Consider the following 72089-nt stretch of genomic DNA (forward strand, 5'->3'; position numbering starts at 1 on the left):
AGTTCAGAAGAGCAGAGGATGAAGTGGAAGAAGTGGTATGCAACATTTAAAAATGTGTGTGGGGCTCCTGGGTGGCTCAGTGGGTTAAGCGTCTGCCTTAGCTCGGGTCATGACCTAAGGTTCCTGGGATCGAGCCCCATGTCAGGCTCCTTGTTTAATGGGGAATCTGCTTCTTCCTCTGCTCATTCCCCCCCCACCATGCTCTCTCTCTCCCCCTCTCTCTTGCTTACTCGCTCTTCTCTCTCTCTCAAATAAATAAATAAAATCTTTTTAAAAACCCAAAATAAAAATGTGTGCCGTGGGGTACCTGGGCAGCTTAGTCTGTTAAGTGTCCGACTTCTGTTTCAGCTCAGGTCATGATCCCCTGGTAGAGAGACTGAGTCCTGCTCAGGCTCTTTATTTATTCAGCTTGGAGTCTGCTTGAGATTCTCTCTCCCCCTCTTCCTTTGCTCCCCCCTGCCACTTGTGAGCATTCTCTCTCTCAAAAAAAATAAAAAGAAAAGAAAAGAAGGAAAAAAAACACAGGAATGTCTTCAAGTCTATCCATTTTTAAAATCTTACCCAAAAGAAAACAAGTTCCCAAGTTTATTGAATCATAATCAATTCTTTCCATTCAATCTCTGTTCTTTCCCTATATCAGATAAGATCCAGCTACATTTAATGGAAAATCTAAAATTTCATTGCTTAAACACACACAGATTTATCACTCGCATGAACAAGTCTAGAGATAGGAAATCCAGAGCAGGATTGGAGGCAGCTCCACAAAGTTACCAGGGATCCATCCTCCATCCTTATGCTCCTCCATTCTCAAGAAATGCCTGATGGCTTCCAATCTGAAACTCACAATAGGATTGCTTGAGCATAAGGCATCACATCCTGTGTTCTAGGCATCATGAAATACAACTGGAGGAAGCAGGGGTACCTGGAAAGCTCAGTCAGTAGTCCATGTGACTCTTGATCTTGGGGTTGTGAGTTCAAGCCCAACATTTGGTGTACAGCTTACTCAAAAAAAAAAAAAAATCTTCTAGCCAAATCACATCCTTTAATGACCTACTCAGAAATCTTATACACAGCATTTCACTTACTTCTCACTGGCCAGAATTTAGGGCATGTCACACTTGGATCAGGGGTGGGGTGGGAAATAGTGGTCTCTCAGTGAGGCACATAGCCAGCCTGACTGAAATCAGAGCTTCATCTCTAATGAACTAACTTAGAAGATAGTAGGTAGACAACCAGCAGTCTCTGCCATCACCCTCACAAAATACCAAAGGACATGTGCTTGTAAGCATCAACAGTGTTCTTGGGTGCCTTCAGCTCAGCTCATGATCCCAGGGTCCTGGGATCAAGGCCCGCATCGGGCTCTCTGCTCAGCAGGGAGCCTCCTTCCCCCTCTCTCTGCCTGCCTCTCTGTCTATTTGTGATTTTTCTCTGTCAAATAAATAATAAATAAATAAAATCTTTAAAAAAAAAGCATCAACACTGTTCTTAACGTTTAATTTCAAATATATTTAATCTAAAAACATCAATATCAAATCAGTATTTAATATTAATAGTTAATATTTGACATATTTAACAAATATATTCTATTTTTCTATGGTACCATATGTACTGAATATTAATAATGCACTATGCCAAAATCAAAACAACTCGGAAAATTTGTCTTAATTTTCTTCTACCCAGTCTGAAACAGGAAGAAATAATCATGACAGACTTTGCTGACTTATATAACACCACTGGTTCTGACAGGTTCTCAGCCACACCTATATAATAGTCCAAGTCAGCTACACCCAGAAAAATAAAACGTTAGAAATGTATGTGGGGATAAATTGGTTCAGTCAGAAAAGAATACAGCAAGAGACCTATATGCCAAAACGAAATCAGGAAACTATGAGTGTGTTTTGCTTAGACTTTCAGGATTATTCAGGTTGATTTTTAAACATGATTTGGTAAATACATTGGATAGGCTTAATCAAAAATAATTACTCTCAAAATGTGATTTTTTTAAATTACGGGTTAGCAGAATAAATTTACTAAGCAAAACGACAATGAACATGTCATCTATCTAAATTTGGTTACCGTATGTGTCATTGTATACTCTCCAGTGCAAGGCACTCTTAGGTATAAAATTCATAGAGCTGGTGATCCAGGTGCAGAAGAACAGAGTGGAAGGGTCTGCTTTGTGGGGGCAAGAGGCAAGCTGGCTTGAGTTTAGGCTACAAGGTGAACTGGCACCATTTCCCCACCAGATCTTGGCCACAGACTTGCTGCTGAGGCTACTTGTGTCACCTACTATAACTGGCTCATTGTGTTGTTCGCGTATTAGTTTTTGCAGGTTCCTCAAGGGATCAACTACCCATGCTAATCTCGAAGTTTCCTGTACGGGAAGATCTCCTGGGGATCTTGACGAAATGCAGATTCTGATCCAATAGGTCCGGGGGTGGGGCCTGAATCCAATTTCCTCACAAGCTTCCAGGTAGTATGAATGACACAGAGTACTAGCAAAGAGCTAGTACTGGTATTTAGTAATAAATCAGCAATGCCTGGGCCTCACCCTCCCAGTTTCCTATCTAATGGATCTGGGGCAGGAACCCCAAAATTAGCATTTCTAATTAGCTCCTTTGTGATGTTGATACTGCTGGTCCAGGAATCACATTTCAAGAACAACTGATAATAGACTTTCAGCATAGATCTCAGACAGGTGAAAAATATGGAGGGCATAGATAGTAGTAACATATCTATCTTGTAGAATACCCATGATGGATGAAGTGTCTTTTGTGAATTTGGATTTCAAATTTTAAATAGATAAACTGTATGAATGTTATCCATCTTTAATTCCTCAATTTTTTGTGTACATTAGGAAAGGCAAGGGAATTCTTTTCCACTTTGGATTATAAAGTTCCTTTTAGCTTTTCTTGAACTATATACCTGGCAGAAAACAATGCTACATGCATTTTTAGCATGAATTCTAGGTAAAACCTCAGCTATCTCAAAGGAAGACTTGAAGCCTCTATTTGTCATTAATAATTCCATATTGCAGCATTTAAAGGTCCCTAAACATGGACAGATAAGAACACTCCAAAATTCCAGGTATTAATTATCGCACACTGACAAGTAAATTTTAAAAACGTTGTCTTGAGGTCCTGGAATCAAGGCCTATTGTGGGGCTCTGCACTCCTAGCGAAGTCGCTTGAGGACTCTCTCTCTTTCCCTCTGCCCCTCCCCTGCTCAAGTGTGTTCTTGTTCTCTCGCACTCTCTCTCAAATAAATAACTTAATCTTAAAAAAAAAAAAAAAAAACACACCAAAAACCAGCCAAATACAGAGGAAGTCCACACTCGTTTCTAATTTTGTTCTTTTCTCCACAGTTTGGAAATATAAAACTTCTAACTATAGATTGGCTTTATCAAGTGGCATTTTATTCTTATCAAAAAACTTACTTTAAATAGTGTTGGGGAAAAAAAACAACAGGCCCAAAATGTCATTTGCCCCCAGGACAGCAGTCCTCGACTTAATTTCAGTTTCAGACTCTCCCAGAAGTGTGATCTTTCAAAAGTCAATCTGAAATTTCCTGGTTAGCATTAGTGAGATAATCTGTATGATACCACCTGACCCAAAACAATCCTTTCTTTTCTTTTGCTGATAACTTTCTCCTCTCACCCTCTTCCTTCTGCCTATAAAAACCTTCCATTTTGCACAACTCAGAGAGCCTGTAAACTTACTAGAGTGGTTGCTGGTATATTTCTGAGTCCCTGAGTAAAGTCAATTACATCTTCAAATCTACTCAGTTAAATTTTTGTTCTTCGACACTGAAGACTTTAAAATAATTCAATCAATCTTTACAAAATGTGTGTTATGAATGTACTTAACATACTGGTTTCTGATGCTTCTTACATAGTCTATTCCTATATTGGAAAGTGGTTATTTTATTGTTAGTGATAAGGATAAGTGATAAAGATTTGAGATGAAGTGTGATTTTTATTATTTTCTTTTATGCAACATTATCCTTTCAAAGAGTTGTTTTAAAAATTTGCTCACTTAATTTTCCTGAACCCTACAAAATATGCAAGGGTCTATCCATCCTTAGGAATGCCTTCTCCAGCTCTCTTTTTCACCTATGTAAGCAGAAGGACAGATGCAGTGCTCCTTCAGATTTATTAGGAAAGCAGATAAGAGACCAGAGACATGCAGAGATATACATAGTTTGTTTTGTTTCATTACCCTAATCTAATTGAGAATTTTCAACCGGTACAGGGTTTTTAAAGCTAAGACACCTCAAAATGGAGTTAGCTTTTCTTTTCTATGATAATAAAAATATTCAACTTTAAAACATCTATTGTGAATAATTTCCAAGTAACAGCCTATTCCATTTTCTATTTTTTTTAAAAGATTTTATTTATTTATTTGACAGAGAGATAGAGAGTACAAGCAGGCAGAGTAGCAGACAGAAGGAAAGGGAGAAGCAGTCTCCCCGCTGATTAGGGAGTCTGGCGCAGCTTTCAATCCCAGGACCCTGGGATCACGACCTGAGGGAAGGCAGCCGCTCAACTGACTGAGTCACCAAGGTTCTCCCCAATTTCTAAAGGTAAACATAAGTATGTATATCAAATTTTATAAAATGTTTTTCATAACTCAGGAGAATTGAAAGCTCAGTAAACTTAGGTATTTAACGAAGCTAATTTATAATAATTATATCAAATTTCATCTATCTTGGTATTCCTATAGAATTTTTTAACTTGGAATACTTTTGAGATCTGAATCAAGATAAAAATGTAATTGTATATTTTCCCTAACTATAGATTTAATTACAGAAGAACAATTCATAATGATTTCCTATTGATAACTTATATGAAATAATCCATAAAGATAATATAATGTTTTATTAACCAACTCAATTGGTAAACAGGCCCGTGGAGTTTTATAAATTTTATCAGTCATACAAATAACATTTAGTTTTGAGTGTAAACAGAGATTAGGGTTTCCTAAAGAAAGACAAATCATACTTCCTTTGTGAGATAAACTTTAATAATATTTGAAAATATTTAAGCTAGCCAAAACTGCTTAATACAAATTCATTTTCCGTACTTTCTAACAATTCTGGTAATACTTTAGGGTGTCTTATTTTGATAACTTTTGGCTTTTAATTATACTTTATGTTATAAACATAAAGTTTCTCTTTCCTATTTAAGTAAATATAATAAATGAAAACATAAACAAACACATATAAATTAATGTTTGGCTAATAGTTTTTAATTGCTCAGAAAATGTTCTGCACCTACATTCAACAATATAACATGGCGTGATTCATTTCCAAATTTTTAATGTGATACTTAAAAATTTCTGAACTGGTACCATTGTCAGAGTAATGTATACCTCAGACAACATAAATTGCATTACCCTCCAAAATAATTTTACCCACAGTTGCTATAAAAATCGTACATTATGGACATCCTATAAAATAAAATATTTATTTATTAGAACTACTTTTATATTCTGCTCTAATACCCAATTTCACATCAAGAAATAGCTTTAATCAGAAGCTGTAATTGAGAATAAGAATAATTACAGAATTTTTAAAAAATCAAATAATCTTTTCAATAGTTAACTAGTTAGTAGATTAAAGAAAATGAAACAGTTTTTTGGTCTGAATGAGAAATTTCCATGGAATATATGCTGCTATTGTCTGCAAATTTAGAGAGTTTGGCACAAAAGACTATTAAAATATTATTTAAATATATAACTGCTTTCTAAATTAATACAATATAATAGCCTATTAAAATGTTACACATTCAAAATAATTTATTAACTCATGTGTTCATTCATTTATCCATCATTGAACAAATGTTTGGTTGAGTGTTGCTTTCATAAATTTCCATGTTTTAACATTTACATGCTAGAAATTCAGTATTTCTGATTTTCCATTTTCTTAAAGTAATTACCAAGGTAGGCAGAGTGTTAAATTCCAATATGGATCCTCATTCCATTTTTACCATATTTAAAAGGCTAAGCACCGTGTGTCAGGCTTGCAAATCTAATGCCTGCCAGGCTGGTTTTACAAATGCTTGAAGATGGCCAGCCTCTGCCAAACTAGACAGTGCATGCTCTTGTCAAGGTATTTATATTTTAAAAAGGTAATAATACATCCCGGTGGGCAAACAAAACCTATTTGTGAGTCTAAGTCACACCATGGGCATCAAGGTTGCAATTCTTTCTTGGAAATTCTCCCATCTGATCCTTATAAAATCTCTGGCTCACATTATTATGGGCTTGTTCTGGTCCATGCCTTTCCAACAAACCTAGAAGCTGTAGGAACCTGAATATGGATTCGTATGGTCAGAGATCCAAGGACCAAGCGCTGAAGACTCCTGAAAGCGAGAGTGCTGAGAACATCTCCGCAGTGTGAAAAGTGTAGTGAGAAATGAGTACTTATTTCCCAAACTGAAGACTGTACCAAAGAATACGAAAGTCCTTCAATACACAGCCACTCAGGTAGAGAAATCAATTCTCTGGCACCAAAGACAGTGTTTCTAAGAACAATCTCCCCAGAATTTTGAAGGAAAATATTTAATTTTCATCTCAAATTAAAATGCATTTTTTATTAGCCTCGACAATACCCAGCTCTCCCACCGCACACTTTCGTAGCATAGAGAGTAACATAAGTTTTCAAATAGAAGATGCAAGAACCACATTGGTAGAGTCCTGAAAAGGGCGATATATACATGCATAGAAAAGAAAATTAACACATGAAACTTTTCTTTCTAGAGAATATGGAAGTCACGCGAGACGAGGAGAATTTCAGGGAGCCTTGTATTTATAGCATCCTTATCTATACCTGACTCAAAGTTTACTTCCAATAAACAAAATATTAGCAGATGCTGCTATCAATTTACATTCAACAAACTCCTACATATGCATTTGTAGATGTTTCTACACATTTATTTCTTGACACATGTCTTTGCTAGCGTCCTAAATTTGGGTTCCAGGTGATCTAGAAACTCAAGCCCTTCTTCGTCCTGCCGATCACTGCAGCAGCCTACAGAGCCTGCCATAGACCCTTTCCCTTCGTAGTTATACGAACGCACATAGTCTTCAGAATGTTTATGCTCCTCGTCTTGTCCACACAGGTACACCTTCTGTATCAAAAAAGAGCACATTTTATTATTTTTTTAAAGACACCTAAACATATTAGCATAAAAATAATGTCTTTGATTTACCTTTTACTGTTTAATTTTTAATCAGAGTGTGTCCTCTAATGGATTCCTACATATAAAAAATGCACATGATTGGTCTGTATTATATTCATTCTGAAAATATAGCAGATATATAAATGCTCCTAGCGAACACATTTATGAAAATTAAAGATACATGCATATCACAAAACTAACTTATGATTTCCCATTTGAACATAAGAACTGTATAGTTCCAACATCTCTTTGTAGGTCTTCACATATTTGGGGAACCCATATAGGCTATGATTCTTCCATTTATATACAATTATGGAATATATTCAACTGGATAAATATTAACCAGTATCTGAACCTAAAACAAGGAACTAAAACCCAAAATAAAAGCTTGACAGCCTGTCTGGTTGATGTTGATAGCCAGGCCTTTATGACCACACAGAGGATTCAGTATACTAAAAAATGTTTATAATTTATGATCCATGTATCATTCTATACAAATCTTTGACTCCAAATGATTTTCCTGGTAATTTTTAGGGAAGAAGCTACTGGTCCTCTTGTACTTCCTAAATACGTATATATAAGCCCCTCCTAGATAGTTGAGCAGTTTTGTAAACCTTATTTTAAAAGTTAGACTTGAAAGGATCATTTTTCTGTTTGGGCTTGGGCCTTAAATCCATATATATGATAATTAAAGAACTTAAAAGGTGATGAGTTCCAGGTGCCTGAGGAGGAAAACTTTTGGGAAATCTTGATTTAAAATCGTTTTTAGGGGCCTCTGGGTGTATCAGTGGGTTAAACGGTTGCCTTCCACCCAGGTCATGATCCCAGGGTCCTGGGATCGAGCCCCATGCTGGGCTCCTTGCTCAGCTGGGAGCCTGCTTCACCCTCTCCTCCCCACTTGTGCTCTCTCTTACTATCTCTTTCTCAAATAAATAAATAAAATCTTTAAAAAAAAAAAAAAGTAAAATCGTTTTTAACTTTCATGGAATATGAACTCAAAGACATTGGCACTCACCTCACCAAGCCGAGGTTGGGTGAAGCTGTGCCAGTCGGTATAAGTGTATCTTCCAGCCTCCATTACTCCCTGTCCTGCTCCCTTGACAGATTCCAAGGTCTGATGTCCACCGCCTTTGCTGGAATCCAAAGTGTAGCCACCTTTTACCATCTCAAAGCTTTGCTGTGTTTTGACTCCTTGGCCACCAAGAGTTCCAACAGACATGCTTGTGTCACAAATATTGGATGTCTGTGTGGGGAGTCTAATATTTGCTTCCTAAAAGTAAAGTTAGAGTTATAAAATGAGTGAGTCAAATTGAAACTAACAATTTCTTTTCATTTTTCTTTCCCATCAAAATTGATTATATTGAAGTCCGAACCCTCAGTGCCTTAGAATGTGATCTTGTTTAAAAAGAGGTCATCACATATGTATTTAGTTAAATTTAGATGAGGCCACACTCAGGTTGGGTAAGGTGAAATTTGAACACAGACATGCACAAAGGGAAAAGAATACTATTGAAGATTTGGTTTTAAGTCAAGGAACCACGAGTTTATGATTCTTTGGAGTCTATCGATAGGTCCCCCAATGATAGTGATCAAAGGAGCGAGACTGATACAAAGCAAAGGTCAAGCAAAGCTTTATTTCGCACCAAGCATCAAGAACCAAACCGACCATTCGGGGCTGCCTCTTACAGGGAGGGCGACCCCTGCCTGCCTTACAGACTAACTCTTATAGAGCAAAGGCCATGTGGTTGAGCCTGGTCACACACAGGTGGCCAATGAGATTGCAACACACAGAGAAAGCTGCACAGTCATGCTAGGTCACTCACGGGTGGTCAATTGAATTACAATTCACCCCATAGTAGCTATTTGAACTAGCCTATCACCTTGGTCAGAATTGGCGTCCAAAAGGTGGGGCCCACACTCCTTGGTAGCTGGGGAGACAGTATTTACACCCCACTGATTGGATGTCTCCACCTGGCTTGACTCATTCCTGCATTCGGGCTCTGTTATCTCCACCTGACCTGACCCACTCTTGTATTTGGGCTCTGTTATCAGGGACTGGTTGACCATATTCTACTGGTTTCCGGGACTTGCTTTAAGTAAGTTCCCCGGGTGGCGGTGGGGGGGTGGTTAGTTTAAGTTTTACTGCATAAACAACAAAATCACTGTTTAACTGGATGGAATCGCTCTGGCTAAATAGGCCCTTACACTATGAAAGTAATACAATAGAATTATAAAGTTAAACGAGTTAATCCAGGAATGCCTGGTGGCTCAGTTGGTTAAGCACCTGCCTTTGGCACAGGTCATGATCTCAGGGCTCTGAGATTGAGGCTCATGTGCTCCTGGTTCAGCAAAGAGTCTGATTCTCCCTCTCCTGCCCCTCCTCACTGCTCATGCTCTCTCTCTTTCACTCTCTCTCTCAAAAAAATAAATAAAATCGTTTTAAAAAATGAGTTAATGCATGCAAAGCACATGGAGTTCTGCTTGACATAGTAAGTGCTCAATAAACATTAGTTGTCATTATTATTACTATCATTATGTAATACTCAGCTGTTATCATTGGATCACCATACAATTCATACCAAAGTGAAATCTAATTTACCATCACTTCTTCTCCAGGTCCTTCAGTGTTTGACACAATTAAATTTTGTTGGGCTACATCTGGAAAACACTTCTTTACTGTTCTCTTAGCAGTAACACAGAAACAAGCAAACAGAACACCTAAAAAATAAAAAAGTATTTAAGTAAAATAGTATTTATTTTCTTGCTGGTGCATATCTTTTTTTTTAAATTTCTTTTCAGTGTAACAGAATTCATTCTTTTTGCACCACACCCAGTGCTCCATGCAATAAAAGCCCTCCTTAATACCCACCATCTGGCTCCCCCAACCTCCCACCCCCCGCCCCTTCAAAACCCTCAGGTTGTTTTTCAGAGTCCGTAGTCTCTCATGGTCACTTAAATCATGATATTTTAAAAGTTTCTTCACAGAACTTTACAGAATTTGTTCCATAAATTAAGATCCCTTTGGGTTATGAAATTTAAAACAGAGTATATAGACCATCTCTGTCTGACTAAGACTATTATTAGGCTAAATGAGAAAGAAATCAGTTAAAAGTAAGAAGGATGAACTGAGCATAGTTTGTTAACAGGTCTCTTCCCAACTCCAGAACTAACTTAAATGTTTCTCTTCTTTCCTCCACACTGAAATAGTAACTCCCTTTGATTGAAATTTAAGCTAGTATTACCGATAATTCAAATCCATACAGAACACACTCAAAGGGCATTAGGCATAAATACAAACATGAAAGGCAGTTACTTAAAATCTGTGGCCACTTTTGAAATTGTAATCACTGTGCTAAGGGGCATGTCCAATCTAACCTGCAACTCAAGTCAATGAATTAGGACACAGTAAAGACTACGTGGAAAGCCTATAAATGCAAATAGGTTTTGTAGTCCAATAAATGACTAAAAAAGGAAGGAAGGCTAGAGGGAGGGCGAGTGGGAAGGAGAGATGAGAGAAGGGTGGGCAATGATTTCCATCACTTTTGCATCTTGAAAAAAAGTTTTCAGAATGCAAAATCTCAACATTCTTTGCATGCATTACTTTTCCTCAGTGGCTCACCGTGACCATTTTCCACTAACGAGAGTCTTTTTTTTTTTCTTTTTATAATTCCAATTTTCTTTCTTTTTCAAGTTTATTTATTTTAAGTAATTCTACACCTAACGTGGGGCTCTAACTCACAATCCTGAGATCAAGTGTTATGTGTACCTTTGACTGAGCCGGCAGGCACCCCTCACTGGAGTCTTCTTCAGATGTATGTTAAATACCTTTATTAATAACAGCGAGCATAAACATCTAAGCGACTTTTGGAAGTACTCTTCACTAATTCTTCCTGTGCATAAACTTGGCTGGTTAAAAGACTATGTTTTGTATGGGAGGGAATCTTAACCAACCTCTTTATTTTACTTGTGGAAAAATGAGCTTGAAAGAAAGGAAACGATCTATCCTGGGTCTCATACCTTCTTCTTGGAAGAACTAAGGGTACAGCTCTGAAAATTAGTTTAAATTTAACCTGCTCTTACTGATATGTTTCTTCTGTATCAAAACCCCCAGTCATATAGTACACACAAGATTTTTAAAAGGACACATTTACCAAAGGCTATAAAAGGTCATTAAATAAAGAACCACCATATATATTTTTAAATATTAGATAAGCCTTCAACTAACACATTCTAGATAATTATACTTACATAACAGCAATGCAGAACCCAACACCATGGCAAGAATAGCCCATCTTCCAAGTATTACATTTGGCTTAACATCTCTCACATTTTTTATATTCATTTTACAGTCTGATGGCGTTGTACAGTCACATACTCTCACTGTTAACATGTGTTTTGCATTTAAGCCATGCCTATCTTTTATTATGAGAGGCACAGTATAATAGTTATAATCAAGAATTTGCTGCTGACGGAGAATGGCAGTTTTACCTAGAGCAAAAAAGGAATATATGTTGAAACTTTTCAGTTGCAATATTAATCTTACTTGATATGCTTGGGGTAGGCTGGGGGAGAAAAGGTGCAGAATTTAGCTTAAGGAAAAACTCTAGTGGTTCTTTTTTTTTTTTTTTTTTTTTTTTTTTTGAGAGGGAGAGACAGAGGAGGGGCAGAGAGAGAGGGAGAGAGAATCCTAAGCTGACTCCATGTCCAGCACACATGACCTGAACTGAAATCAAAAGCCCCACCTACACTTAACCTACTGAGTTACCCAGGTGACTCACCCCACTTTTTATTTCTTCATTTCTTTTTTTTTTTTTAAGGTTTTATTTATTTATTTGACAGAATGAGACACAGCAAGAGAGGGAGCACAGCAGAGGGAGTGGGAGAGGGAGAGGGAGAAGCAGGCTTCCCATTGAGCAGGGAGCTGGATGCGGGACTGGATCCCAGGACCCTGGGACCATGACCTGAGCTGAAGGCAGATGATTAACCCACTGAGCCACCCAGGCACCACCCCCCCAACTCCTGCTTTTTATTTCTTAAAAATGATTCTGATTTCTTGAAAAACCAGAAAAATAAATTATTATTGCTCTATATTTATATTAGACTAATCTATACTTAACATTACTCAAATACTATATTAAAACGGATTGATGTGTTCTCTTAAAAGATATTTGGAACTAGACACTAAATATATTATCTATTGCTTTAAAAACATACTTTTGCTCTTTTCTCTGGGCTGCCAACACCCCATTCAGACTGAGGAAGACCCAGAAACTTTGGGGCCATGGGAGCCACAGCCATAGCCACATGGACTAGCACCGGATTCACCCAGGAAGCCAGGGGGACATGGGCAGCAGGCGTCACCACATTACCAACTTTGACAAATATGACTCAGGTCACTTTAAAAAAGTTAGTGTGAGGCATTACTCCTTAGACGGGAACTGGAGCCTCTGCCCAGCTGTCGACCTTGACAAACTATGGACCTTGGTCAGTGAGCGGACACCGGTAAATGCTGCCAAAAACAAGACTGGAGTTGTTCCTATCACTGATGTGCTGTGCCCCGCCTACTGCAAAGTTTTGGGGGAAGGGAAAGCTCCCAAAACAGCCTGTCATCATGAAGGCCAGATTCTTCAGGGGAAGATCAGAGAATAGACATAGACTCTTAACAGTTCAGATTTGGCATTTCATTTCCATATATTTTTAGCGACAAAAGACCACGTTAATTTCTTCTATTTCTATTGTCTGAGTGTGTGTGTAGTGAGGAGAAGGGCTGGTGTCCTGGTAGCTTGAAGCCATGTGGAAGGAGGTGCAATAAAAGCTAATGAGAAGTTTAAAAAAGAAAAATTAAAAGCAAGGTATTATCCTTTTGGGGGGATCAATAAAATAATTTCCTAAAATAAATGTTTATTTATCATAATGAACTTAAGGTGAATGTCAAAACCATCAGTCATCTTAAGTTCCTACCGATGAGAAGATTTAGCATAATTACATACCATCTTTTGTTTCTAAATTCCAAAGTTTGTTGGCAGAATTATCCAGAAAGAATTGAAAAGGTGGACCATTCTCAGGTCCATCAGCATCTACAGGTTCCAGCACAGCGTAATCCTTGTCATGCTGACAAATTGTCACTTCCTTATCAATTTGTGGTGGGTGATCATTAAAGTCTTCCAAAAGAACTACTAATGTTCCCGTGCAAGATCTGCCATCTATGAAAAATTAAAAAATAGGATATTTCTTTGCTTAAAAACTTATTTTTGGCATCTCTGTGACACACCGCTGACATCTGCTTTCTAGTGGCTGTCTGAACTTGAATTTCACACACTTTGGGATCCCAAATACCACTGCTACAAATACAAAATAGTGACATGTCACTCTTCCTTGAAGCTTGATGGCTCTATCAGATGTTATCTTGAGGTGCTTTTTAAAATGAAAAGGTATGACATGATGAGCAATGTCACTACAGAAGAGCCACCTGAAAATAAAATGGATTCCTTACAGCTTACTTTGTGAAGTCATTTGTTCATCTTGCATATACAAAGACTTCACTTTAGGTCATCAGTTACTTCCTTGACTTCCTCTTCTGACTCATTTCCTCACATACTCTTTTCCCAAACTTTGTAAAGCTTCTCAACAAACCCACTGGGTGCACCCTTCCCTGTCTGCTTTGGTACATTCTGTCGCCACTTCTGGGAATATTTTTCTCTTTCTCTTTGCCTGATCATACTTTGTTATCTTCCAAGAATCCGCTCAGATATCTCCTCCTCTTGAAACTTGCCGTGACTTTTCTAGACAGTGGCAGCGATATTCTCCTTTGATTTCTCAGAACACTTTGCTCATCATTGACTCACTGGCTGAACTGTAAACATGATCATCCTCAGAGCTAAGTTGTATTCGTCTTGAGAACCTAATGCTCTGCCTAGCATTTCTTGGCTAACTTATAACTTCATAGTAACACCTTGAACATAATGCAATTACTGTTTTATACTTTCCAAAAAACTTTGTTGAGTAAACCATAAAATAAGTTTGCACCTTTCCCCTAATTCAATAAATATGCTTTTGACCATAGGAGCTATTACTCATCTCCAGATGGCCACTGTTATTGGCTTAAAGCATTTCACCTTGTCTCAATATTTTTAATGAAAATATTACCGATGATTTGTGTTTAAGAGATAATGAAGTTCAAAAAACATGTCTAGATTTTCCCATTTGTGAGAAGATAATAAACTACAATAAATCGTAAGCTCTCAAAATTGAAATAAACAGAAAAATTGATCCAGTTTCTCGTTTTTTGCTTCTAAATTTGAAGCATTAGATAAATTCAGCATTTATCATAAAGACCACTATAAATCATATGCAAATATAATCCATTTTACTTTGAAATAACACTTAAGCCATATCTTATAGTATATTTCAGTGATTATTTGCTTATTTAACTTATTAAAAGTTATTTTTAAATAAATGACTTTATAAAAGGCCACTGTTGCATATATATTTTCCAAAATTATTCTATCTAAACAAATTTTATAATATCTAAAAATAAAAGAGAGCTACAGCTCTTCTTTCTTTTTTCTTTTTTTTAACAGCTCTTCTAATAAGAAATCTGCAATAGAACATAAACATTTTGATACTGCCAGAAATTTGTAGATAAATTTGAATACAAGTGACAGCTTCAAAATCAGCAAACTAAAGATGATGTGTTAATTAGCACAATTAATCTAGTTAGAGGAACATAATATAAATGAGAAGCAGTGAAATACCTTTTTATAGAAAAGATACATTACTTGTGATAATTAACTATCATTCCCAGGGAAAGGAGACTTAAGAGGTATTAAAAGAAGAACTGAACACAGACGAGTGGAAACAATCATGGAAGATGTCACTGTCATTCATCTGAAGCAGTTAAGTGACCTGAATTTCAAACAGGATGGGCAGTGCTATACTAGGCAGAGGGTACATGAAACAGTGCTTTCTAGAGTGATAGCACGGAAACCAATCTGCTTGGCAAAGAAGACTGACACAAGAAGCAGAAGTAAATAAATTGGATTCAAAGAAAGCTAAAAGAATGTCTAGGTTATCATCCTGAAATATTTATGAGCACCAAAACTAAACTTTCATCTGGAAATAAAAGTAATTATTAAGATATCTGGCCCTTTGGAAGTATATATTCATTTTGTTTACAAAAATAAACAAAAATGTTGATGTCACCATGTGGGTCTTTACTTCTTTGTGAGCACACACAGATTATCCATGAGCCTGGGACATAGACTCTTAGAGTTCAGATTTGGCCTTTCATCTCCTTATATTTTTAGCGACAAAAGACCACGTTAATTTCTTCTATTTCTATTGTCTGTATTTTCCTTCTCTTCAAATAATGTTTCATTTTCCTATCACTAAGCTTCTCATTTCTGTGAAATGAGGGGCAGCTCTTAACTGATTTCTACTTATAATATCCATACAATCTTTTATGGGGAAAGTTGTTATACTAAGAACCTCTTATGAGAATACAGTAATCCTTTCATTTATATCATGTGAGAATTTGACTTATCTTCTGAATTCTAATTTCTATAGTAACTTGCCTAGTACTTGGAACTTACTAGACTATTAACATTTGTGAAATAAATGAGTAAACAGAAGTCCTTCTTTGACATCATAATCGTGCTCTTGAACCACTCCGCTTTCACTTCTCCTTCTATAGGAGCAGCAAATCATCCAGGGTTTTAGAGTGGTGGCAACATTATTTCTCAGCTAATGTTTTCTGCATTCTTTAGTGGGTTTTTTTTTTTCCTACCTGTATTGAAAGAACTTTTAACGTAGTTCTGTAGTTTTAATGTAGTTTCTGTGAGAGGTATCAAGAGGAAGAGAGGTTCGTATGCAAGTGGTTAAGCGATGATATTTACAAGGACACTTACATTTAGTTTTTTTTTAGATATTGAAACATAAGTATTTTTGGCACATGGAAATAGTACTATTCAAGTGTTGGTGCATTTTTGTGAGGCATATGTTAACCTACTAGCACATGTATACAAACATACTAGTAAATATAGGGAGGTTGCTGTGTGTGGGTCTCAGCCTGCACATAACCAATCTTGTGGCTAGACTGGCCTTTGTGGTTCTTATATGACTGCAAGGTGTCCCAACTATCAGGAAACTCTGGGGGAAAAAATGCTTTACTGTACTTACAAGTCCTGGAAATTACATGGCACTTCTGGGGCCACACAGAGAGGATGTGGGGATCAGGGAGAAAAAAAGCAGGCCTGGGATACCCCTTTTATTGGGGTCAAGAGTGGGGGTTGAGGGTTTCTGGAGTCCAGTCTTCAGTGGTGAATTTAAAGCCTAAGAGTAGAAATTTAAAGAGCTTGGAAGTGAAAAAACAAGCTGCCCCAGGGGTCAGTTACTGAAATCAAGATCTCTAAAACAAAGGAGCCTGGGCTGGTAGGGCTACTGGGATGTGGTCTGAATCACTGTCTTGTCTGCTTGGTAATGTTTATTCCAGATAGGGATCTTTGAAGCAGATGCCTTAGCAATCAAAGCTTAAGTAAGGCGGGTACTTGCATTGAAAAACAAACAAACAAAACTGTTGGGGTATGATACATTGCAATGGTCCACATTCAAAAGTTGTCTACTGTGAGGAGTGTACATTCAGAAGGATTTGGAAATGACTACTTTATGACATTTGAAGGACATTTCTTCACTAGATAAGTTCTAGAATTAACTAACCTTGGAGAAGGATTGTAAACCAGAGCAAAAGATGTAGTCATTATTTGACCATTTCTTAGGAAATAGGATACTTCCATTAAGAAAGGCTCAAACAGATCTACCTTGAACCCAATTGTTTTAGAAGGACTAAACCCTCTCAGGAAGCTCAAGCCATAACTATCTAAGTATGTACTCCTGAAAACAATGGAGATCCTAGAGGATGCCACCATGTCTTTGGCCATTCGTCCTCTCCTAGTTTTCATTACTGATGCACTGGAGCTGACATTGGGTGGTCTCCAACAAATTGAGCAATCTATGCAAATCTGTTTTGCATTGAATTTTGATATGAAAGTAAACAAAGTTCACCCCAAGATTTCCTTAAAAATATATCCTCTATTTCTACAAAATTGCACTTACCTGTATCCATTGCAACCACAGAAACGTTGTATTGGTCGTTTTTTACAAATTTTGATTCTCTGTCTAGTACTTTTATAGTTCTCAAGTCACCAGTGTGTTCATTAATTTCAAACCAGTTATCTTCATCTCCTATCTTCTTATACCTAATTTTAAAAAATCAAACGTAAATGCTCAAGCCAAAGGCTGGACATAATCTCAAAACATATCATTTTGAAGAATACCTTACCTTAAGCCTTCACCACTGCGTGTATCAGGATCCAATGCTTTGTATCCCTGCAATTCTTGTCCAACTTGGAGGCCATCTTTACTCTGAATAACTTTCACTGGCGGTTGGCATTCAGGACCCTCATCGCTGTCTTTAATTTTAACAGTGACAGTTGTAGTGCACATAGTAGGAGTTTTTGAATTTGCTGCTTTAGTGAATTGTGCTTCATTAAGGACACCAACTTGCAAAACAACCTGGCGATTCACTTCATAGTTCAATGGCTGTTTAATAAACATACTTTAATCAGTCAATCTGTAATACTTTATACAGAAGACTTATAATTAGGATTCCAAATTTTAGCACAAAAAGGAATATCATTTTTGTGTGTAAAATGTTACCAAAAGCAGGTGCTAATATACTTTAATACTAATGGTTGACTTCCTATAATGAGAAATGCTATCAAATGCAAAATTATTGATGATTTAACCAATTTCTCTTCTCACCTTTCTTCGGGAAGATCTTGACTTTATTTTTTTCATTACAAGTTTAAATATTAATAGAAATACAAAATAAGTGACTAAACCCAAATTTATCTAGTGGGAGAATAGTGATAACTGAGACAACAGAAGTATATAAAGAGTATAAGAAGTATATAAGATAATTAGACCACTGGGACATGAGATTTGGCTATAATGGAGCAGTTACTCTGAGTGTATCTGTAAAAATTATAGTGATACTATCTAGCAGCATCTTTTGGAAGCACATTATTTTTAGGGCTTTTTAAAAAAAATTATCATATTTGAGTTTATGTAGCTCCTAATCAAAGTGTTCAGTCCTGAGCTGAATAAGAAGAAAGAATGTTGAAACAATGGTTAAACAATTAGAGACTAAAATCCATCAAAATAACATAAAAAGGAAAGCAAGAGAAAGAAGTCTAGACCCCCCCAAAATGATAAACAAACAAACAAACAAACAAAAAACTCCAGGAAAAAAAAAGAAAAAGAGAGTGAGAAAAAGAATAAGCAACATAATAATGAAGGGGCATTTTCTAAAAATCACAAGAGGAAAGTACAACTTGTGTCTGTAGCTTTTAAGAAAATCCACTCTCCCTAAGATATTCATCAGGGAAAATATGTTAGAGGTTAGGAAAGGCAACACATAGAAAGACTCAGAAAGGAACCAATTGTGTCTTTAGTCATCCCTCCCTGAATATGCCTGATTTCATCTGATTTCAGAAGCTAAGCAGGGTCAGCCCTGGTTAGAACCTGGAAGGGAGAAAGGAGCCAGATTTAGTTTATCATTCTGGGTGGTACTAATTGCGACTGTATTTTTAAAATCCCAATGTGCTGGCTACTTCAAATATAGGAGGATTAATGACAATAGTTGCTAAATAGTTAATAAATAGTCTGTTATACAGCATAGAGAAGTAAAAGTATAATCTGAGCATGAAAGCAATTGAAAAGACAAGAGATTTGATGTCCAGTAGTGATTCTTCCATTTCTTTCTTTCTTGTGTTCCATAAAATTAAAGATCAAGTGGCTGCCTAAGACTCCTTCTAAGAACAATATTTGATTACTAATACAATATTTCTTTGCCTGGATTTTCTCCATCTATAGAACAATGTGTTTTTTGCCTGCAATGCCCATCTTCTAAGAAAAAAATGAGGGTTAAATAATAATAATAAAAAAAATGTAAGTAAACAAATGTAAATCATTTCAGCATTACGTTGCAATTCTCTAGTCATATGTTTACAGAAATTACTATGGAGATATATATAGTATATAGGATATAGATATGTAGAAATCAATGCCCAAGTGTACATTAGTATTTTTTAAAGTATTGCTTGATTGTTTTGTTGTTGTTTACCTTGACAACACACAAGACTGCTTCATTTGTATTGGGGTCTGTGCTAATTTTGAAGTTTCCATTTTCATTTCCCTGTAGGATCTTGTAGACAGCCTTTGAGTGAGGAGTGTTTGGCAAGTCCTGGTCATGTACCGCCATTCGTAAAATCTCAACGTCAATTCTGTTTTCTTCTACTTCTGTAAAATACTAAAACAATTGCCTCTTGTTATGATAAATTGATAGCTTTAACAGCATGATTTTCTACTTTAAAATTTACATTTAAAGAAAAAGAAAATAAAGTGATATAGGAACTTGTGAACATAAATTGGAAAGGACTTAAAAAATTCATGCATAGATTATTTCTTTCCTTACTAAACTGCTTTTTCAAATCTTACCCATTCTTCAAATACTAATTCATCTCTTAACTTCTAAATTTCTCTGAAATCACTCAAGCCCTCAGATTTTATCTATTCTGAATTTTATCTATTCTGAATTGCCCTGTTTATATCAACATAGTAAGCCTTTAATATTTATAGATAATTATAACCTACACTGATTTCTTATTATTACTGGATGACTTGTTATTATGCCAATTATTGTTTTTAATTCAATTTAATTTCCCTAGCAAACATTTTAAGGAAAAAGTTTTTCCTTTTTTGAGGAATTAAATCACATTTTTTCCTCTTCCCTCCAAAAAAGAAATACAATTACAGAAGCATATTATATTAAAAGATTTTAAAAAAGTAGTAAACCATAATCTTCTAGAAATGTAAAATAAATTCATAGAAGGATGAAAAATCATTAGAGTACAATAGATCTTGATTCTAATCCCAGTTTTTCCTCTTACATGGTCTAAATGTATGAGATCGTCAGCAAGTTACTTAACTGACTTTTCATTTTCTCTAAACTATGGGATAAACATATCTTTACAAGGTGTAGGGATTCATATAAAATATTGTATGAATGTGCCTGTCACTGGAGGTTTTCTTTTCTTTAACTTGTACTCTGGTACAGATTAATGAAAAAAATTATTATTTATTAAAAGTTCAGGAAAGAAGAGCCATTTCCTGAAGTATCTTCCTATATATATTTCTTGTACTGTGTACTTCCTAAGGGAAAGTTCCCTCATACATGATGCTGGGAGAATCTGCATATAGATAATGGGAGGTCCACACTGTATGTAGTGCTGTCCCAGCAAAGCAGAGGATATAAAGCTAGTCTCTTTTTCATCTTAGGAAGTTGAAGTACAAAGGATATCAGAGAGAGAGGACCTCTTTTCCTGCACTCTATAAAATAAACTTAAACCCAAGGCATCCAACAATAGAACTTGGCATCCAAGACACTGGTGAATACATGAATAACATCAAGGGCTAAGCAGCCCTTTGATAGCCAAGAGAGTAGTTTTTTCCTAGCATTTAGAAAAAACTGGTTCTTCAATTATTTTTTCAGAAATCATATTCTTTTCATGTTACCTGTAAGTGGTCACTCTTAAAACCAAAATATGGAATCTCACAGAACTACCAAATTCCTTGTGTTTTTTTGAAAAAGTGAAAGAACCGAGGTAAATGAATCCAAAGAGATACTCACAGAAGTTTCTGTAAAATATGGTGGATTGTCATTTTCATCCTCAAGTGAAATAGTAATTGTTCCTGTATTAAATAAACCAAAAGGTTGGCCCCCCATGTCTCGCACTTCCATTATTAACTTGTATGTATCACAATGCTGGAAAAAAGAAAAAAAATGAAAGAAAAAGGTACACTGATGAACTCATCTATTTCCTATAGCTAGTGATTCTCATTGCCATTGAATAGGCTCTCATTATTTTATGTTCTTTTTTGATGATTTTAAAATATATAAGTATAAATAAGAATAAGAGATTGGCTAGTCAGTGCAATAGAAACCAGATATGTCTACCATAAAATTTCAAAATTTAAAGCTATTTTGCATCCACACATCACATCAGGTCAATGATCTTCATGAGAACTTGCCCAATACCTTGTGTTTTCCCCAAATCTCCTTAGACACAAAGGAGGTATCCAGAGAAGCCCAAACACAGGCTGTAGGGAAACAATCTGGGGAGGTGGCCAGACTCCTCTGGGAGTTCATTATGAGTATAAATATAATTTAGTGATTCTAAAATTAATCAGTTCATTACTTCTCTATCCAGTAAAGGTGTAGTTGTGGTGATGACACCTGTATCCGGATGTATGGAGAAATGCTTTGGATGATCTGGGATTTGCTGTAAGATTTTGTATTTCAGACGAGTATGGAGAGTGTCTGGTTCATCAAGGTCTATGGCAGTCACTTGTCCCACTGAAGTTCCTGTTCAGAAAAATCCCATATTGTCAACAACTTAAAAGAGTCATAAACCTGAATTACAAACAAGGTATGGTTGTAGTGTATTCTCCCCAAAATGACAAGTGTATTGATTTTACAAACAAGTGGAGTGTCTTAAATGCTCTTCCAAACCCAGGCTCCCCTTAATTATGTGGGTATTCTGAATAACAGGGTTAATATTCCCCATGTCTAAGAACACCCACCCCACCTTTGGTTCGTGTGGTCCTCCAATTCTTCCCTTCAACCCACCACCCCAGCTCACAAGTCATGTTTGGATGGGTTCTTCTTTGCATGTCTCACATCTTTTATGGGACAACTTGATAATGTTATGAGAGGAATAGCACAGCTTTGAATATGATAACAAAGAATTTATACCTTGATATTTCAATAAATCTGCTAAATTGTTAATATATGCAAATAATTATTAATATATGTAAGACAAACATTGTATAGCAACCTGAGTATCATTTGGACAAGATTTACAGCCCAGAAGAGTATAAGAAATGTTACTTTAGCAAATCAAGAATTATGAAAGAACACTGTTAAACATGCATGCAGAGGCAATGACAAGAGAATGCAGGAGGCATTTCTTGTAACTTTTTTATTTTCAAAATAAAATGGATACTTCGTGCCTAGGTCACAATCTTGGCTGTCTATAACATTAAATTGGTTTGCCATTTTTTTAATTTGTTTGGAAAATATGCCAAGTAAATGTATGTATATATTGTTATAAGTCAGATAAACATTTCCATCAGATGATTTATTTCTGGGTCTTTGAAAATGTCTTGAAACTTTGTAAAGATTCCAATTATTTATTACTTTATGAATACATCTGTGATGCCTATGTACATGGTCAAAATAGAAAATGTGGATAGCATTTGTCTGTAACACACATATATGCATCATGGATTAATCTAACAAAGTTGGTAACTTCCCATATTAGCTGCCTTGTACTTACACAGAGCAAAAATAAGCACAAAAAGGTTTGCCTTTGAAGAATTTATGATCTTCAAAGATTACAAGGTTTTATATAGAATATCTTTGACACTCCAGCATTGTTAAATGCTTTTGCATAATCGTGTTACAACATTACTGGGGATTTTAATCAAAGCAAAAATCTAGTTTTTTCCTGAGAGGTGAACTTACCAGTTCTACAATTTTCAGGCACACTGAAGATAGTCACTTTGTTTTCAAAATAGGGAGCGTTATCATTATCGTCTTCAACTTTGAACAGCAAGGGGAGCGGGTACTCCGGGGCATAACCGTCTGCTGTTGTGGCATAGGCGTAGAGCTGAAGGGGAAACAAGCACCGTCAGCTTGTTTGCAAATGACACATTGTGCACAAAATTAAGTCTAGAAGTTGGGAAAAGACATAAGGTTTAAAAAGCCATCCATGAAAGAATATGTAACTAAGAACTTGGGCGATGGAAGATACACTAGCACAGACAATGCTGCCATATGGCTTCAAACCTTGTGCAGCGTTCATGTGATTCTCCCGCCAAGGACTGTGCATTCCAGCTAAATGGAATTACTCTGTTCTCTGAATTAACCGCATACCCTTCCGCTTGTTAGATTGTATATAAATTTCCCCCAGTTATGCTAATAAAAAGTATTTTATTAGAGATTTAAAAAATAGGATTCCATTTATTTATGGATTTGCCTACATGTATAAATAGATATCAATGATCTTCAGAGATTCAATTATCAATTCTTTTCTCTGGTTACCTGCATGTTCTCATTTTTCTATCATACACATATTTCTTGTGTAAAAAAAAAGTGCCAATAAAATCGTATATAGGTTCCAAAGCCATCTCAAAATGGTATATGCTGGTTCCAAAGGCCAGGACTTAATGTCCTTTTCTTTCAAAGACCATCAGTTTATTTCTGTACTCTTCTTATGTGGTTTATGCATTATAAGTGTTTAATAAATAGTGTTTGAGTTAAACAGATTTTCTTTACTGACAGGACCAAATAAACATGCCCAAGGTGGATTCTGTATTAATTATTCACAGGTCAATTATTCACGGGTCAGTTATTCTCCAGTCAATCTTCCTGATTTTCCTATTGTAACCATCTTCCAAAATGAACCAGGGTTAAAATTCCAGGTATCTCCCTCCTCCTTGTCCTTCATTAGCCTTATCTGTCAGTTGCCAAGTTCTAGAGATGCTGGCATTTCTGTGTCTCTGCCACTCGTTATCTCTCTTTTATTCCTAATGCCATCATTCTCATGAGACTCCAAATGTATTCTACATGTTATCCTACCAACTTTCCTGCAATTTTCCTAACTGACCTTGTCCAATATCTGCAGCACTCAAGAGTCAGAGTCATTTCCACAAAGCACAATTGTAATCCTGATATTACCTAACTAGATTCTTCAGTGATCTCTGTTTCATCTACCAAAGTAACCACAGAATCCCGGCTCCTGTTAAAAGGCAACATTACATCTTCACAGTTTATCTGGAAGGAAGAAGCTTCCGCTCCAGTCTCTGGGATGGATGGTATTGAAATGATCATGTTCTTTCTGTTCCCTTATTTGCGTTTCCCCAAACAACCCCCAGGTGGACTTTGTCAGTTATAAAACTCATACTTTGATTTCCACCAGTCTGATCACTAGATCTTATTCCCAATAAATTCTGAATGCAGAGTGGAAATACAGCAGTGTTCCAGCTCACCATCCCCACCAGCAGCACCGTGGTTTTCTTCACCACCGTCCTGTCCGGATGTCACACTATTCGGCCTTCCTATCCATCTCTTCCTTTCCCCTCAGATTTTGTTTAAGCTGCTGCCATTTGAGATTTTTAGCTACAGAAAACTACAAAATTATCTTATGTCTCTATAAGATGACAATTGTCCTAAAGGATGAAGCCTATGACATACCAAAGCACCCAACACAGTGCCTGAGTAGGTAATTCTTCAATAAATAGATTTTTCCACTCAATTCCATCCATCTTTCCTTTTCAGAAAGACAAACTTCCCTTTAGATTGGCCCTTCGTGGGGCACCTGGGTGGCTCAGGGGGCTAAAGCCTCTGCTTTTAGCTCAGGTCGTGATTCCGGGGTCCTGGGCTCGAGCCCCGCATTGGGCTCTCTGCTCTGCAGGGAGTCTGCTTCCCTTCCTCTCTCTCTCTGCCTGCCTCTCTGCCTGCCTGTGATCTCTCTCTGTCAAATAAATAAATAAAATCTTAGAAAAAAAATTGGCCCTTTGCAAAAATGTATCATAAACATTCTTCACAGAATCACTTGTAATGAATTCTTCTACTTCTTCACATTGGCATTAAAATATCTCCCTCTCTAACTTAAGTCCATCCTGCTGTAATTTACACAACTTCTTACTAGTGCTTCTCTTTATCAGAAATGAAGATCATCTAGTTCCCACCATACAATCACTTGTAGTTTGACATAATAGTGTTTCCTGATCTTTAACCACAAGTTAATATCATTATCTCACCTTCCATAGATTCATTCTCCCTAGGAGAATCTATTTATGTCCCTGTAATAGAGAAACTAATTTAAATACTTTCTTATTTAGTCATTGAGGTGAACTCAATAATAGTACTGGTTTTACAGTAGTGTTCACATTCTTTTATACTAAAGCAATAATCATACACTTGAATATTGCAATAAGAAGTATATAGAACATTATACTTTAAAATTAGTCATATTTTTAGCTGAGTTAGAAGAGTATTATTTAAACTTCTTGTGCATTTTTAGGATATTGTTTCTCCCTTGAATTCTTCTGTAGCTTGAAGAATCTCATTTCTTTTAGCCCTTTTCCACTACAATTTGCTGAGTTGTCTTTTCTTTTCTTTTCCTTTTTTCCTTTTCTTTTCTTTTTCTCTTTCTTTCTTTCTTTCTTTGGGAAGATGGAAACAGTTGCCAACAGGAGTGGGAGCCCGAGTTTGACCTTGTAAAGAAAGATAGCTAGTGTAGACAGGGCAAAGGTAGGAGGAGAGCAGTGGCACCAAAGCTGAGTGGGTACAGAATGTGATTAGCAACATACATTTAAAGACAATGGGTGCGCCTGTGTGGCTGAAAAAGAAATGTATGTTGCAAGATAACAAGGCTCTGGGAAAGGGACTAACCTGAAAAATTTTCCCTGTGTATTTACAAAGATACAGATTCTCCTCAACACTCAAAGAGAAACATGTTTGTAACTGCTTTCTTTCATAGAATAGCCTGGAATTATTGAAGAAAATCCTCTACTTATACAAGAATTCTTTGAAAAGATTTGATAAAATGGACTTATACACATCCCTGAAAGATTGGATGTATTTAATGGTTTAAGACAAACTCTTGAAACTGCAATAATGATGTGATTCATCCAGAAAAATACTTACAAGCCAAGATCAAACAATCTAACATGGGGCAAGAGGGAGAGTAGGAGCACAATGAGAATGTGTATTGAATTAGACCCGTGGCAACCTGTGCCAATAATTAATGAAATCAAATTATTTCAGGTAACAATAATTGAGTAATGCATAACATTTATATAGGTTAGATAAATGCAAAAAATTGGGAAATCCCATCAAAATCCTGTTTTTGAGGACAAAATCCTAGAGCACTTGTATTATTTTTAATTTTTTTTTAAAGAGCTGTTTGGTTTTCATACTGATTTTACTAATATTTAATTTGTGTATTTAATGTTTGCAACAGCTCTGAGGTAGATAAGACAACTATTAGTAGCCTGTAAGGCAGAGAAGGAAACAGATTCTTGAAGATTGTGAGTCGTCCAAGCCTAAAAGAAAAAGTGGCAGATAGTGAAGATCTACTAATTTCCAGAGTAATAAGCTTTCCAATGTAAAGCTAGTAAGTGAAATCAATTTGATACAAAAACAAAGATGTATTATTTTAATTTACACCTCTATGTTGACAGAGAAGGCTACCATTGTGCATTGCCTCAAGTGATTTCATGTTTCATCATGTTTATATCTGGCTGTTATACTTCCCTTTACAAATCTTACTAATTTGAAAGAGGTATTTCTTAATATCAGTTCAATCTTCACTATGATTTAATGGGAACTAGAGAAACATGGGTAATTCTGAAATAAAAATTATCCAGAAGCCCAACATTAATAAATTCCAAACCGTTTTATTTCTTTTGTCCTTTAAAAGATGTTAAAAAATAGGAAAGTAACTTTTTAAAAAAAGTAATCTCTACATCCAACATTGGGCTTGAACTCACAATCCTAAGATCAAGAGTCACATGCTCTACCAACTTGAGCCAGCCTGGCACACCAATGTAACTTATTTTTTTTTTTTTTAAAGATTTACTTACTATGTATTTTAGGGATAGACAGCACAGGGGTGAAGGACAGAAGGAGAGGGAGAGAGAATCTTAAGCCAATTCTGTGCAGAGCACAGAGCCCCAGGTGGGCACGGTCTCATGATCCTGAGATCACCACCCTGAGTCAGTCGCTTAACTGACTGTGCCAGCCAGGAACCACCACACCCCCCCCCCTTTTTTTTTAAAGATTTTATTTATTTATTTGACAGAGAGAGATCACAAGTAGGCAGAGGGGCAGGCAGAGAGAGAGAGAGAGAGACAGAGACAGAGGAAGCAGGCTCCCCGCTGAGCAGAGAGCCCAATGTGGGACTCGATCCCAGGACCCTGGGATCCTTAGATCATGACCTAAGCTGAAGGCAGAGGCTTAACCCACTGAGCCAGCCAGGTGCCCAGAACCACCCCCTTTTTATAAATAAAACTATTCTCTCTTTCTGTTCTCTGGCAACAATCCAGTGAGAAGCAGCTGAAGACTTCAAAAATTCAAAAACAGGGTGTTATCAGCAGAATAAGAAGTGAAATGTACATTGCAGCATACAGAGCAGGCAGCTTATTATTTCTCCTTAGGAGCGACTACTAGTGTTGGATCTTTTCTCCTTATAATGGATCTATAAAAGGGGCAGAGGGACTGGGTGGCTCAGCTGATTAAGCATCCACCTTCAGCTCAGGTCATGATCCCAGGGGCCTGGGATTGAGTCCTGCATCAGGCTCTTTGCTCAGAAGGGAGTCTGCTGCTCCCTCTACCTGCCGCTCCCCCTGCTTGTGCTCTCCCCACCTTTCTTTCTGACAAATAAATAAAATATTTAAAAAGGGGGAGGTCAGAGAATTTACATATTCACATGCACACATACCTATATCTATATATTTTTCAACTTTATATGGTTTCTTGATAGATCAAAATGCTTGCAATGATGCTTAGCATACCTCTCCTATTAGAATCTATGTAAGCTATTTTTTTTTCCTTTTAAGATTTATTTGACAAAGAGAGAGAGGGTGCACAAATAGGGGGAGTGGGAGGGGGGAGTGGGAGAGGGAGAAGCGGGCTCCCCATTGAGCAGGGAGCCTGATGTGGGGCTTGATCCCAAGAGCTTGGGATCATGATCCAAGCTGAAGACAGAAGCCCAACCAACTGAGCCACCCAAGTGCCCCTGTAAGCTATTTCTATTTCTCAAATTAATAATTTGATATTATTATGAATAAAGTATGTTTATTCAGAGAATTTAGGTGGGAGCATAAAATTATAAGGACAATATGTCATTCTAATCCAAACATTTAATTTAATTACGAAATCCCTAAAGTGGGACATTTATGTTCTAAAAATTTCACCACCTTATCCAGTGCTTTGACATCCTTAGGACAGAGTCTCCACCCGCCCCCCCATCCCTCGTCATTCACTTCTTTCATGGCTGCCTTTGTGTGGCTACCAGTTCCTTCTTATCTTTTCTTTTTCTTTTCTTTTCTTTTTTTTTTAAATATTTTTATTTATTTATTTGACAGAGAGAGAGAGGGAACAGAAGCAGATGGAGTGGGAGAGAGAGAAGCAGACTTCCGGCTGAGCAGGGAGCCTGATTTGGGGCTCGATCCCAGGACGTTGGGATCATGACCCTAGCTGAAGGCAGGCGCTTAACAACTAAGCCACCCAGTTGCCCCCCTGCTTATCTTTTGGATATCTGCTAAGATGTTAATTTCTGGACTACCCAAGTATGAGATAACTTTCCTTTCTATGGACTCATTTAACAAAGAGTCCTTCAATTACACTCACTTCTAATTCAAGAATCCAAGCACTTAAATAATTTAACTCACCATCTCCCTAAAACTCACTGTGAATTTCTTCTGTATGTCAGGTTAGACCTCAGAACACTGAGGAGATATGTGAAGTTTGAAACAGAAAAAAGAAAGGATTTAATTTTCTGAAGAGCTGAATTTTACTTTGGGTCAAATTAGATAAAATAAGAGAAATTGGTAACTTATTCTGGATTACTAAAGAAATAAAATGATATCCAAGGCTCTCATGGCTGAAGGACAGTCAGAGGGAAAAAAAGAAAAGAAGCACAATATTATTCAAGAGGTAAAAGCAGTGAACCTCAGTTTTATGATATGTTTAGAATTATGTTGGGTGACTTCAAATTTTCAGTTGCTGGGGCCCATCCCAGAACAATTAAACCAGAATTTCTGGGAAATGACCTAAGCATCAGTATTTTTGAAAAAGTTCTCATGTGATTTATAATGTACAGTCAGGTGGAGAATAATTGAACCTGTTATAGGGAAATACAAACTCAAGAAAATTCACCACTGTTGTCCCAGGGTTCTATAAATCAAAGCCTGTGCTTTAAAATCTGTCATTTTATTTTATAGAGCTTTTCTCCCCTTATGATATCCATTATCTTTCTTCACCAATTGTGCTAATAGAAATGTTAAGTTTACATCATACTATAATGATATTTAAAATACTAAATCAAATGATTAATTTTTCTAATATGTAAATAAGCTGTATTAAAATTACAGAAACTGGGGGTGCCTGGGTGGCTCAGTGGATTAAGCCTCTGCCTTCGGCTCAGGTCATGATCTCAGGGTCCTGGGATCAAGCCCCGCATCTGGCTTTCTGCTCAGCGGTGAGCCTGCTTCCCCATCTCTCTGCCTGCCTCTCTGCCTACTTGTGATCTCTCTCTTGCTCTCTGTCAAATAAATAAGATTAAAAAAAAAAAAAAAAACTACGCTTTAAAATTACAGAAACTGTAACTGAAAAAATAATTCTCAATAATCCAATAATCTTACTGGAAACTGTTCATACTGCTCACGATCTATGCTTCGCGTACAAAAGATGTCCCCTGTGTCCTTATCTATGTAGAACAAATTGAAGGGCTCTTTGTCCACTCCTGGTCCACTTATGGAGTAAAAGATGGTGTAGTTCTGTGCAGCATCAGACTGGACCTGTAACATAAGTGACAATATAGTAAAATAACAAATATGCTATGGTAATACCTTCAACCTAATCTGTTGTGATGCTTTAACTATTATCACTTGCTCTCTTTTCTATTCACCTATTCTTTCCTTCCCCTGTTTCTTTATGCATCATCCCATATTTTTCAAGCTCTTATTCATACTCAGCAACGTGCAAAGCCACAAACTGGATCATCTATATGATCCTAAATTTTTTTGAATTCTCTGCATATTTATGGAAAATCTTGGAGTTAAACATACCTTCACAATTTCTAGTCACTTAATCCTTATTCCTATGTAAAATATAGTAACAATTTCAGTGGTTTTGAGTTATTTGAAGTGGAAACTTTTCTGATTTAAAAAATTAAAAATAACACAACCTCCCACCCACCATTAAGACCTAATTTCAAAGCTGGCCTATTAATACACTCCAGGTAGCTGGCAGTGACATCTCCTTTTTGGTAAACAAAAATACCAGTCTTTTTTTGTGAGGGTAAGTGTGAATTGAGGGGACAATTGAATTATGCAAAATCTATAGGCATGTCCTCTGAGCAAAGAAGAGTGAAGTCTGGTGGACTATTCAGGAGAATCTGGATATAGATTTAAAAGCATCAGAAACTCAAAATATGAAACTTGTTTGTAAATGCGGAATAGGATTTCTGGAGGAAAGTGACAAAATACACTGATTTTTTTATTTTTTTAAGTTCTGGTGAATGGGTGATCCTTATTAGTACAAACAGGTAAAAGCCCTGAAAGTTTTAAAAGTAAACAAGCTATACTATATAAAGTCAAATGAGGTAAAATGTACCTGCTGAACATGTTGTGGAAATGGACCTAATGAGTTCTCCATCAGCGAACAGGGAATAGGGGCCCATCGTCTCTTGCTGCGTTTGAGAACTGTGTCTCTGGTGTGCCTCTTCTTGGGAAGCTGCATGTGATGAGAGATGAAGAAATAGAGCCCAGCCTCTCATCAGGAACTGTGATTTTCACATGTACACCAATGTGAAGAAAATAAGTAGGGGTTGCACATAATAATATCACAGGTAATACCCAAACTCTTTCTGTTTTTTATTAAGATACACACACACACACACACACACACACACAGTACCAGTTTCATTCTGTTTAACCAGTTAATCAACCAGAGATTTGTAGGGCGTTGCTGAAAGATGCCATCTCCAGAAGTATTAACCTCCTAAACAGAGATTATCCGTTAACAAATATCTAAAAACTGATTTTATTCCACTTGGTGTGGTACAACCGATATTTGCCAAAATACTGGCTACAGTGTTTATAGAACTATGCAAAGACAGAGGTCAGTGTTTGTTCAAGTATATTTTATTTTATGTGATGTGGAAACTATAATATGAAAATATGAAACAATGTTTTATAACATTCCTTCTAAATTTGTAATATGTGTTATGCATGTTAAAATGCAAGCACATTCTAAATTTGGTAAAGAACTATTATAATCAAAAGGAATATAGCTGGGAAGTCTCTCACAAATTAAATTACTTATTCACAAGTTATTCCACAAGACTTACTTCAGGGTGCAGACTTTGCTTAAAGTGAGATTTCTGTGAATTTCAGCAATCTCTCCCTTCCCAACTCTTGATCACTACCACTCACGGCAAGAACATGAATGAGCCTGGAGCCTGGGCATTCCAACCAGTCCTGTCGACTGGCTACATGTCATTCCCTGAAGAGAGGGACCCCCATGGCATTTTCTATTATGGTGGGAGTAAGCTGTAGACAACCTCTTTAAAGTGACTGAAACCCACAGTCACTTGGGAGAAAGCCACTCAGGGTGGAGTCCCACACCTCAAACCTGACTCAGTTTTCACTGAGTTTTAGACCCACCCTTGCTTGTTCCTTAGGTTGGTTGTGCTAATTGCCACACCTCAAAGCACTATCTGAAACCTTTGATATTCTGACCTTGCTCCCTGGCTGCAGAGCTGTTCATTTTTGCACCACTTTGTAGACAGCTCTACCACTCCTTGAAACAGTCTAGTCTTTGCACAGGTTAGTTAGAAGGGGAATAAACACACAAGTAAGCATTCAGGAACCTTGATTTTGGCAGGGAAGGAAGTCTATGAAATGAAGGCCTTTTGTAAGCAGAGCATATACCTTCTTTCCTTTCACATCCAGTACAATTTCTATCTTTTTCTGTCCCTGGCTCTGGCCATCTGAAGGAAAAATGGAAAAGCTCTTCCTTTCAGAAGACAAAATGAGGTCACGTGTTGTGTAAATGGAGCCATCTTCTAGAATCCTGAAGTCAGGGTCGCTGGACAGGATTAGAGTGGTGGATGGGAAACATTCCTTCAGATTCACTGCAGGGAAGACATTGGCAGCAATTTGTAAAATAAAACAGGAATAGAACAAGTTTTACAGGAATGACAACTGACAGTCCGTGAGAAGCAGAAAGAGGGAGGTGACGCTTGGAGGTTGTTGAGTACCTATTATTATAAAATTGAGGGGCCATGTAAATTAAATAATTTAATTAAATAAATGGAGTCATAGTTTCCATTATTTTCACCATAAATTAATTTGTGAAGAGCTATAAAATATTTTGTTACTGTCCCTGGATTTATTGTTTCCACTCTAACTCCTGCTTATGGGTTTGTACATATACATACAAATTTATCATTTTATATGTAGTGTTACTGGTATGGTCTCAAATTTGAAACAGGTCTTCAACCATCTTTGATAACTAAAGCTGTCTTGCAAAAAAGAAAGAAAACCAGTCTATACTTCAGTAATACTTGGTATATAATAAGGTTGTTATCAAAATGTTTCCTTTACAGATTCATGTTTAACATATTTAGCATATTTGCTATATGTCCATAGAGTATAGGTTGTATCTCTTTTACAAACTTTTAGAAGATTTAAGGCAATGGATTAATTTAGAATTTCAAAGCACAGGCCAAAATGATGTCTGCCTTGGAAAAGATACCACTTTTGTATTCAAGGTGTAAACTTAAGGCCAAAGAAAATCCTCATGAAAGGAATTTGACCCTTGGACTCAGAGCAACCAACCTATGTTTGAAGAATGGCTGTGATAGTGAAATTTTATTTGACTTTCACAAGCTATTCTGTGTAACAAATCACACAAATTCTTGTGGGGGGACTTGTTCATTATAGTCAACCTCAAGCACACATATTATTGGGGGGCATTTAAATTTTAACACAACTGTTTTATATCTAATCAATTAAAGAGCATTGGCTTTGGAATTTTGGCAACAGATTAGTTGATATGAATTAAAATATGCCTCTGGTTTTCATGCCTTCATTCATCTGAACTAAACTCATTTAGCCCTTTGATGTTTGCTAATTTTTCTGGCAAGAAAAGTATACAACTAATGTGGTACTTTAATTGTTTCTAACCACTACCAAAACACAAGTAGTCCATCTTTCATTTTATGTTGGATTTTAATGCCAAGTAGCTATTACAGGGCTTTATCCCAAACTTTACAAGAGCAGCCTGAAGCTAAATGTAGCAGTTAAAACTATGAAATTCTTAATGCTGTTTCTCACCTTTGCCTACAAGTGTTTCAGCCTGAAGATGAGAAGGAACTTGAAGAGAAATTTTCTGACAAGCATCACAAGATAATATTAAAACCTCAAAAAAAGAAAAAAAGAAAAAAATCAGGAATTATATTTGATCACAGACTTCCACGTTACAGTTGTCTTATTGATAAAAAAAAAGTCAATTTCAGAAACAAATTTATCTTCTAGTCCTTCCATATTATTCATATTCATTTTATTTTAAAGATTTATTTATTTCATTCTAGGGAGAGAGAAGGTAGGGATGGGGAGGGACAGAGGAGAGGGAGAGACAGTCTCAAGCAGACTCCAAGTCTGATGCCCAATGCCATGAACCTGATCAGGACCCCAGCCCAAACCAAAAGAGCAATCCTCAACAGATTGCCCCAATCAGGGGCTCCCATGTTCATTTTATTTTATTTTTAAAAATATTATACTTATTTATTTAACAGAGAGAGAGAGAGAGATCACAAGTAGACAGAGAGAAATGCAGAGAGAGGGGGGAAACAGGCTCCCTGCAGAGCAGAGAGCCTGATGCGGGGCTTGATCCCAGGACCCTGAGACCATGACCTGAGCCAAAGGCGGGGTCTTAACTCACTGAGCCACCCAGGTGCTCCTCCCATATTCATTTTAAAAGGGAAAAGCAAAGGAAGTGGCTTTAGGGGCACCACAGTCATTTAGTATTAATGAGAAATTAAAATAAACAGAAGTTCTTAGAACCCAAATCATATCGTATTATTTTCTAAAAATGGGTTACAAACAATTGATTTTACATAGAGATTGTCATCTCTAAGTCCATTCATAAGTGCCACACTGATTTCTTAGCATGAAGAAAGTACTTAACTCTGGAATTTAATGATCACACATTTGTACACAAATCTTCATTTCCATACCCCCACACAATTTGAGGTTATAGTTGATTAAGGCTAGAAACCATGACAATTTTTTTTAACCTCATAAAGAACAACACCCACAAAACTTCTCTCATTTCATATTGCTCCTGGAACTGATTGGCATAACCTGGAAAGTCTAAATGGTCTTGAATCAAAGAACTTGTCTAAAAAAAAGATATAGAAAGTAGCCTTCAACAGAGTAAAGATCCGTAACTAAATTCAAGGCATAGCTATTGTTTTAGAAAGCTAGGTAGTTAAAGGAAAGAAGATAGACTATCTGAGGAAAAAAAAAATTATTGGTTTAAAAGTGCTGACAGGTTTAAAACACAATTTGCTTCTTTTTTTTTTTTTTTTTTTGGCATTTTGTACCTATTTGCTTGCTTTCTGTTTATCAAAATGAATGATTTTTTGTTACTTAAATATAACATAGCATAGATCTAGATTTCCCAGAAACAGGTCAATTTTATGATTAATTTTTCGGAGAAAATATTTGTAGTTTTATGGGATGTATTATTTGAAAGAAAGAGGAATGCATTATTGTCCATACTCAGAGTGTGTAGTTCATTTCCAACTCAATTCAATTGCATTGGCTGTATTTTGTCAGTCTATTTAAATAGTTTGTAATTTTACAAAAGCTCTGTTGTGCAGAAAACACCAAAAACTGGAATTTGAAAAATAAATTGGTAATCACTTTAATTAATTAATTAATTATATTTACTTATTTATTTTAAGCCTCCCTGTTATATGTTTTCACAACATCCCCATATTTCCCTTCCTGGAATGTCACATAAATCTAATCATACAGTCATACAATGCTCTTTCTGTTTCCAGGCCTCTGTTCTATCGGCTTATAAGCTCGGAAAGGGGAAAACCACACCTGTCTTGTTCTCTGTTAGAAACCCAGTATTCAGCACATGGTAGGTATTTAACAAATGGTTGCAGAATGAATTTGATGGAATTACATTCAGTTTAATTTAAATAACCACTTTTTAAAAACATAAGACATGCTTATTTGACTTTTTAATATAGTTTTTCCTAAGGCCAAAGAAAAAACTAAATTATATCCCAAGAACTTTCTTATCATAAAGAATTCTATTAGTAATGATCTAAATATATGATGTGGAAAGAGCACTTTGTAATTGACAAAATATGTATACATATGCACAAGTCTCTGTGTATATATATGTGTGTGTATAGATATATATATTTAACCTACATACACACACACACATTATTCTCATAGTATATAGTCACATTCCCAACTCCGATACAGATCTTTCCTTTCTGCCCTAAGACCCCCACTTCTTTGCTTCTGGCTCTGTAGGCAGAGCCAATGGAAGTTTCCAGAAGTACTATTCCCATCTTCAAGTTAAATTAACAGCTTAATGATTTGAGGGAGCTGGAGTCAGACACCCTTTTAGCTATTATGGGGGTTAAGGATGGATGGGCAAGGGATGAACCAAAGGAGACTGGACACAGCAGAGACCAGAAGCAAAAGTAATCTGGATGAATCCCACAGAAATCTTTCACCGCATTTTACCCAATACTTAATTTAAGGTGATCTCTGAGGTTGTTGGCTGCCTCCCACTCCCCAGGGAGTTACAGAATGAGAATTTGACCATCAACCCTGCATCACATATTTATATGGGGAAAATGTTTACCCCCATACAGTGAAATCTTTAAATTCTTAAAATATACTTTGAAGCTAAAGGATTTTGCCAAAATGGAGCGGGAAAGAAAGGAAATTCACGGCTCAGAAATGCCATATGGAGATATGGGACCAGTACCTTTCTCCCTCGTCCCCACCAAAGAAAAACAGCACCTGAGTACACACGTACAAAGCTCTAAAAAACCCAAGTGGAAGCCAACTTAATAGAATTTTTTCAATGATGGTCACATAATTGAATTTCTTTTTTATTACTTTTCTCAGGTTAAACCCCTTGCTCAGACTAGGAGTTCTGCTCGTCTCTTAGCTCCTGGTGGGTACAATGAAAGTTCTGGATAACTGCACCTTCACCCAGACTCCCTTTCCTCTTTTTGCAGCTGAGTGGAACTAAGCATGTAAAATATCGACAGCTTATTTAATGACTCCTCGCAAAAGCAAACCTCAGAATGTCTGGGCCATGTGCCCGAGGAATGAATTCATTCCACGACTCCTTGGGAAAACACCACAGCAAGACTGAACCGGGGAATCCCTTGAAAAACTCTAACATCCAGGCAGTGGGCACGTTAAGAGTAAACAAAACACCAGCCATCTCAGGTCACGGGTCTCTCAACTCTCCCTTGAATTTGCCTCAGCTTTGTTTTTGTTTTCCCAGTCTATCTTCTTGGACTTCCACTGCCACCCCTACTCTCTTTCAAGCCCAAACTGGAGGGAGGAAGCACGTAGTGACACGCTTGAATTCCCTAATCCTTTGGTTGTTACTCACCAGGAGACAGAAAAGGAGCTGCTTACAGAAGATGCTCCCTGGGGCAGCAGAGGCTGCAGCCATCAGAAGTGGTCCCAATGGTCAGGACTGGTGGCTGGATAGCAGGGCAGCTTGGGATGCCACCCTGGGCTTAAGCAGATTCCCAATGGCTGGCACGTGTGCGGGGCACGCTGCGGCCACCTTGGCGCAGCTGAGCTGGGTTTGGAGGAGAGTCAGGAGGCAAAGCGATAAAAGACAGAAGGAGCAGCCGGAGAATTGCTTTCCTCCTATTTCCAGGCCAGTCCTCCTCCTTCCAATTCAATTACCTCTGAATGTGAAGAGGTTTTCCTACAAGTGGGGAGGGTGGGGTACGAAACACCCCCAAACCCAGTCACTAGCTCCTCCTTACAGCTTTCAAAATTTCTCCTGCCACTTGACACACAGGCAGAAGCAAGAGGGAACACCCTCCATCCTCAGCCCTCCTCCTTCCCCCCAGGTTGATGCTCCCCGGTTATTACCCACTCCCACGTCCTCCACTCCTTCTTGGCCTTATTAACCTGTCTTGCCCCTGGGTGCAAAGAGAAATGGTGCACCAGCTCCGTACAAGGAAGTGATACCGCCTCAGCTGCAGTTTTGGCAAATCCGGGGCCATAGGCCTGTGCAATCACAGCCATCAGACGTTATCTCCCCATCGAGGCGTTTAGGTGTGTTGTCTGCCACAGGTGTTCCGCAGCGGCTCCATGGGAGGGAGAGCTGGTGCTGTGGTCACAGCGGCAACCTCGCTGTGTCTACACCCCGTCATCGGCTGTCCCCCAGGGTCTGGTCTTCTAGGTGCACAGTGTGTAGAGACCTCATAAGAGAATGAAGAAACAGCTGGGATATCATTTTTTATGGCATTCTTTTTGCTACTTGTGACGCAATGAATTTTTTTCATTTTTCATTTTTTTCAGTGTCCTTATTTGAGAACTACGATCTGAGACCAGCTCTCTTTCAAATCACGCCATTCATCCTAATTACTGGTACCTCACATGTGGGCTTTCCTAGCCTAAAAGTACCATATTCCAAGCAGTTCAGTTTCTTAAACACTAATGATGCTTGCAAAGAGGTCTAAAGCATCGTGTTTCCTGCCACGACTCAGCGAGTCCAGTATCAATGGCACCCATCAGCAATGAGGGACATTAGAAAAAGAGGGTAAATATTTTCAAATGGTAATTATTTCATTTGGCCTACAGAGAAGGAACTAAAATTCCTATTTCCTGAGCCACTGCTAAAAATCAGGAACCATGGTAGGCATTTCAGTGATTCCTCCCAAACAGCCCAGCAAGGGCTCCTTGGAGATGATGAAACCACTAGAAAGGATGTGATCATCTTTTGCTAGCTGACCCACAGACGATGGAGAAGTCCACATTAGAACCAGGCCTGACTGTCACTAAAATGCTACTTTTTCACTGCCCTCTTATTTCAATGATAAATACAGACGCGTATGTTGAAAAGGAGCAGAAGGTGATAAGGCGTGGGATGTCTGAGGGGCTCAGTCAGGTAAGCATCTGCCTGAGGCTCAGGTCGTGATCTCAGGGTCCTATGATTTGAGTCTTGTGTCCCTCTCCCTCTGCCTGCCGCTCCCCCTGCTTGTGGGCACGCTCTCTCTCTGACAAATAAATAAATAAAATCTTTCAAAGGGAAAGAAAGTGATCAGGTGTGTAAGCATTCAGCCTTGCTGAATAAGCCAGATTGGGCTTATTAATACTTATTATATTTATTAATAGTTATTAATACTTAAAATGTATTCAGAAGCCGTTATAACCTAATGCCTCTTTCTAGCAGTCCATCGTTTGGAAAACTGTGAGCATCTGGCCTCTTTTGTGAGAGTCATTCTATGGTCAAGTAAAATGGTTGTTAAACCATTTACGTTACACATCCTTTTACATGAAATTACTCTTCCTGCTCTTGCTACTGACATTTTGACCTCGTGTTTAACTGAAAAGTAAAGGCACAGCGCAATATCTGTGCTGCTGAGAAAGGAAGGGTGAAAGATTTTCTTTTGGTTATTCAACAGTGGGAGCAATGCCTTTCCTGCATATAAATGCAGACATAGGAATATAACTGCTTCTTTGCACGTAGAGGCTGGGAAGATTTGCAAAATAAAAGACCAGGGAACTAGAACTCAAGATATCTGGTAGTGTTTTATTGCCGAAGGTATAGCTACCAATAAATACATCCTGTGTCTGCACTGGAATTTGTTCAGAAAATAAAGCCACTTTAATTGGATATCTTCATATTTGATGCTTTGGGAGAAAAGAAAAGAATGGAAATATAGAAAGAGGAATAATTATCTGACCATACATGTACAGATCCAAGTGTAATTCTGTCTGTGTATGCTTCTGCCTGGTCAGGTGTATATTTACATATAGGTATATCTAAATATAGTTATAATATTATAGGTTATTCGGAAAAAGTTCTTTTTTTTGTGTGTGTATGTTAGTTGTATTTTGTTCTAATCTATGTCTAAATTACCAGCATAGCTGAGTGACTGATGGTGAAGTACAGTGGTTAGCAGCTTGGATTCTTCAGATTAAGGGCTTAGACTCTGAACCTAGATTACCTGGCCTTCAACTCCTGGCTTTACTCCTCACTACCAATATGCCATTAGGCAAGTTACTTAACCCCTCTGCACCTCAGACTCTTCATCTATAAAATGGGATAACAATAGCTGCTAATTTATAGGTTAGTATGAGGATAAATGTCATAATACATAGAAAGCATTTTGAACAGTATCTGGCTCATAGCAAGTGTTAATGTTTTATACCATATAATTGCCTAAGTGTGCAATAAAACGTCAAAGCAACTACGCTTCCAGGAAAACAAACACAAAATTATTGTAAATCCAAGGTCTCTTGTGTAAAAGCTACCTAAAGATGCACAAACAGATGCATTCATTGAACAAATATTTAAGGGTGCATATATAGGACTCTCACCTCTGCTAGAAGATAAACACCATATACAGAAAAAAGGAAGACAGACATCTTACTAAAATTTTTAAAAAGTACAACTTTCTGAAGGAAAGTACAAATATAGTTTTCTTTCTAGTTCAAAATATAGGGTAAAGAAGACTGTAGCAAATATTAAATAACTTAGCCACTTAGAAATTAAGACTAGACAATGATTATATTCTAAATGCAGAATCTTGTAGAAGAAAAAAATTTTTCAATATGTCAGTATCACATAACCTGATTTCCACCACTGATTTATGATCATACAGAGAAAGATTTAAATCTAAAAACCCATGTGGCCTTTATAGTTCTTTAGTTTTTAGCTTAAAACATGTTGAGAAAATATGCCTTCTTATGAATTTTCAAGAAAGTGTCTTCAGGAAATAGTGACAAATTTCTTTCTTTTCTTACTTTTTTTTTTTTTTAAGATTTTATTTATTTATTTGACACAGAGAGAGAGAGAGAGTACAGCAGGGGGAGTAGCAGGCAGAGGGAGAGAGAGAAGCAGGCTCACAGAGCAGGGAGCCTGATGCAGGGCTCGATCCCAGGAACCTGTGAACATGACCTGAGCCAAAGGCAGACACTCAATGACTGAGCCACTCAGGTGCCCCATGTTTTGTTTTGTTGTTTAACCTTAATTTAATTTTATTTTTTTCAGTGTTCCAAGATTCATTGTTTAGTGACAAATTTCTTCAGAAATATTTATGCACAGCCAACTTGTAGACAGTGTTATCTTTGAATAAATTCAAGGCCTCAAAATGGCCATGTACTGATAGAATTATTCTCTCTGTCACGTGACCCAATTTATTTTAAAAGACTCTGGACTGGTAGGAATCTATGTACATTGATGAACCCATAATAAGACACTTTCTGTTAAATATGTATGACCCAAGATAACAAACTACAGGGATAAATGAGGGCGTATGATCTTAATATGGGAGGGTAGAAGTGTATGAACAAAGGAATAAAAGTGCTTTTTTTTTTGCTATAAAAGACACATTGGATCCCATAAATTCAATGTACCACAGTGGAAAGCCCCTTCAATTCCATTGGAATCAAAGGTCCTTTATCTGGGCAAAAGGTTATTGAAAATTAGAAGTAATTCATAAGTACTGATAATTATTAGGAATGATTTCTTGAGGTTGCTTGCATATAGGACGGATTAATTTTACCTTAAAAAATGACCACTTCCCATTATAAAAAACTGTTGGCAAACCTATGAAAAGAAAGATCAGCATAACATCTCTGTATGATTTAGAACTCTATTCAGCACTCATGCCTAATTCAAATTGGCTTAAGAGAAACAAAAGAAAACATAGTAGTTGGGGATAAAAGGATTTGTTAAGTCATGTGATTGGAAAGTCCAGGGATATCTTGAATTCAGGCATAGCTTGAGCCAAGTTGTCAAATGATCTTACCACGCTGTTGATTTTCTCCATCTCTTGGCTCTTTGTTCCTGTTGATTTCATTGTTGTTCAGTTTCCTCAGTGCGGAGGCAAAGATAGCCACCAGAAGCTCTAAGATTATATTCTACCATCTTGGTAATCCATAGTTGAAAAAGCATATCTTGATTCCAGTAGCTTGGACAACACATAATTCCACTAGCCAAATTTTGTCCATAAATTTAAAGTCAAGGGCCAGACTGGATCACATAGGCAAAAAGTGGCAGAGAGTGCATTGCGCAAAACAACCACAGGCTATCAACAGAAAAAGGAAGATTAATAGTTTGGCAGGCAAATATCCTCCAAACTGATCATTTCTTTATTTGTCATTTTAGTCATACCAGTTATGCACCAAATCATTCATTAACAGTGTCTATACTCTAAGCACTACCTATGGTGCTGATGACAGAAAGCTGAAGAAAACATGATCTCTGCCCTCATGGACCTAAAAATCTATTAGTATTTTGAAAACTAGTTAAAGTACTTCATACGATATAGTTAGTATTAAAATCCTGGTCAAATGCACATAATGAATATTTTAGACTTTTATTCACTTCTTGAAATTTCCTCCAATTTTTATTTTCTTTGCTGGTCTTCAAAATTAAATGTTTGGAAAAATGTGTTTTTTTTTTCTATGATACATGGAATCTTACTGTCAATTATTTACCTTACATATTAAAAATAATGTGGAGTACCCAGGTGGCTCAATCGTTGGGTGTCTGCCTTTGGCTCAGGTCATGATTCCAGGTCTGACTCCCTGCTCAGTGGGGAGCATGCCTCTTCCTCTCCCACTCTCTCTGTTTGTGCTCCCTCTCTTGCTATGTTTCTCACTGTCAAATAAATAAATAAGTAAATAAAATAATGTTATTAAATTTTTATTTTTATGGATAAGAATAGATGCTCATGACCTAAACTTTGTTAAGATGGAAAATTAGGGGGAAAACTTCAACCATAATCTAAATGTAATCTTCCAGTACGTATCTTCTAGTCTAGTTTCTGTGTATAGAATTTTAAACATTGTTATACTGTGCTACCAATTTAATTCTGTAGCATACATTTCCCCTTAATAATTTTTATAGAACAAACATTTGTCCCATACCGTGGCAAGTCCTATATAGACATGTATTAAACAGTATTAAATTCCTTTAAATAAGTGCACTACAATTGATTTAATCAGTCCTTAAAATTGAGTACTTCCAGTTTTTCCAAATTTTTTATTATTATAAAAACCATACTGGGGAAGGAGCAAGATGATGGAGGAGTAGGAGACCTAAATTTTGTCTGGTCCCAGGAACTCAGCTTGATAGTTATCAAACCATTCTGAACACCTACAGACTCAACAGGAGATCTAAGAGAAGAAAAGCAGCAATTCTAGGAACAGAAAAGTGACCAGTCTCTGGAAGCGATTCCTAGATCCTGAGATTCCTCTCCTATCATTAATGTCATTCAGTCTAAACTCATCAAGTATCATCAAGCAATAAAGTAGTTCCTGTTTTGTCCTTAAAAACAAACAAATGCTATCCTGAAAGCAAAAGCCTTTTCTGGATTTAGGATCATTTCTTGAGATAAAGTCCTTCATTTAGACATTCTAGGTGAAAAGATATGAAATTTAATAGCTCTTGGTATATAAAACCAACTTATAATCCAAAAACAGTGTTCTGATGTACATTCTCACTGAAAATGAACAGAAACAGCAAAGATCCTAGCCAGAATCGAATATTAACAGTTCATTAAAAATCCCATATTCATAAGTAAGACAATTTGAATCTGAATTATTTGTCTGATCATGATGTTGAGCCCTTTTCACAACTGCTAAGTCACTGCATTTTTTCATAATATTTGAATACGTTGGCATATATTGGCAATTATAAGGAAATTGGCACAGTTGAAGTAAACCAAACAAGTTAATAATTAAAACTGTCTTCAATGGTATTGTTTCTTTGAAATAAGAAGATTGTTACATTTTTAGTTTTTAGCCTTTTATATATTTGTGATTGAATTTCATGGCAGTACAAAAATATTTTTTCCTTGGGGCACCTGAGTGGCTCAGTTGGTTGGGTGACTGCTTTTGGCTCAGGTCATGATCCTGGAGTCCCATGGGATTGAGTCCTGCATCAGGCTCCCTGCTCAGCGGGGAGTCTGCTTCTCCCTCTGCCCCTTCCCCATCTAAGTCTCTCTCTTTCTCTCTCTCATCCTCTCCCTTTCAGATAAATAAATAAATAAAATCTTTAAAATAATAACACTTATTAAAAATTTTTTTTGCCTTTTAAGTCTTTGAAATGCTAATATTCCCTAGGAAACTATTACTATTTTCTGATGTAACAACCATAAAACCCACGGAGAGCTTTATCAGTTGATTTGTAGGCTAGATTGCAATGTAAATGTAGTCATTTCTATAGGAAATGTGACACCTACTCCAAGGAACCATTCCTAATTTACTTGTTATTAAACTGAAAAGAAAACCTATTCCCCATGGTTCTTGCAGCTTGATTTCCATACAACAAAAATGAATGCCATTGATCAGATCCTGTATCCTGTTTCATGAAACGCCCCTGAGAATTTGTTCTTACCTAAGGTTAATTGAACAGACTGTCATCTCATTGGTTCTCTGCTGCTTCATGAGTCTAAGGAGAAGATGAGGAATTGGATTGCTGGTCTTTTCCTGGGTTGCTATGAAACGCTGCTATTTCCGGCATTCCAAAGATAATTAGAAAGATGAGAATGGGAAACAGAGTACTCTGCGTGATCAGACAAAACACCTTTATTATGTGGATAGCGAAACATTTTGTAAATCATGCTGCCGCTTGGGAAAAGTTTTCCTATGTGATTTTGAACTAGAATGTTTTGGAGAGTTTCTGCCTTTACTTTGAAGATGTGTGTGCATGTGTGCGCTGTGTTTCTCGAAAACAGGATAGAGGGCTCAGGTACAGTGAGAAAGCTTGGTGTTAACCTTAACGGAGCCAAGCCTGTTAGACTGAGCGTCTTGCTATTTTACCACTATTCTGAAAGGAGAGCACAATTATGGCATGTTTTGCTGAAGCCTTGGTGGTATTATTTTACACCAAATAATTTGACTTCTGGAGAATGTTGCTGCATCACTCTGTCCTATGGACTATTCTGGTCTGGTGAGGCAGGTGGATATTCATCTTAGTGGACAGTGGGGTAGAAAGATTCATACCATGAACAATGAAGACAGAATACTGGGGCAGCCCAGGAAGTGGAATCCGTGAATAACTTCTGATGATTTTCTTTTCTTTCTTTCTTTTCTTTTTTTTTTTCTTCTTCTGCCTGGGATTAAGAGGAATAGTCATGCTTTGAATTGTTTTAATTTTTTCTGATGTTGTAACATTTTATATATATATATATATACATATATATATATATACACACACACATATGAATTTAAATATTTAAACTATATATATAGTTTAGTTTATGATATATTATACCATACTTTATATATTACATATGGAGAGAGAAAAAGAGAGAGAGAACCTAAGTCTAGGAAGAGAATCATAGGAAGTACCAGGTCACAGAGGAGAAGCAGGCTGCAACTTACATTGGCTCATGGGTAGCCTGGCAAATGCCCTGTTCACCTATTGTACTAGAAAATAGATACTAGAAAATGAAGATATCTTGATGGCATAGTTGAGTTGTAATATTTTAAAATGGTATGTAAAGCATTCTATAAGTCTAGTCTTCTTTAAATGAAATAATTGTATACATACCAATATTTTGAAACAAAACCACAATACTTAGGATTTTAAAATTCTTTGGCACAAATTTAAAGACTGTAGTTGTGAAATATATATATATATATATATATATATATATATATATATGGAAAATACCCAAGTTTATAATTTTAAAATTATATGCTTGACAAAACTATTAAAAATGAATTAGATTTTTAAAAAATGAATCAAAGGTGGAAAGACCAGCAAAGAAAAAGAGACAAGACATGAGAAAACATAGAAGAGGAGAGAGTGATTGACTCAACTAGCTGTACTGATGCCTATTATGTACCACACGCTAGATCAGGATTTGCTCAAAGAAAAGTGTTAAATGACACGGCTACAATAAACTGTCTGATGGGGCACAAAGGAATCATAATTAACCAACCTAGAGCAGAAGGAGCAGTGTTAAATTCCGTAAACCTCTTAGTGAATTTCAGTTAAAAGAAATGGCAAATATTGGGAAAATCTTTAATATTATTAGTTGTGTCATAAAACAAAGACAAAATATAGAATGGAAAGAAATCTTTGCTTAAACATCTACATTTCTATTTTTATTAATAAAGTATATTTTTGTCTTACAGATTTAGTGTAGAATATATAAATAGTTACATATGGAGAAAGAGATAGTAGTAGCCCATGACTATTTTTAGACTACACTGCATTAAAAATACACCTCTATACTTTAGATTTATGCTAACTGTGGTTTTCTTAGTATAAGTGGATTAAGAGTGAGTAACATTAAACAAAAGAAACTACACCCTTTAAAGCACACTCCCTCTAAGAATTAGCCTCAATTAGCCACTGGGCTCAAATTATTATTGCATTATAAATGCTTCTGCAATCAACTGGTAACAGATGAGTCCCCTGCCATTGAATAATTAGTCTAGAAAATGCAGAGTTTAAGAACTCCCAGATTCCATTCACAGAGTTTGGATTCAGACCCAATATTTTAGCAGGTTCTCAGATAGTATGAGTGTAAAATAAATTCATTATTTATTAAGTATCTTTTCTGTGGCTCATAGGGAAGAACAATTATGCCCTAAAAATGCTTACAATGTTGCTAAGCAGACAAAATGTGTATGTATCAAAGAGAAAATGGAACAACAAACATATAAACACATGCTAAGTATTGGTATAGAATTGAAGTGTTCCCAGCATTCAGAGGAAGGACTTTTGGTGCAGAATAAGATAACCAGAAAGCCAAACCATCAGTGCATACTAGTTAGTCAAATTTGTTAGTAAGGTGACCTAGTAAGGTGACCAGTGAGGAACACAAGCATAGCATAAGACAAGGGTCCTGAGTTCGGACAAACTGAAAAAGTACATTAAAACAAGGAGAGGCCAATTAATGATGTCTTGCTAACTATAAATGAAACTGAGGTTCAGAGGAGAGATGAGTCTATCCCATAAGTGGAGACATGAAAGGTAGAAAGGGATTCCATAAGTAGAAGGAAGACGAAGAACACCTGAAAGGAGAGAGGTGCAGGAGAACTGACCAAAATGCATTGGGAGGAAAAGCCTGGATGCATCAGTTGGTTAAACATCTGCCTTTGGCTCAGGTCATGAATCCAGGGTCCTGGGATCAAGTCCCATGTTGGACTTTCTGCTCTGTGGAAAGCCTGCTTCTCCCTTTCCCTCTGCCTGCCATTCTTCCTGCTTAGCGCTCTCTCTCTCTCTCTCTCTCTCTCTCTCAATCTGTTAAATAAATAAATAAAATCTTAAAAAAAGGAAGAAGTAGGAAGAGCTGGTCCAAGTATGACCAACATCCCAACTTTATCAACCAATAGTCAACATGACTTTTCTATCCTCACTGGTGCTTTCTTAGGTTTTCAGCAGAGAGGGCTGACCTCTACTCACAGTGTAATAAGAGAAACAGAAAGATATTACAACAGGGCATGATAACATACAGCTATGAACAAATGCCATGGGTCGAGAAGAAAGTCATTCAGCGTGGCAGATAAAAAGGCAAGGTTACTAGATCTTGTGTGTTGCAAGGAAGGAAGTAGTTTTAAGTGGCTCTTAAAAGAATGGGAGTTAACCAGAAAGAAGAGTCCAGGGGAAAGACAGTCTCCCAAGAACTGTATAATCAAAACTGAAGAAGCATGAAAGAGCAATGCTTTTGCAGGAAATGATCAGAAACTCCTAGTCAGAGACAAAATTTCAAGTTGTATCATGCAGCGAATGGTTAAAGAAAAGAGGAATTTTCATCCAACAGAAGAGGACAGTGGTGATAGTATATAATATTTGTTTTCAACAATCACAGAGGAAATTTTACACTTGGTTTTTCTGTTCCTATTTTTATGCTTAAAACAGTTTCAGATTTACAGAAAATTGCAAAGACACTACAGAGAGTTGCCATATACTTTGCATATAGTTTCCCATGTTATTAATAGCTTATTAATAATTACCAATATCATTAGCTATTAATATCATTAGTATGGTACATTTGTTATTATTCATGAACCAAGATTGATGCATTGTTATTTTTTAAGATCTATTTCTTTTAGAGAGGGGAGAGAGAGTGAAAGTTGGGAGAGGAGCAGAGGGAGAGAATCTTCAAGCAGACTCCCACTGAGTGTGGTGACCAACGCTGGGCTCAATCTCACAACCTGAGCTGAAACCAAGAGTTGGACGCTCAATGGACTGAACCATCCAGGCACCCAACTGTTATTATAAACTAAAGTTTATACTTCATTCAGATTTCCTTAGTTTTTACCTAATGTACCTATTCTGTTCCACTGTCTTATATAGGGTAACACATTACATCTAAGTTCCTCTTGACTGTAATAGCCTCTCAAGCTATCTTTGTTTTTGATGACTTGGACCGTTTCAGGGAGAGCTGGTACTATCAGATTTGTCTGATATTTTTCTCATGGTTAGACTGGAGTTTTCATTACATCCTATCAAGGGCACATACTATCAACATGACTTACCTGATAATAAATTTGACACATGCTAAGAAGTAGAAAGTATTCCAAAGGAAGTAATTAAAAAGCGAGTTTTAAATACATTATTTCCAAGGACTCAGGTTCAGAGAGAATGAAGTTATTTACCTGAGTTCATATGGCCAGTAAGTAGCCAGACCAAGACTCAGACCCAATTGTTCTAATTTTAAATTACGTGTTTCTTCTTCTACTTCATTGGGTTATAACGTATATTGAATGAACAAATGCCAGTAAAGTTCCTGCCAGGGGCATGCTGAAGCTGCATGTCTAGGTTCTCTAGAGCCAACAGCGCATATGTCTTCTAGCGTCTGCACAAGAGACATCAAGTTGGTAGCTTGAAATCAGCTATGGTGGCAATCTTTACACCACAGCAATCATCACTCATTCTAATCAGAGGCATTTTCTTTTTAATTAATTTTTTTTCTGGAAAGTTCATTGTTAAGCAGCCAACAAGAAAAGCATTGATTGTCTGTTCTGTATGTTCTGTTTTTGGACCTGAACAATCTCATTTTATTTCCAATTGTAAATATAAAAAAGTTGAATTTTTTAAATTAAAAAAAAATTTTCAGTGGGTTAAGCCTCTGCCTTTGGCTCAGGTCCTGATCCCAGGATCTCTGGGCTCTCATCGGGCTCTCTGCTCAGCAGGAAGCCTGCTTCCCCCTCTCTGTATCTGCCTGCCTTTCTGCTACTTGTGATCTCTGTCAAATAAATAAATACAATCTTTTTAAAATTTTTAAAAAGAAAGAAAAAGAAAGAGCAAGAAAATACATCAAAACATGTCATTTTCTCAGAAGAATTAAAACAAAATAAAAATATTGAGCCTGAGTAAAAAAATCTAACAGCAGAGGGTTTAAAGAAACATCCATAGGTCAAAAGAGAAGAAGATAATGAAGAGGAAAGAAGGAAGGAAGAGAGGAACGGAGGAACGGAGGAAGGGAGAAAGGAAGGAAACCTCACTTGTTATTGTCTCAAAATATATTATTTTCTTATTATTGTTGACAATGGTTTTGTTTTATTCATTTATGTTTGTTTTCTTCGTTTGCTAAATGTGGAAATCCTCCTGGGTCTGGAGCAACAACTTGATATTTACTGAACACCAGTTGCAAAGTTGCAACTGAGCACCAGTTGCAAAGTGATCTTTCTAGGTGAAATCTATATTTCTAGAACCCCATGCTGATTTGAGAAGTACACATGAACACAGCAGATAATGTAAATTAAAATGCTGTTCGTAATATTTAAACTATGAAAATATAGGAGTCCTTCCATCCCTACTCCACCCACTTGGACTTGGTAGCTGCAATCTGATCCCTGGTTGAAAGACACCTGTCTAACAAAGCAGCTTTGTAGACAGTCTCATTGGGCAGAGCCGCTTGGAAAGACTGGTCAGCAGAATGGAACTCCTTTCCCACCCCCAATTAGTGGTATTATCTCTAAAATGAAGATGAGCATAAGGTGTTCTGGTGAGGAAGATTTGAAAATTGAAAGAAAATGTGCTTGATTATATGCATCCTAGACCCTGTGTTGTCAGACTCTAAGAACGTCAATTAAGAATCTCCAATTTGTTTGGATAGAACATGATGATTCAGAACTGGGAAGGAAAGAAGGCTCTGATTGTAGAGCAAGTAATGCTCCCCAAAGAAAAATATCACTTAGAAAAGTGTTTTTGGTGTTTAGAGTGATTATATATACACAAATATTTTACCACTATTTAGTTTGTTGTTTTTCTACATTGTGTGCATGTGTGAATGTGTCTGTATAAAATAAATATCGCAAATTGGTTCTTGAATGCTCTGAAAGACATTGGTGGATAGCTAAACCAGATACACTTACATAAACACATACACACACAGAAAAAAGTAGACTATTTCGAAAGGAAATTTTTTTCAATGAGAGGCTGCAGTTAAGATGAGTTTGAGAAAATTCTGTCTTAAAGCAAAAAAACGACCAGTCTAGCTTGTTTTGCATTTTTTTATTGGACGTCTCCAGTGTTTCTCAAACTTGGCTAGTTATCAGAAGCAGTTAGTGTGCTTATTAAGGTGCAGATTTCCTTGGTCCACCTCAGACTTATGGCATCTGGTTCTTGAGGGAGTGGCCTAGGAATCTGTATTTTTAACAAGTGCCCCAGGTGATCTGGATGAGTAGCCAGGGTGAGAAACACAGCCCAGATCAGGGATTTCCAACTTTGGCTACACACTGCGATCAGTTAGAGAGTTAAATATATATACTGATGTCTGGGCACCACCTCAGACCAATGAAATCAGAACCTCTGGGATTGGAGCTCATTCACATTCATTAAAAAAGAAACAAAACACACAAATAAAACGGCACAAAATTTCCTGGTGATTTTAATGTGCTACCATACCAAGAGTGAGAATCACTAGCCTTACCTTAAGAGGAAGCTGACAGAACACTACTCTAAAACAGGAATCAATGAAATCCTAATGAGAAAACACCTGTTGTCCAATCTGTGGATACTACAGATATTTGGAGGAAAAGTAGCAAATTCAGGGCATTTCTAGAGGTTCTGATGACTACAGAGGTGAACCTCTTCCTCTTGTCATTTTATGTACACATTTTTGGACAGACAGAGGATTGGCAGGAAGTGAGGAAATAAAGTGGAAGATTTCCCAGCATAATCTGATAATAAAAAAATAATACAAGAAGATCTCTAAGGACATCTCATCTACTCCCCTCAGCAATTTAAACTTGAGCCTATCCTATTTATACAGATGTCTATATGCTGTTTAACAACATCTTTTCATTTTCATTATCCAATCTTACAGCAAAAGTATACTCTTTTAATTTTAATAAACTCCAATAAATGTCTAAATAAATAAAAACATGCAATCAAGTCCCCAAGGAAGTTGCTCCCATCTTCACAATTTGCAAATCCAGCAAATGACAGCAAACTGGGCAGTTAGGACATGGCTATGATTAATGTTATTGGAGAAAACCTTATCTTTTTTAAAAAAGATTGTTTTATTTTCAGTTCAGTGTAACTGTGAAAACCATTGTCACTTATGCAACAAAATATAGAATTAATTATCAAGTACCACTTACAAAGCTGGCATATTTACCTATAAATAGATTTTTTAACATACTTCACATTTACCAAATTAGAAGGATTTATTTTGCTTTCACGTACTTTGTTGTATACTCTACATTATACAGGCCTTGCGAAACAAGCTGTTGGGTTTTTTTAGATCCTTTATTTTTTAGGGAAGTTTTAGGTTCACAGCAACCTGAGAAAAAAGTACAGAGATTTTTCATACACCCCCTGCCTCCTGCATTATCAATATCTCACATAAGAGTGTTAAGTTCATTGCAAGTGAGGACGCAGAGACATATCATGATCACCGGAAGTCCATAGTTTACACTACAGTTGACTCCTGGTGGTGTACATTGTACAAATGTGGGCAAAGGTACAAGGACATACATCTATCATTACCATATCATACAGAGTAGGTTCACCTCCCTAAAAATCCTCTGTGCTCTGTCTAATCATCCCTTTTCCCTCCTAACTCCTGACAACCACAGATCTCTTTCTTGCCTCCATAGTTTTGCGTATTGCAGAGTATCATTATAACTGGAATTATACTGTACACAGGCTCCTCAAATTGGCTTCTTTTACTTAGTAGTATAAATTCACATTTCTTTCATGTCTTTTCATGGCTTGATTGCTCATTTATTTTCAGTGCTATATAATATTCCATTGTTTGGATGTACTATGGTTTATCTATTCACCTACTGAAGGACAGCTTGATCACTTCCAAGTTTTGGCAATTATTAATTATAACTATAGATAAAATTAAATATAATTAACAAAGCTGATGGAAACAGCTATGTACAGGTGTTTGTGTGGACCTAAGTTTTCAGTTCCCTTGATGGATTGATTATATGATGGGCGTAGTTAGTTTTGTAAGAAACTGCCAATCTGTCTTCAACATGACTGAACCATTTTGCATTTTCACAAGTAATGAATGGGAGTTCCTATTGTTCCACATTCTCAGGAGCATTTGGTGGTGTCAGTGTTCTGGATTTTGATCATTCTAGTAGGTGTGTAGTGATATCTCATTGTTATTTTAGTTTGCATCTCCCCAGTGGCATCTGATGTGAAGCAACTTTTCATGTGCTTATTTTCCATCTATGGATCTTCTTTGGTGAGGTTTCTTAAGTTCTTTGGCCCATTTTTTAATTGGTTTCTTTGTTTTCTTACTGTTGAATTTTCAGTATTTTTTGGATTACTTGTATAATTTTGTACTTGTTGAATTTTAAGTATATTTTGGATGGATTAAGCATATTTTGGATTACAGACCTTTGTCAGATATATCTTTTGCAAATATTTTCTCCCCCAGGGCGTAATGTTTGTACATGTATATGTGCACATGTGTGTTTACGTGTGTGCCTATGATATATTGTCAGTAGGTGAGGGTATGCATTTCTGCATATTTGTTTCATTTAATATGATATTGTAATTCCAAGTTTATACTTGTATTCATTTGTTAGAGTTATCGTAACAAAATACCACAAATGGGTGACTTACGCACCAGATATTTATTATCTCAGAGTTCACAAGATGTTAGCAAGGTTGGTTCCTTCTGATAGAAGGACCTGTTCCAGTCCTTTCTTCTTTATTTGTAGATTGATGTCTTTCCCTTACCTTTTCTTACATGTCTTCATACATTGTCTTCCTCTACATGTGTCTCTGTGTCCAAATTTTGCCTTTTTTAGAAATTGTAGTTGTATTGGATTAGTGTTCACTTTCATGACCTCATCTTAACATCTGTTTCCAAATAAGGTCACATTCTGAGGTACTGGGGGGTTAGGACTCTAACATATTAATTTTGGGGTCACACAACTCCGTCCATAATAATGTAGAAGTCATTTGTTCAAGATTCTTGATCTGATGGTGAACGATGAAACCAAACCAAATCAAACCAGTTTTGATCCATGTATTTTCACGTATTGTTAGTTACATATAACTCCTATTTAAGTCCATGTATCTAATTGGACATCACTTTGTAGGCAAACCTTTCCTAGTTCTGTTATCCCCATCCAAATTGGTGTTAGCTACTCTTCTTTTTATTTTTTTTAATTTTTATGTATTTATTTGACAGACAAATCACAAGGAGGCAGAGAGGCAGGCAGAGAGAGAAGGGCAAGCAGCTCCCCGCTGAGCAGAGAGTCCGATGTGGGGCTCAATCCCAGGATCCTGAGATCATGACCCGAGCTGAAGGCAGAGGCCCAACCCACTGAGCCACCCACGCGCCCCTTAGCTACTCTTCTGATATGAGGCTTCTACACGTTAGTAGGTCCTCCAGTGGACTAGTACGTTTTCCTTCCTGGATGATGAATTCTTTATGTTCAGGGACGGTGTATTCCCAGTGGCTGGAATTATGCCTCCCACATAGAGCGAAGCAATTCCTATTTGTTGAATGGAAAAAGAAGAAGATTAAGTATTGAGAAATAACTTTGTCTACAGAGGACCACACATTTCAGAAGTCGTTCTTGTCTTGACTTGGCTGCTTCCTGTCCCTCTGTCTGGAGTCCCTCCCCACCACCTAACATGTGGCTCCTTATTCTCATCTACTATGAATCTGTTTAAATCATCTCAGAGTTTGTCATGGGTACCTAGTGTAAAGTAGGTACCCTGGTCCCCATTATTTTCTCTGCCAACTCCTTCTTTGTTTTCTTGTTAGCAGTTACTACAACGTAACATTGCATTTTGCTTACTTTTTTTGTTTTTTGTCTCTTTATCTATCTTCCTCATTAGAGTGTGTCCTTCCTTAGGACAGGGCGTCATCAGTCTTGTTCATCATTGTCTCCCCAGAACCCAGCCCAATGCCCAGCACACAGATTTTTGTCCCCTTTTGCTGCTGCTGTAGATTCATTGGGGAAAAAAAAAAAAAAAAAAAAAAAAAACCACACACATTATTTTTTTCTTTAGGAAAAATTGAGAGATTTTTTTGTATTCTGAGCTTAAAATTATTTTCTAAGAATCTGTTACAGAGGTTTTCTTTGTGTTAGTTTGTTTTGTTTTCCAAGCAGAAGAAGAAAGGGATAGATAAAGAGAAAAAAAAAAAAAAAGGCAGAATAGGAAGAAGAGGAAACATTGTCAATCTCTTGGAATAACGCTCCCACCCAAACAGACCTGGGTTTAAATGTTGGTTCGACCTCTTACATTTGCATATTTTGAGTAAGTAAAAAAACAAAAAACCAACAAAACAACAAAAAAGCCACAACTTCTTTGCAAATCAGTTACTTAATCTGTGAAATTTCATATTTAGTTTCAAATTTTTAAATATGAAAATGCTTTTTTAAAAGTAAGTACATGTTTTGTGAACTTAAAAGTTTTTTAAACTGAATTTCCATTGACCTCACACAAGATAGGCAATTTGTTAGGATACGATATATTTGGGTCACAGCTTTTATTTATTTTTCCTTAAACTTATTTTCTGTTAATTTTTACATTTTGCACACTCTTTCAGGATTTTTTTTTCCTGGTCCCGAAATGCAAATATTTTGCAAATATATCTCTAGTTGTGGGTCTTTTTGAATTTATTTTACTTGGAAAAAATGCAACTCCATCCATCTTTATCCATTGTAACTTGTGGCTGTGCTCTTTTTTCCTTTTTAATTTAATATTTTATTTATAACAATAGATTATGTAAGTCTCAAATACATTGTTCAAAAAATATCACAGTTTGTTGCCTTATTCCTTCCAAATCCCAATTCTCACTGTTAAAAGCAAGTAAATTCAATTTTTTTAAGCTAATTGTTCTGTTATTTGCCATCACTTTACTAAATACCGTGTTTGTACAGAAACTGTTGTTTTCCAAATTTAGACCATTGACTTTCTACAACGGAAAATATGTGTTTATCTCTCTTACATCCCCCACCCATAATTCTCAACCACTCACTCAACTTCCTTCATAAATTTAGATTAAATCAATGCCAAGTTTCAACCTTATTATGACTGTTGATTAGGTTAGACATAACCTAGAATTTGCTCAGTTCTATTTATATTTTGCAGGAATTCTTCTGGAAAATTTCTGTCTTCTTGCTCCAATATGGCATCATGGAGTTCTAGGCCTTCAACACAGCTGATTTCCTGAAACCGCTCATCAATATCGTTACAGAAATTTCCTTTGTCAGTTTTGTCTCTTTTGTATGTTTTTTTTTCCTCCCGTAATTTTTGATGCCCCAGTAGCAATGAGCATATCCAGTCCTCAGACCTTGGTTTCTAAATCTCCAGTTAAGAGGTACCTGGTAGGTTCAGTCAGTTAAACGTCTGGCTCTTGATTTCTGGTCATAATCTTGAGCTCCTGGGATAGAGCCCCATGTTGGGCTCTGTACACAGCTGGGAGTCGCTAGAGGATTCTCTTTCTCCCTCTGTCCCTTCCCTCCCCTGCTTCCTCCCCCTCTCTCTATCTCTTTCTAAAATAAGTAAGTAAATCTTAAATAAATAAATCTGCAATTAAAAAATCCAGAAATCCTTTAAAACAGACTGATTGCAGGTTTGAGGCAGGAAAAATACCAGATGAACCTACACATCTAGGAAGTGCTCAAAAAAGAAAGGGATGGTGGCAGGCCAGAAGGACACAGAAGCAAACCTAAAAGACTTCCCAATGGCTAAAGTTAGAAAAACTTGAGCAACCAAATAATTACGTATTACTGGACTATAACCCAAACGATAAAATAAACATTACAAGCTCATGCTGATGTAAACAACTAGCTAAATAAATAAATAGGGGTACATATACAACTCTTACATATGAACTCTAATTAACAGAGGTAGCGGAAAAGGAGATAGAAAATTATTTCTACAGTACTACAGTAGAAATTGCCATTATATGGCCTGGATAAATGGACTATATCATCTTTCCCACCAAGTTAGTTCACACCCCTGTACTGTCTTAGTAAGTAATGCATAAACCAAATTTATCCTTCACTCTTCTCTTTCCTCCTATTCTCTGACCTTACTGTCACTGTTTTATTTAAGATCTCTCTTCTTTAGTTTGCACAACTGCAAGATATTTCAATAGTCCAACTGAAATGAAGACTATAAATCAGGTTTGAAGCTTATTAGTCAGGGCCAACAGAAAGCCAAGGGTTAAGGGTTAAGAGAGTAGATACAGTGATGAACTACAGTATCTGAGCTGGAAATATCATCATTATTATAATCACCATTCAAGTCATAACAGCTACTGTTTATTGACTGGTTTCTATGTATCAGACACTGTTAAGTAGTTTACATGCATTATCTCAAATCGTGCTCATAGCAACTCCAGAAAGCTAGTACTGTTATTATGATGTTTTACAGACAAGAAAACTGAGGCCTAGAGAGTCTAAGTAACTTCCCAAGGTCAAAGAACTAGCCCTTGGTGGGGAAGAATTTGAACCTACTTGAAACTAGCAGGGCACTGTGAATGGGATAAATTGTAGAGATCAAAGATTAAGAGTTGGAAAACACATAAAATAATAGTAACAAAATGAGAGGATCGAATTATAGGAGATTGGTTATGACCAGAGAATAGAATGGTTGAGTTTACTGTTTTACCCCTCAAGTAGTTCTGCATGACAAGCTTCAAGTTTCATTATGGAAGTAATGAATCTCCATGGTGCCCATATGCGCATAATATGGAGCATAATCTTGAACAATGAAAATGCAAGCTGAGGGGTAAATAATTCTCCCTTTCATCCTTTAGCCAGAAAGTTTTGGGAGACATTTCCTAAGGGTCCTTGTGCATCAGTCACCTCTGCTGGTGACAGACTCAGTATTGTACTTGTGTATTGGCTTTTCCTTCCTTCTCTCATATTTCTCTCTCCTGCCCTCTGCTCCTTCTTGAAATTGTTTCCTAAATAAACAAGCTGCACTTAAGTCTCTACCTTGCCTTAGGCTCTCCTCTGAGAAAAAACCCAGGCCAAAACAATAGGAAGTGGCCTTAAAAGACAAACCTTCAGGATGAATGCTCCTTGCTAGAAGTGAGCAGCCTCTTTCAAGACTTTTTTGCTTTCAAGACTTACGCTTTCAGGACCATAAAGAAGTTTAGGTCAGAGTTCTCCAAGAATGAGAATCAGTAGAACCAATATATATCCAATGAATACGTGTGTGTGTGTGTGTGTGTGTGTGTGAGAGAGAGAGAGAGAGAGAGAGAGAGAAGAGAAGAGAACAAGACAGAGTTATTTATTTTAAGTAATTGGCTCATGCAGTTGGGGGTTTAGGGGTAACAAGTTTGAGATCCAAACAACAGGCCACAGGCTGGAAACTCAAGTAAGAGTTGATATCTTGAATCCAAATTCTGCAGATCAGTGGTCTAGAAACTCAGACAGATTTTATGTCGCAGTCTTGAGGAGAATTCTTCTATATCAGGAAAACTCTGTGTTTGCTCTTAAGGCCTTCACTTGATTGTACGAGGCCCACCCAATTATGGAGGATAATATGTTTTACTTAAAGTCTATTAACTAATCACATCTTTTTAAAATTTTTTTATTTATTTATTTTTTAAAACGATTTTATTTATTTATTTAACAGATAGAGATCACATGTAGGCAGAGAGGCAGGCAGAGAGAGAGAGAGAGAGAGAGAGAGAGGAGGAAGCAGCCTCCCTGTTGAACAGAGAGCCCCATGTGGGACTCGATCCCAGACCCTGGGATCATGACCCGAGCCAAAGGCAGAGGCTTTAACCCAGTGAGCCACCCAGGCGCCCCAACTAATCACATCTAAAAAAAGAATGCCTTCATAGCAACATCTAGACTGGCACAGTCTACACCACAGTCTACAAGTTGACACATAAGATTAAGCATCACAAACATCAACATAGCCTTATGGGGATATAAAATCTCTGCTCTGGAGAAAAACAGCTTACACACTAAAGGAATTGAATGTGCTGGTCCATTTAGACCCACATGAACTATGACATCACACATGAAAGTTAGTGTTGAACTACAGAAAGCAGGATATAAAACTGAATAAGGAAGAACTTTTTGGTATGAGAACATTCTTCTTTGACCAAAGAGTTAATGCCCAGCGAGCACCCTTGAAGCCGATCCTAATATGTTGCTGAGAATGTTCCTTGAAATTTGGACATGGAAATGGTGTATAGTAAATGAAGTGGAGATGTTGAAATTTGGTGGCCGTAAGGTTTGTGAGTGGGAATGTTTTAATGAATTTATTACATGAGATGGTAGAGCTCATCATCTGGTTATGCTTCTTGAGAGGGACTAGAAGGTATTACTTAAATTAAGGAATTGAGGACTCCCCTGAGGCAGGGATACTGGCACTTTGAGGAAATTAATAGTGATCATCCTCTGTAGGGCTGGAGTTCATAGTAAACAATGATGCCACCACTTCCTACTGGTGATGGGGATAATGAGATTCCAGAATGGCAGAGGCCAGATGCAAGTTTGACATAGTTATTATAATGAGCAGCAAGGCTGGAGCAGCAATTAAGGTCCTGGATCCAGTAACATCTGTGGTGATGGATAACAATCTATGGTGTTCTAAGAGTAGAGATATATGAACACCCATCAGGGTACTGCTTTGTCAAAAGGTGAAGAGAAAAAGGCTGATAGCCATCGTAGCAGAAGATTTATGGTTCTCTGTCCAGTTTCCTGGTGTAAGTGAGCTTACTGATGCAGAATCCATTGACTGAAGGTAAATTGGCTCTCCCTGAGGAAGGGCTCTGTAATGCAACTGTTTTTCCCTCATGTTCTGGATATTATACAAATATACCAAAACATAAGATCTTGGTCTCACTTGTGAGAGCATGAAAAAATTCATTAGATGATAGATATTATATATTTGGCATTGGGTCCAAGAAGGCCCAGAAGGCACAAATAAATTATATTACCAGACAGCCCAGATTCCTTCAGCTCTTACTTCTTTTGTCTTCATGTCTCTTCCTCAACTAACACATGTAACCTCACAGCGGCAATTATGATTGAACGGTGAAGCATGGAAAAACAAAACAGAAACTAAACCTTTCCTGGCTTTCCAATGGGTCAACACAGGATGTTAAAGTTAACTGTAAGTGGACCGCTGCCATCTTATCCCCCCACTCAGGGGTGGTCCTGACGGTGAAGGGAAATTCTCCGCATAAGTAAAGCCAGGAGCCGTATATTTGTTTTCTCATGTTGTATGAAGGGAAAAATAGCCTGAATTATAGCGATTCATAACTCATGGGCAGTGATAAATGGACAGGCTGACTGGTCAAAGTCCTCAAAGAAATAAGAGTAAAAGATTGGGGAAATTCAGGATGAAGGACAGAAGGGATGGTGACACTTGTGGTAAACATAGTGATTCTTGGACTCACCTGTTTATGTTAGTTCCATCTTATCTTCTGAACTGTCGCAATCTATTTGTGATAAATGCCCAGCCTTCCAGCTTTCCTCCCTCTTTCTTTATTGCCTATAAGATTTCTCCATGGGCAGGGGAAGGGAAGGTGCCTGGGTGGTTTCGTCAGTTAATCAGCTCAGGTCATGATCTCAGGGTCCTGGGATCTGCTGCCACCGGGTCCCTGTTCAGAGAGGAGTCTCCCTCTGCCTTTGCCTCTGCCCTTCCCCTGCGTGTGCACACGTGTGCTCTCTCTCTCTCAAATAAATAAATAAAATCTTAAAAAAAAAAAAAAAGCTTTCTCCTTTGGAGAGCCAGTGTTGTTTATGCAAACTTGGAAAGTTGAAGAGGACATACATTTCTATGGGATTGTGCTGTGCTCTGGAATCAGTTTCCTGCTCTAAGAAACACCCCTTGGATCCTCTCTGACCTTTGCTACAGAACACAGTATTTCCCAAACACAAAAGTTTCCAAAGCCTGTAAATATTTGTGCAGGTAGTTGATGTCTTTAAAATATTTGATATTCACAAGCTATGACTCTTAACTTATTGTCTTATATTTCATAGTAAATGCAATTTTCTTCATATAGATTATGCATATATCTTATTCAGGTCATTCCTAACTATAAATGATATGGCACGATATGATATTGTTGCTGCTAGTAAGGTTTTTTCCCCAAAAGTCTACTTGTGTATGTTTACTTGGGTTGTGTCCTGAGTAAGGACCCCTAGGGAGGGGTGAGCAAGAAATGAAATCTGGCCATAGCCCTCTTTCCTTAGCTGCGTGCTCTGGCACAAGGCTGTGTGTGCAAAAAGAAGAGGTTCTTTTTCTATTTCATGGAAAGTCACCTCCTAGTCTCCATGTCCTGTGTGTGTGTGTAAGAGAGAGAGACAGAGAGACAAGGGGGTTTAATATGGCCATCTTTATATTTAAAATATGTTGATTTTTGCGGATTTCTTTACTTTTTTCCCACTTCAATAGACCATATTTTACATTATTTTAAAGTATTTTTTTCCACTGAAACCTAGCACACTTGCTTTGAACAAAGACTGACTGGGACAGAAATATTAGTTGGTGTTGCTTAGTTTCTGGGCATCTGCACTTTGACTTGTCAAGACCTTGTGTGTATAGTTAATAATACCTTAAGGGTTAAACTAAAAAACATATAAAGAAGGCAAACAGAATTTATAAGAATGACTCAGGTGGGAGTTGACTAACTCAACCTATATTCTGTAATCGGAACTATAGTCAGCTTACCATACATGTTTCTGTAAAATAAATTATAAGGATGTGTTTCACAAAGATTCCTGGAAGCACCAGTAAACAACCCTCTATTAGTTGTTTACTAATTCCAAGCACAGTAATGTGTTGATTAAAATGTTATATGCAGGGATGTCTGGGTGGCCCAGTCGGTTAAAAACGTCTGTCTTTGGCTCAGGTCATGATCCCGGGGTCCTGGAATCAAGTCCCGGCCTGGATGTGGCCTGCTCTTTGCCCTGTGAGGAGCCTGCTTCTTCCTCTGCCTGCTGTTCCCCCTGCTTGTGCTCTTTCTCTCTCTCTCCCAAATAAATTTTTAAAAATTCTTTTTAAAAAATGTTATGTGCAAACAGCAACCATTTTTCTCTACTCTCTTCTAACCCCTTCCAATTTTCTGTCTTTTTCTATGATATCACACTTGTCAGCCTCAGCTCGAGTAATAGTGAGATAAAGCATTTCTCTTTCATTTCTGAATTCATTGGAAAAGTCATGCATCACCGTGAGGTATTTTCTACTCTACAAAGACATGCTTTAAAAGGCGCTGATTCTCGACCACCTCCTGCCCCAGAGAGCTGCAGAATCCGAGCTGTGAGCCAAAGGCTCTGTCTCTGGCACTCCCAGAGGTGCTGCCTTCGCTCTCTGCTATTACTACCGGCTCTCAGCGCCCAGCCAGGCCCTCCTGTTTACACCTAGTGCTTAGGTCTCCACTCGCAGGTCATCAACTTGCAGGTTGAACTTTTGACTTGGCTGCTCAGAGGCAGAACCCAGCTCTCATCTTTCCATCTCTGAAGTCAATCAAAGCGCTACCGCCTCCCGGGTTAAGAGGGTTCTGCTCTAGAACGGGTGGCGTTTTCTTACATCCTGGCTCTGCTGGTGACTAGCTGGGTGACCTTGGACAGGTGAATCAGCCTGACTCTGCCTCAGGTTTCTTGCCTGCATAGAAGGCACAGTGGTCCCTTCCTGAAAGGTCCCTGTGAGGGGCAATAGGGATTATGGGTGGAGGACATAATTATCACATGGCATATAGTATCCACTCAATATATAATATTTACTAAATTGGGCAGGGAGAAGGTAGCCCTGCCCTCTCTCGAGTCAGGGGCACCACCTGGCAACTGTGTTTCTATACCACTTAGTTTGACCATGGCCTGTCACTGTCTTGCCTGCAATTCTCCATGTGGAGATCCCTGACCCCTCTTCCTGTGCCTTTGAACATCAGCCAGCCACAGTTTCCTTTATCACCCCAGCCTTTATGGACCACAACACAGGCCCACGGAAATGCATACGCATACTGGGCATCACACGGAACCTTACAGAAACGAGCGAGTGGGTGGTAGAAACTAGGAAGCGAAAACAATAAAGCAAAACAAAACATCATAATACTAAAAACACCTCCTCCTAAAACACCCGCGGTAGCCTACCCAATCACGTGATAGGAATTTCTTAGTAGTCTCCGATGCCATGCCAGGGTTCTGGCCCATGCCGTGTCATTTGAATACCCTCTCTTTTCTCAGTGTTTCCTCTCCCAGTCTCTGCTCTGCCTTCTCTCTGCTTCTAAATGCGTCTTTATTTCTAATGTAGGGTACCTTACCCATTTCTTTATTTCCTCGTCTCCTTCCTGTCTTTGCTTCAAGTCCTTAGGTTTTATCACCTGCGATATCACGGTATTTCCCTAAACAAGGGCATTTTTCTCTTCAAGCAAAGCTCTGGTACCAGATACTCAGGTAACCTCATCACCACATTGTCAAACACCTGTAGGGACCCTGCTCAGGCACTCAGACAGGTAGGAGCTTGTCAGTTCTCCTGGGAGATCTTTACTGATGTTAAGACAATGTGCTTCTCTCCCTGGATTAAAAAATAATAATAATGACGATAATGTTATTAGGGATAGCTGCCAAACGGTCAAAGGACCTTTGAGTATCTTCGAAAACAATTCTTTATTATTGATGCACATGTCGATATGCGGGATTCAGCTTCATTCACAAAACCCCCCTTTCTTGTTGTCACAGTTCTCTCACGCTCCTTTAGGTTGGTTACACCTCCTCCTGATGTATTCATTTCTGTTTATATGGAGAAGCCAATGGTTCCTGAAGGCTAGTGAAAAGAAAACCCTCTTTTCCTTTAAACCCAAGACTCAAAACCTTCTTCAATTTTTACAATATTTATATAGCTTTAACATTTTCCTCGGGCTATTTTAAGTGTTTTATATCCAGTGGTTTATTTACTCCTCACAGTAATCCTACGATCTAGATGCGACTATTATCCCCCTTTTAAAGGATAAGGCCACCTGAGGCATTAAGTCACTCTCTAAAAGCACATGGGGAAGACATGATAGGGATGCAGTTTGAATCTGGGTAGCCTGACCTGAGCCACTACACTAAATTTCTTCTCAAAGAAATAGAGGAGCTGTTGATGAGAAATATATTTCAAAAGTATACTATTAGAGTGAAACCATCCCCTTTGAAAGCGACTCGCTGTAAGTTCATCTCAGTTCTCCTCCTAGAAAGATTGAGAGAAATAGGGTCTAGTCTGAAGGGTGTATGGGGTAGAGAGTGGATTGAGGGGAGGAATTGATAAAAAAGAAAGTGAAATGGGAGAAAATACAATTCTATAATTTTGCTTCTATCCATGCCTTGCTACGTCCCCGGACCCAGCTATGGGAAGCATTCTAACAACTACCTTTACCACACCCGGCTTCACTTTCCAGTCCTTGCGCTCATCCCGGAGGATCTGGATAAGTGTTCTCAGAGTGGCATCTGGATTGCAAGCATTGGGAGACAAACACCCAAGTGCTTGGCAAACCTGAAATTCCTGATCTCATTCCAGTCTAGATGAATCTTTCCTGGGCTGGGGGAGGGAAGGGAAACGCATGTTTAGCGAGAACCACAGGTAACATCTGTGCATTCTAAAGTTTGCATACTGCTGCTGGACAACGTTTCTGCATATGCGTATTTTTGGTGTTGGCCTGCAGTCCTGAAATAACCACAAAGCTATTCTCTTTCCCTAGATTCTGCGGTCCTGTGGACCAGACACCAACATCAATAATGAGCTTGTTTATCTGACAGCTCCATTTTCCCCTTTGATGTGGCCAACTGATTACGAAATGCAAAAATGTCTTTTCCTGTGAAAGAGAGCCAAAGTTAAACCACAAAAAGGTTGGTGTAACTAACCTAACACTAGTAGGTCTATAGGCAGACAACTTAACCAAATTAAAAATTCCATTAATCTGCTCTTACAATAGCTTTTGTTAGTATTTCTAGGTGCTCTAAAGTATCTCCCTTCACTCATTGGAGAAATGTTGGTGACAGCTTCTTACTGTACATTCTTGAAATCAAGTATTTTGTTTTTGAAGTACAGTTTGTGGTTTAAAATATATTTTCAAACGCCAAGCTATGAAAACTATTCCTAAGCATAAGTATCTGTTGCTAAGTTAATATGATTCTACCACTTATAGTACCAGCACATTTTAGATCCAAATTATATATGAGCCAAAATACTGATGCCCCAAATCTGTAAATTAATGGGGATTAAGAAAAAGAGGTAAAGGGAGTAGTCAAATCATTGTCTCGTGTTAAACTTTGTATCTTTAAATTAAATGATAATTTATGTAATAGAATATAGTCAGCTTCAATTGTATGGTTCTTTAGTTTAGCATGAAGTAACAATTAGCATTCCTTTTAAGATTTGCAAGTTTTGAGATAGTAAAGTAAAACTGGACAAGATTCTATTAACTTGGCTTTATCCAATCTTGAATCCTTTTGGATAATGCTGACACATTGAGTTTCTTCTGTGAGGTAGTTGGCTCTTTCAAGGCATATAATTGAACAAGTTTCTACCTGTGGTGCTTATCCCAACTCAAAACATGAGTCAGTCTATCTGTGCATGTAGAACAAGTTTAAGTTTCTTGTTAAGTAATGATCATGCACAGCATTTCTCACTATGTATTGGCTAGACATTTGCTGATTCAAAATAATGGAAATCACGAAAAGATGCTACCAAGTGAATGCTTGAAGTTCATCTCTTCATAGGTTAGTATTGAGAGAGTATCATTTATAACCCCAAGGACAGAATCCCAGGGTCTGTTTATCATAATAATGTCTTCTACCATCAAATCATCTCTTATCAGGGATCTCAAAGGGATCCTACAACACTAATTTCACCTTTTCCTGTGATATGTAGGGATAACAATTCCACAGCACTGAGCAAAGAGTTGGAGAACAGCTCCAGCCTGCTCAAGCCTTGAGGAACTGAGTGGATGGGAGGCCCGAGGCGAGCCTGTATCCTAGCAGTAGTAGGCACAATGCTATGTAAGACGGTGCTCTGACTCAACTCTTATGCTGGGAGAGATAGAAAAACCCTCCTTTGTTTGGAATTTTGTCAAGAACTCAAGTAAACCTTATAAAGGCAAGAAAGCTTTTTGAGTGGATGTTGATATAAGAGGTTATTTTCTCATACTGTGCACAGACAGGGGACCAAAGGTGCAATTACTATTGTCAAGTCCCTAAGCTAAGCTATAGGGCTCCTAGCCAGGACCTCCTGGGGGCTTAGGAGGTACCTTAAGTTCTAGTCACCAAAGGTCAGGGTTTGCCCAGACAATCCCAGTTTATACTTTTGTTTGGGACGTAATTATGACGTTGATCCCTGTCAACATCAAAAGTGTTCTAGATGGGATGAGAATATACACCACTACTAAGATCACCTTTGGTATAGAGCTCTTTACTTAAAGACCTCTCTTGAAAAGAAAGCAATAGAAAGCCACAGCGTGTAAAGAGAGACTGCTCAGCTCTGCTCATTCTCCCTAAGTCTCAATTTCTCATAAGGCATTTGGATAATGATACCCACTTCACAGTGTTGTTCTGAGGACTAACCGTAGTAATAAAATAAAGTACCCTCCAAAACACACACATCCTTGAAGAGCCACAGTAGATTCTCAAGAAGTTCAAGTCTCATACCATTCATTTCCTTTTTTCTTTTATCACACCAAGATCAAATCTAAGGGGCATTCTATTCAAATAAATGTGGGAAAGTGAGAGCATCTTTTTCACTTTATAGAATTCTCAGGGGCACAGGAAATCTTTATGATTCCAGAAGCCTCAAGGTCCCTAACACTCTTCTTTTGGAGGAATGTAAGGTGAGAAGACAGAAGGTCATTCCCTCCTGACACGGGGTCAGATTGTATGACCAGCCTGTAGATGGTACAGAGTTAAACTACTACATAGGCCAAAACTTACAGTTCAGATTACCACTCAAGTAAACCTAAGAAAGAAATTTCTAATTAAACTGAAATGGACCAATATCCCCACAAAGTATAGAACGTCTTGGCAGTAGGAGGCCAAATATGGATTAATCATTTGACTGGTATATGATGCAGGAAGTTTTCATGGGAATGTCTCCTCCCTTGTTTCTGTCTATCCTTGTCACTCATCTTAGTACTGTACAATTCCTATATTTTCCAAGAAATGTATAATTTAGTGTTTGTTGTCTTCTGTTTTCGTTAAGTATATTAACTCAAAGGGACCACGCCCTCCCTTCATTTTGACTCTTCCATAATTTTTATCTCAAATGCTGAGCACTGAACAACAAGTCAACAAGTACTAGTCAACTAGTACTTACTGACTAGAAATGCAGACACAATTCCACAGAGAGTGCTTCATACTTGCCAAAAATAAAGATTGACACTGTAGTCAGCATCACCTGTGGCCATATAACTATTTCTTTCATGTCTTCACAGGAGGCAAAAAAACATGGCATGTTGGAAACTCTAGAAATGCAATGGGCCTTTGATTATGACTCAAACGTTTGACTCTAGAGACTGAAACTACAAAAGGCCGTGTCAACAGGCTGAAGATGAATACAAACAAAAAATACACTTTAACATTACAGTAACTACTGCAAGGGAAACCTGATCAAATAATAAAAAGTACAACAACATGAAAAATAATGGTAATTGTTCGGAACACAAGACATCTTGAGATATTCTGTTGTTTGAAAGTCTGAAAATGTTTATTATGTTAGGTCAAATCTAAACCACTACTAAGATTACATAGTTAAGATGAAAGTAAGATTCTGGCAAGAATGCCGATCACTTCAGATCACCTAAATTTTGTTAAAATAATATTGATATTATCAATATTAATATTAAAATAATATTATTAACCAATAGATAAAATCTATTAAAATTGGATAAAAACATATCTTATATACTACCAGAACTTATAAATGCATGCATAATAAATTTAGCTCATTTGGGAATCTTTTTCAAAATCACTGGTATTTTGGGGCAGGTGGCTGGCTCAGTCCTCAGAGCACGCAACTCTTGACCTCCCGGTTGTCAGTTCCAGCCCCATGTTGTGCGTGGAGCCTACTTAAAAAACAAAACAAACAAACAAACATAAACCATACACACACACATAAAAGTAAAAATCACAATTTTGAACTTGAAATACAGTACTAAATTTAGTCTGTAAGAAATTGAGGTGTACAAATATTTGCATTTATGTAAAACAATACATATAAAATATATTTAATAATAACTGTTGAAATCTGCTCTCATATTATGGTCCCTCTCTGGGCTTAATCCTATGTTTGTCTCAGAGGCTCTTGTTATTTTAGTTTTCTGTTTTTTAGGGAATAGCCAGCAATAAAGGTGCCTCTGCTATCCCCGTTCCTTAGCAAGTACATTATATGAGAAAGTCAAATAATGTGTACTTTCCCTAAATGGTATATAAAAACCTACAAGATCTTGAATTGTTATTGAATTAAAGCCATAAGAGACTCTTAATCTCACAAAACAAACTGAGGGTTGCAGGGGAGAGGGCGGTATGGAGAGGGTGGTGGGGTTATGGACATTGGGGAGGGTATGTGCTATGGTGAGTGCTGTGATGTGTAAACCTGGCAATTCATAGACCTCTACCCCTGGCTAACATATAATACATTATATGTTAACAAAAAAATTTTAAAAATAATTTGAAAAAAAGAGAAATGTTTCTAAAACCAAACCAAACCAAACCAAACCAAACCAAACCGAAATAAAACAAAAAAACCCAAAAACCTCTTTTGGTTGCAAGTTATAGAAACCCAGTTCAATCTGGGTTTTGAGGCCAAAAAGAAAAGCTTTTTGGTTAACAAAAACAAAGAACTGCAGGCAGGGAAGAGGGGTAGGGGGCTCGTGGGATTCTAAGACAGACTCCAGCACTGCCCAGACTCTCTCTAACTTGCCCTGTATTTTGCCCCTCTGTTCGCCTTCTCTCTTTTCTACAGAGGATTGTCTTGTGCCTCCACCAGCAGACATGAGAGGCTTTTTTTTTTCCTTTTAACTGCCCCCTGAATAAATCCCCAAGAAGATCTTGAGCATTTGCTCTTGAGTCAGGTGTCCACCTGTGGGGCCAAGTTCAAGGGATATCATGATGAAGACTTCCCTCCAAAAATACGGGCACGGAGGAAAGGGAGGTGGATTCCCAGAGGAATGGGAGTGCTGCTTCCAGGGAATGGGGGGGTGTAAGGAGGGCATGATATAACTGTCCTCTAGAAGCAATAGCTGCCCTGATGCAGCGAAGGTGTCTGGCTCTGGCCTATTCAGAATATCGAAATATGACACTAACAAAAACTTCTTTCTTGGTCCTTTCTTGTTGATGTGATGAGGAGGGGTACAATCATGAAGAGAATCAACGAAAAGATCTTGTAATATTGGGGTTTATAGAGTCCTGTGTAACATGTATACTCGATATATCAAACTTGGCCTATGAATTTGCCTGACACCCGGGATGCCATTTGATCAATAACATGGCCAAAGATGCTATGGCTTCTGGGTTTTATATTTTTTTCTTTTCTTTTCTTTTTTTTAATTTATTTTCAGCATAACAGTATTCCTTATTTTTGCACCACACCCAGTGCTCCATGCAATATGTGCCCTCTCTAATACCAACCACCTGGTTCCCCCAACCTCTCACCACCGCCCCCGTCCCTTCAAACCCCTCAGATTGTTTTTCAGAGTCCATAGTCTCTCATGGTTCACCTCCCCTTCCAATTTACCCCAACCCCCATCTCCTCTCTAACTCCCCATGTCCTCTGTGCTATTTGTTATGCTCCACAAATAAGTAAAACCATATGATAACTGACTCTCTCTGCTTGACTTATTTCACTCAGCATAATCTCTTCCAGTCCCGTCCATGTTGCTACAAAAGTTGGGTATTCGTCCATTCTGATGGAGGCATAATACTCCATAGTGTATATGGACCACATCTTCCATATCCATTTGTCCGTTGAAGGGCATCTTGGTTCTTTTCACAGTTTGGCGACCGTTGCCATTGCTGGGTTTTATTTTTAATGTTACTCTTGGATATCAATCAACTACACACATCTTTCTACAACTACTACCACTACTAATAAAAAAAAAAAAAAGTACTCTTCATTAATTCTTTTTTTTTAAGATTTTATTTATTTATTTGACAGAGAGAGATCACAAGTAGGCAGAGAGGCAGGCAGAGAGAGAGGGGGAAGCAGGCTCCCCATCAAGCAGAGAGCCCAATGCAGGGCTAGATCCCAGGACCCTGAGATCATGACCTGAGCCAAAGGCAGAGGCTTAACCCATTGAGCCACCCAGGCACCCCCTTCATTAATTCTTATTGGGCATCTGTTCAGGATTTAATCAAGACACTGAGCCCTCATTTTAAAATCTCCCAACACTTATTTTGATCATGGAGTCCATTGTTTCTATATAACAGTTAAGTGGTCATAACTTTCCATGGAACTCAGAAGTTCTCTCACAAATGCCATACATGAAATAGTGGCAACAAAGATCTTGGAAACAAGCAACATGAAATTGAAAATTATTGGGGGGCGCCTGGGTGGCTCAGTGGGTTAAAGCCTCTGCCTTCGGCTCAGGTCAGGATCCCAGGGTCCTGGGATCGAGCCCCACATCGGGCTCTCTGCTCAGCAGGGAGCCTGATTCCTCCTCTCTCTCTCTGCCTGCCTCTCTGCCTGCTTGTAATCTCTGTCAAATAAATAAATAAAATCTTAAAAAAAAAAAAAAAGAACAAAGAAAATTCCTCTCTTGGGATTTCCCCAAGTTAAAATTTTACAGCTGATTTCTTGAAATAGCTGGATACTTTCTTACTACAGCTAGATACTATAGCCTACTTTCTGTTGAAGCATCTTGGAAAGTAAATATATGCTCATTTGATAGCCACTACTTCTCAAACACTGATCCACATTTGCGACTTCAGAAACACCTGTAGAGACTTTTTTAATATAATAAATCTTCCCAGATTCTGACCCAGTAGATCTGTGTTGGGTCCTTTAAGGATTTTATCTTGTCGGTTTCTTTTTTAAATTTTCCAGCTGATTCAGAAGCACTGTCATTTTGGGAAACCATGAATTTAAACCATGAATTTAAAATGCCTGATCTTCCTGCAGGTTCCATTAGCAATAATTCATAAAGTGTACTCATTCTATATAACTCATGAAATAACTGTTCTTAAACATCAGGGTATCTCTAATACTTCTCTAAAGACTGGATTTTTGTTCTGGCAAAAAACCAACCCTAGGTAATAGCAGAAAAGCCTCTATTTTGGTCATGGAGATGATTCTGAGAGTTCTTTTAAGCCAAACATTTATTTAACCTATGTAATCCTAGAATTAGATGTGAAAAAGAAATGTGAGTAGAATTATTTATTACAACTTCCCCCCAAAATATATGGGTTACATAAAATGCTAGAAAATGTAGAAGAAATAAAAAGCCATAAATAAATGAGATTAGTTCTTGAACTAAAAAAAATATATATATCCAGACTCATAACTGAATCTATCAAAAAGGCCATCATTAGAGGCTTATAATGATTTAACTCACCTTGGTCAGTATTTTCATAAAATTTCCTTACTGATCCAGAATAAGCATAGTGACATGTCTAGAAAGTAGCTGTCAGTATGCTGAGCTTTGGCAAAGAACAGTTTCCAAAGTGGGTGGGGTAAACCTTTCTCTCTCTCTCTCTCTCTCTTTTTTTTAGTGAAATGTTACGCCTATCTGATTAGGACGCTGTGAGTCACTCTGTATTTGGCATACTCTCAACTGAAACATACATTTGCTTTTCTTTCTTTGGTCTCTCCCTCAGTTATCATCATGGGAAAAGATAAAAGTCACAAACCATAAATTAAGATATTCTCAAAAGAAAGATCCCGTTTTGGAAGCATATCTAATTTCCCAGAACCTTGTATTGGTTAGACTGTCCTCAACCTAAAATATATATATATATATTTTATCCTTAACCTGATTTTTATTTTTTTTATTTTTAAATTTTATTTTATTGTATTTTTTCAGTGTTCCAAGATTCATTGTTTATGCACCACAGGCAGTGCTCCGTGCAATACGTGCCCTCCTTAATACCCACCACCAGGCTCACCCATGCCCCCCTCCTACCTCCACCAAAACCCTCAGTTTGTTTCTCAGAGTCCACAGTCTCTTATGGTTCGTGTCCCCCTCTGATTTACCTCAGTTCAACTTTCCTTTCCTTCTCCTAATGTCCTCTGTGTTATTCCTTATGCTCCACAAATAAGCGAAACTATATGATAATTGATTCTCTCTGCTTGACTTATTTCACTCAGCATAATCTCCTCCAGTCCTAGCAACCTAAAAATATTATCTGTGGTAAAAGGATCTAAATGTTTGTATTGCTCTCTCATGTTCTTATATTGTACCATAAGTATATTTACCTTTTGCAAATATACCATTAAAACCATTGGGAAATGGGTTTTAAAATTTTTTTTATTTTTTTTTAAAGATTTTATTTATTTATTTGACAGAGAGAGATCACAAGTAGGCAGAGAAGCAGTCAGAGAGAGAAGAAGGGAAGCAGGCTCCCTGCTGAGCAGAGAGCCCGATGCGGGACTCCATTCCAGGACCCTGAGATCATGACCTGAGCCCAAGGCAGCGGCTTAACCCACTGAGCCACCCAGGCGCCCAGGAAATAGTTTTAAATTAAATATTAAATAGTGATTGCTATTTCAGGTGGTGATATCACAAATCATTTCTTAAGCTTTTTTGTCATTACTCTTCCTTGCACCCTTGATAACTCACAGCAATACCATACTGTCATTTTTATCTTAATTAATGTTATTATACAGATATCAATCCCACAATGGGGAAGAAAGAAGAGAAATAGCCATGTGTTTTCTTTAGGGTAAATTAGTTTTACCAAAGTAAATTCAAGTAGATGTTGGTCATGTTGCCTCTGTTTTTCATTTATCGTGAATGAGAGTCAAAGTCACTTCTTTTGAGACATGCAACGAGAATCACATTCTGCATTGCAAATTTAACTTTGGACTTTGGCAATAAATTGCCTTCAATAAGATAGTCACATTAAAAATGTTCTTTCCTGCCCACTGATCTTGCTGCACAGGTCTAAGATTTCCTCTCGTGACATCAGAGCAACTGTAATATTACCATCTCCTTTTTTCATCCTTTGGGTCTTTATTCTTCAAGTCCAAATATCTCCCTGCTCTGAAGAGCTCAGAAATCTAACACTGACTTTTATATTTGTACAAGCAATAAAACCTGATTTTCTTCTAAGACTCCAGCTGATTGCTGGTGTTGCTGCATAATGATTAACTTCATTATGAGGCTGAAGAAGTGGTGACAAATCCAGGGTTGTG

The 72089-nt window shown here is 37.4% G+C and overlaps 1 protein-coding gene across 1 annotated transcript; it reads right to left on the minus strand.

Moving 5' to 3' along the window:
• Positions 1-5865: 5865 nt before the first annotated feature.
• Positions 5866-37201, minus strand: DSC1 (desmocollin 1). The gene is made up of 16 exons (XM_059410044.1): positions 36762-37201; positions 33431-33515; positions 32024-32226; positions 30705-30824; positions 29732-29887; positions 22824-22968; positions 21496-21662; positions 20928-21062; positions 19362-19547; positions 17517-17776; positions 17291-17433; positions 13171-13383; positions 11429-11668; positions 9780-9898; positions 8196-8450; positions 5866-7129 (listed from the first exon to the last, which is right to left on the minus strand). Exons 1-16 carry the CDS (start codon positions 36822-36824, stop codon positions 6932-6934), a joined length of 2688 nt encoding a protein of 895 aa, XP_059266027.1. The 5' UTR covers positions 36825-37201; the 3' UTR covers positions 5866-6931.
• Between the last annotated feature and the right edge of the window lie 34888 nt (positions 37202-72089).

The sequence above is a fragment of the Mustela nigripes genome, chromosome 8 (assembly GCF_022355385.1).
Source record: "Mustela nigripes isolate SB6536 chromosome 8, MUSNIG.SB6536, whole genome shotgun sequence".
NCBI classification, from domain to species: Eukaryota; Metazoa; Chordata; class Mammalia; order Carnivora; family Mustelidae; genus Mustela; species Mustela nigripes.

Coding starts and splice junctions, on each gene's coding strand:
- DSC1 (XM_059410044.1), bottom strand. CDS start 36,824: ATGGCTGCAGCCTCTGCTGCCCCAGGGAGCATCTTCTGTAAGCAGCTC. Junction 30,825..32,023: donor TGGATGTGAAAGGAAAGAAG/GTATATGCTCTG, acceptor CATCACATGCAG/CTTCCCAAGAAGAGGCACAC. Junction 21,063..21,495: donor CACCTTTACTGGATAGAGAA/GTAATGAACTGA, acceptor TCTTTTTTCCAG/CATTGTGATACATACAAGTT.